At 36.2% G+C, this 72,089-nt stretch overlaps 1 pseudogene; it reads right to left on the reverse strand.

Annotated features, from left to right (window-relative positions):
- Window positions 1–29,875: 29,875 nt before the first annotated feature.
- Window positions 29,876–47,082, reverse strand: LOC119508326 (annotated as a pseudogene).
- Between the last annotated feature and the right edge of the window lie 25,007 nt (window positions 47,083–72,089).

Genomic DNA, 72,089 nt, shown 5'->3' on the forward strand with positions numbered 1-72,089 from the left:
TATATACAGACAAATGAAAATGAGGGAACAACATACCAAAACCTATGGGATGCAGCAAAAGCGGTACTGAGGAGGAAATTTATAGCACTAAACACATATATTAAAAAGGAAGAAAGAGCCAAAATAAAAGAAATAATGGATCAACTGAAGAAGCTAGAAAATGAAGAGCAATCCAATCCTAAACCAAGTAGAAGAAAAGAAATAACAATGATTAAAGCAGAAATAAATGACATAGAGAACAAAAAAACAATAGAGAGGATAAATAACACCAAAAGTTGGTTCTTTGAGAAGATCAACAAGAGTGACAAGCCCCTAGCTAGACTGACAAAATAAAAAAGAGAGAAGACCCATATAAAAAAAATAATGATTGAGAAAGCTGATATTACTGCAGATCCCGAGGAAATTAAAAAATTATAAGAGGATACTATGAACAACTGTATGGCAACAAACTGGATAATGTAGAGGAAATGGACAATTTGCTGGAAACATATGAACAACCTAGACTGACCAGAGAAGAAACACAAGACCTCAACCAACCAATCACAATCAAAGAGATCCAATCAGTCATCAAAAAGCTTCCCACAAATAAATGTCCAGGGCCAGATGGCTTCACAGGAGAATTCTACCAAACTTTCCAAAAAGAATTGACACCAATCTTACTTAAACTCTTCCAAAACATTGAAGAAAATGGAACACTACCTAACTCATTTTATGAAGCTAACATCAATCTAATACCAAAACCAGGCAAAGATGCTACAAAAAAGGAAAACTACCGGCCAATCTCCCTAATGAATATAGATGCAAAAATCCTCAACAAAATACTTGCAAATCGAATCCAAAGACACATTAAAAAAATCATGCACCATGACCAAGTGCGGTTCATTCCAGGCATGCAAGGATGGTTCAACATAAGAAAATCAATCAATGTATTACAACACATTAACAAATCAACAGGGAAAAATCAAATGATCATCTCAATAGATGCTGAAAAAGCATTCGACAAAATCCAACATCCATTTTGATAAAAACACTTCAAAAGGTAGGAATTGAAGGAAACTTCCTCAATAAGATACAGAGCATATATGAAAAACCCACAGCCAGCATAGTACTCAATGGTGAGAGACTGAAAGCCTTCCCCCTAAGATCAGGAACAAGACAAGGATGCCCACTATCACCAGTGTTATTCAACATTGTGCTGGAAGTGCTAGGCAGGGCAATCCAGCAAGACAAAGAAATAAAAGGCATCCAAATTGGAAAGGAAGAAGTAAAACTGTCATTGTTTGCAGATGATATGATCTTATAACTGGAAAACCCCGAGAAGTCAACAATACAGCTACTAGAGCTAATAAACAAATTGAGCAAAGCAGCAGGATACAAGATTAATGCACGTAAGTCAGTTATGTTTCTATATGCTAGAAATGAACAAATTGAAGAGACACTCAAGAAAAAGATACCATTTTCAATAGCAACTAGAAAAATCAAGTACCTAGGAATAAACTTAATCAAGGATGCAAAAGACCTATACAAAGAAAACTACATAACTCTACTAAAAGAAATAGAAGGGGACTTAAAAGATTGAAAAATATTTCATGTTCAGGGATAGGAAGGCTAAATGTCATTAAGATGTCAATTCTAAACAAACTCATCTACAGATTCAATGCAATCCCAATCAAAATTCCATCAACCTACTTTGAAGACTTGCAAAAGCTAGTTATCAAATTTATTTGGAAAGGGAAGATGCCTCAAATTGCTAAAGACACTCTAAAAAAGAAAAACGAAGTGGGAGGACTTACACTCCCCGACTTTGAAGCTTATTATAAAGCCACAGTTGCCAAAACATCATGGTACTGGCACAAAGATAGACATATAGATCAATGGAATCGAATTGAGAATTCGGAGATATACCTCCAGATCTATGGACAACTGATCTTTGATAAGGCCCCCAAAGTCACTGAACTGGGTCAGAATGGTCTTTTCAACAAATGGGGCTGGGAGAGTTGGAGATCATTATCCAAAAGAATGAAAGAGGACCCCTACCTCACACCCTACACAAAAAATAACTTTAAATGGACCAAAGATGTCAATATAAAAGAAAGCACCATAAAACTCCTAGAAGATAATGTAGGAAACCATCTTCAAGACCTTGTATTAGGTGGCCACTTCCTAGACTTTACACCCAAAGCACAAGCAACAAAAGAAAAAATAGATAAATGGGAACTCCTCAAGCTTAGAAGTTTCTGTACCTCAAAGGAATTTCTTGAAAAGGTAAAGAGGTAGCCAACTCAATGGGAAAAAATTTTTGGAAACCATGTATCTGTCAAAAGACTAATATCTTGCACATATAAAGAAATCCTACAACTCAATGACAATATTACAGACAGCCCAATTATAAAATGGGCAAAAGATACGAAAAGACAGTTCTCTGAAGAGGAAATACAAATGGCCAAGAAACACATGAAATAATGTTCGGCTTAACTAGCTATTAGAGAGATGCAAATTAAGACCACAAGGAGATACCATCTCACACCAATTAGAATGGCTGCCATTAAACAAACAGGAAACTACAAATGCTGGAGGGGATGTGGAGAAATTGGAACTCTTATTCATTGTTCGTGGGACTGTATAATGGTTCAGCCACTCTGGAAGTCATTCTGGCAGTTCCTTAGAAAACTAGATATAGAGATACCCTTCGATCCAGCTATTGCACTTCTCGGTATATACCTGGAAGAACGGAGAGCAGTGACACGAACAGATTTCTGCACGCCAATGTTCATAGCAGCATTATTCACAATTGCCAAGAGATGGAAACAACCCAAATGTCCTTCAACAGACAAGTGGATTAAAAAAATGTGGTATATACACACAATGGAATACTACATGGCAGTAAGAAGGAACAATGTCGTGAAACATATGACAACATGGATGAAACTTGAAGACATAATGCTGAGCTAAATAAGCCAGGCACAAAAAGACAAATATTATATGCTACCACTAATGTGAACTATGAAAAATGTAAAACAAATGGTTTATAATGTAGAATGTAAGGGAACTAGCGATAGAGAGCAATTAAGGAAGGGGGAACAATAATCAAGAAGAACAAATAAGCTATCATGGGTAAATTTAACGCTCTGGGAATGCCCAGGAATGACTATGGTCTGTTAATTTCTGATGGGTATAGTAGGACCAAGTTCACAGAAAAGTTGCTATATTAGGTTACTTCCTTGGGGTAGAGTAAGAACACATTGGAAGTAAAGTAGTTATCTTAGGTTAGTTGTCTTTTTCTTACTCCCTTGTTATGGTCTCTTTAAAATGTTCTTTTATTGTATTTTTTTTTATTCTTTTTATTTTTTTTATTTTTCATACAGTTGATTTAGAAAAGAAAAAAATTAAAAAAAAAAAAAGGAAAAAATATGCAAAGCCCCCTTGAAGAGCTGGTGGAGAATGCAGGGGTATTGGCCTGCCCTACCTCGATGGTTGCTAACATGCCCACAGTCATAGGGGACTGGTGGTTTGATGGACTGAGCCTTCCACCACGGAATTTGCCCTTGGGAAGACTGTTGCTACAAAAGAGAGGCTAGGCCTCCCTATAATTGTGCCTAAGAGCCTCCTCCCGAATGCCTCTTTGTTGCTCAGATGTGGCCCTCTCTCTCTACCTAAGCCAACTTTAAAGGTAAAATCACTGCCCTCCCCCCTACATGGGATCAGACACCCAGGGGAGTGAATCTCCCTGGAAACATGCAATATGACCCCCAGGGAGGAATGTAGACCCGGCATCATGGGATGGAGAACATCTTCTTGACCAAAAGGGGGATGTGAAAGGAAATGAAATAAGCTTCAGTGGCAGAGAGATTCCAAAAGGAGCCGAGAGATCATTCTTGTGGGCACCCTTATGCACAATATAGACAACCCTTTTTAGGTTCTAATGAATTGGGGTAGCTGGTGGTTGATACCTGAAACTATCAAGCTACAACCCAGAACCCATGAATCTTGAAGGCAATTGTATAAAAATGTGGCTTATGAGAGGGGACAGTGGGATTGGGGGGGCCATAGGGATCACACTCCCACATGTCTAGTTTGTGGATGGATGTGTGGAAAGGTGGGGGAAGGAAACAAACAAACAAACAGACAAGGGCGCCCAGTGTTCTTTTTTACTTTAGTTGCTCTTTTTCACTTTAATTATTATTCTGGTTATTTTTGTGTGTGTGGTAACGAGGGTGCCGGGGATTGATTTTGGTAATGAATGTACAACTATGTAATGGTACTGTGAACAATCAAATGTACGATTTGTTTTGTATGACTGCATGGTATGTGAATATATCTCAGTAAAATGAATAAAAAAAAGTTAAAAAAATGTAATTGACATAAAAGAAATTGTACATGTTCAAAGTAAAAAAAATATATATATATATCTTAGTAGAATTCCTTACCCAGGTTCATTTGAACTTTTAAGAGCAATTTGTAGAGGATGCCTAAACTTGACCGTATCTGTGCATTAATTTGAGCCATTGTATTTCAGAAACACATTATTGTACCAAATTCAATAATAAGAGATTCTGATAAAAAACTCCAGTTTTCACCAGGAAATTCATGGGACACTTCCTTCCAAAATATCTAAAGGATGGTATTTGTCCTGCTTATGTGGCCTGTCCTCCAAGTTCTGAGCTTGAAGACAAAGTACCTTTTCAGAAAAATCAAAAAATGAAACCAAAACAGAAACAAAAAACAAAATAAAAACTAACCTGCCTATATGCTTCTTAGGATTTTCCAAAGATTCATTTTTAAGTGGAGTAAAGGTTGACATCCCATATATATCATGAGCTGTTTACATCCCATTCTGTCAACATTGGCTTGCTTCCTATATTAAATAATAGCATGTTTTTCTTCTTTTGTTTATTATTGAATCCCTTAAGCTTAGTATATACTGGTGAAAAGAAGGATGAGTAATGCACTTGTACTAATGAAAGAGTGACCTACTAATTATATTTTTTATATCATTCCAGAGTTATTATGGATATTAATAATCTTTGCAAAACTTGAACTATATTTTTAGTATCTTGTTTCTAAATATCATGTAATAAACATAATTTAGGATCCAGTAAAATGAATAACTTATCTTCTCTTATATACTCACATATCATTTGATAGGTACCAAGAATTGAAAGACAGTGTGGAAAAAATTGGTATCAGAGTGCAGGTGGATGATTCAGGGAAAAGGAGGGTTATAATTATGGATTTATATTTATTAGTATGTATACCCTGTTTTAAAGATTTTGAAAAAATTCATTCAGGATTTAAATATTCATTTAGTTCAATACTTAGTGTTGAAAATGATTCTTATATTTTGTGTGATAATTATTTAAGGACCTCAAATTAGTATGGTGCAATAGAGGCATGGTAACTAAATCCAGGCCATTTTCTTTCCCATGAAGCTCAATGAAACTTCTTCAAGGAAATTTTTTTAACATAAAATATAAATGAAATATGGGGAAGAAAATTTACTAAGAAATAGAATTAAAGAGGTCAGAAATTTTTTTAAAGAAATACAGCAGGAATCTTTATCATTAGGCATAATTACTAGCTTGCTATTACATGTAGTGTTGACTTGCAATTATCTACCTCAACTGGCTACCACCCCTTACAGGCCCATTTGCAAAATTGTGTACAGGAGTTATCACTGCAATCCACTTTGAAGAAGAAAGGATAGAGACTTAGATGCAAATATGGAAGGAACACATCTTTGGATTTAAGAAAACTGAGCTTCAAATTTATTACCTATGTAAATTTTGACAAACCACTTAAATTATTTAAAAATAATGTTCTAAGTTTAAATGAGAATGAGAGACTTCTGGTCAAAGAACATGGCTGTGCAGGAGGTCCAGGGTGCCATTTCCCCACAGAATCTTGGAACAATTAGAAAAAACTGGCAAAGCCATCTTCCTCAGAACTCCAGAAAACAGTTAGAGGTTTCAGTAACAGCACAAAGGCCATTTCAAGGAAACGAAGCTTACAAATGTTGAGAGAAGCTCAGAGCACCATTTCTGGACATACACAACCCCTCCCAGTGTGGTGTGAAGTGGCCTGTGTTATCATGGTAGGTCCTTAGTAGTGTTCTAAAGGAAGCAGTGTAATCCCTATGAAGATACGGATGTGGCTGTCTAGTGGCAGCCAGACAGACAGAGCCAGGGAAGTCATCTGTAGCTTGCCTTCCGAGAACTTGCCCTGCAGATAACTAGAGCAGTATTCAAAAAACAATCAAATTGAAGAAACCTAAAGAAAAGGATCAAGAGTTTCAAGACATACAACAGAGCGCCAATGAGCAGGGGAAAATCTATTTTCAAGGGAGTGTAGGGAGGATTCTAATCAGTATAAATGGAGGGTTCTGAAGGCCACCAGTGTATTCCCAGGAAAGAATGCATGCTCAGAAAAGACAGGAGAGGACCGTACACTTTCACCATAGGCTGACCTTGAAGGAGGGCTAAACTGTGAAGGAAAGAGAAAAACACCAGCCAACTAAATGCCAATTCACAAAGAATGTGAAAAGCATTTTTTTTTTTTTTTTCTTTTTGCACTGGACTGTTTGTTTTATTAGCTTCTGTCGCTCAAAGAAATCTCTGTTATATCACTAACTGGATAGAAACATAAGCAACACTCTTCTTAGGGACTAAATTTCAGACTGAAAACATTAAAATATTAAAATTTACAATGTGTAGCAAAATATTACAAGACAAAGAAATAGGAAATAATAGCCCATTCAAAGGTAAAAATATAAAGCTTCAGAAATCATCAATAAGGAAAACCAGACTTTAGACATGCCAGAAACTGACTTTGAATAATTGATCTTCAATATGCTCAAAGAGCTAAAGGAAAACATGAATAAAGAACTAATGGATATGAGAAAAACAATAAATGAACACAATGGGACTCTCAATAAAGACACAGAAAATATAAAATAGGAACCACACAGTAATACTGGAGTGGAAGACCACAACAACTGAAATTTAAAAAAAAAAAAAAAAAAAAATCCTTAGAGTTTCAACAACAGATTGGAGTTAGCTGATGAAAGAATCAGTGCATTCAAAGAAAGGCAACTGAAATTATTCAGGCTGAGGAGTCGAAAAAAGAAAGAGTGAAGAAAAGTGAACAGAGCTAAAGAGTCTTGTGGGATATGATAAAATTTATAAATATATGTACTGTGGGAGTCCCAGAAGACGAAAAAGAGAAAGGGGCAGAAGGAATATTCAAAGAAATCATGGCAGAAAACTTCCCAAATCTAATGAAAGACATGAATATACACATTAAAAAAACCCAATGAACCCCCATACAGGATAAAATTAAAAAGAACCATGCCCAGATACATTTTAGTCAAATGTCAAATGCCAAGGATAAAGACAGAGTTCTGAAAACTGTAAGAAAAACATGTTTCATGTACAAGGGAGGCCCAATACTATTAAGTGCTGGAATCCCATCAGAAGCCGTGAAGTCAATAAGGCAGTGGATGACATATTTAAAATGTTGAAAGAAAATAATTGCCAATCAAGAATTTTTTTCTAGCAAGACTGATTTTGAAAAATGAGGATAAGAATAAGTCAGCTCCATTACTCCTAATGTCTATCCCAGGCTTTGGAATGCAAAAATAGTGAAACATCTGCACACAATAGAAAAGGAGGGAAAGGCAAGTGCTGGGAGATTGCTGCTAGATGCATCTGTGACTTCACCAGCAGTCCATCCCTTGGCCTCTTAACCAGAGTTGGCCTACTCCTCCCCATTATATTGCACAACAGAAGCCCACCTCCCACCTTGGACTTGAAGGTGGAGATGGGTTGGGCCCACCTGCTTGTGGCTCTCAACAATGTTGACAGTAAAGGTTTGGGAACACTAGTGACTGAAGCATATAAGAAGCGGGCTTCATCTGTGTACACCATCACTCCAAATGAGTGATCATGCCTATCTTGAGTAATGATTGCATCCTTGTCCCCCTACTCCCTGACAGCCAGCTGAAGAGGTCCCAGAAAAATGTTTGTACATTTTGCAGTCAGTATGCTTGACATTGGATTTTAGTCAATGCCCAATTCCATCTCCCTGAGGTATTAATCTACGTATCTTAGTAATCGCACAATATACCTCCTCATGGACTAGAGGAAGTCTAGGTCAATGCAAATTAACAAACCTGCTTTGGCTAGAAAGTCTAATGATTTTTTACTGAGCCTGAAGTGTTCATGCTGTGAACTCAGCAATGTCAGCCAAAGTGGCTGACAGATTTTGTATCATGTGTTCATTATTGCTTACTCCCAGCCAGGATAATAATGATCTGCTAAAAGACAAAAATCCAGAATCATGTCCCCCGCAAGGCGAATCATGTTTTGCAGGAGATAGTAAGTTGAAGAGATGACTGAGCCATTTGTCAGTTTCATTACATTGGGAGTTGTTGCATTCCAACCAGTTGTCCAGTGGTGTAGAGAGAAAGAGTGCACAGCCAACAGCTGTGCCATTATCTTTTTTGCAGGGTGTAAATAAAGGACTTCCCGATGTTAGTGCAAATGTGAGGGACAGAAATCACCTCCTGGCGTGTCAATCCATAATCAGCAAAGAGGGAATTCGGAGTGAGGGATAAGATGGCAAATCCAGCAGTTGGTCAGTTTTCCTGCCACTGTGATGAACTGGGTCAGCTGGATGAAGGTGTTTCCCTTCCAGGTTGCCCCCTGGTCAAATCTGTAGAAAACAAGGCAGGTAGAAAGAAGAAACTAGTCATGATAAGGTGGTTGTACAACCATGTCCCATGAAAGACATTTTTTCTTTTCCTTCTAAGGCTACCCAGTTTGTCCGCTCTTGCCCTGAACCATAACCTCACCTCTTTCCCATTGATCTGAATGACTTACCCATATCTTCTGGCCCACTTCCTTTCCTTCCTGATAGAAATTGTCAGGACACCTTGAAGTATCCCATGACCATTCCCAGTGGGAATGGTAGCCCAACAAAGAGTAGGCATTGCCCACTAACCTCCAATATCTGTGTGTCAGGCCCTGCAAGTCCAGCTTACTAAATTGTCACCCCATGTGTGTTAAGCACATCTAGGCCAATGTCTATAATCCCATTTTTCTGCCACTGACCCTCACTGTCCACCATTCATGTTCATGAAAACTGCTCACAAGTTCAGTGATAGATAGTCTGCCCAAGTCAAAGGAAAAAGAGGCTGCTGCATAAAAGATGTCATTGCCTTTGTCTTGATTGATACATCACTAAACCAGAACTGGATATCTGGTGGAGCATCCTTGAGTCAAGGTCCCCAAGATGCCACTACAGGGAGAGAGTCCTCATTTGGGATTCCAACAGGATCATTTTTTAGGGAGGCCTCTGCTGTCTGCTCTTGAAAATATGTCGCTTTCTGGGAGCCCCAGAGAGCATGAACCTGAATGTACCACTTCATTTGATGATGCTCTGTGGTTGGTCACTGCCAGGCTGAATGCTCTGATTACCTAAGACCCAGGTTATGATGGGGATTTTTGGCCTCAGGAGGACCTGAAGCTCTTGTTGATCTTTTCCATTTCCACCAAAGCTCAGTAGCATGCCAGAAGTTGCTCCTTGAAGGGAGAGTAGCATTGGGCAGTGTCTGGGAACTTCTTGGTCCAAAACGCAGGGGACAGTGGATTCTTCTTGCTTCCTCCTTTTGTCAGAGGGGACAGTCAGCAAGGGTTTGAGTGAAGAAACCTGTAGAGTAAAAAGATATCCAAGGTTTAAAGGTCCTAGAGGCAGGACAGCTGAAATGGTCACTTTTACCTCCTGCAGTGCCTGCTCCTCTTCCATTCCCCAGTGGAAAGTACCTGCTTTCTATGTCACCCAATATAGGGGTTCCAGAAGGATACCAACATTAGGATTATGCTTGCACCAATATGCAAATAGCCCAATGTCTAGGACCACAAGTGCCACTGGGGGCATTTTTGCATTTAAGCACATGTAGTCTATGCTTAGCTACCATGCTCCACTTAACCTTTTTCACTGGCTACACCAGGTTATTACAGCCAAAGATAGAGAAGGACACTCACAGATAGAAATTCCTTTATGAGTTCAGTAATGTCCTTTTCCCCAACAGGGAGGTGGTATTTCAGCTATTGAACAATATGGCCAGGATATGGGAGCACTGAGGGTTTGCAATCTATCACTTGCCCAATTATGATGGCCAGAATTTTTTTGGAAGGGAGAACAGATCCTTGGGTTTGTTGCTGGGATGAGCAGAGGTACAGGATATTAATTTCTATAATGCATTCCCAGTGAGAAACATGATCGCAGGGGCAGTTAAAGGGCCACAGGGACCAACCCACAGGATAGCAGTAACCTCCTCTCCCCATACCAGGGTGGAATGCCCAAAACCTCCCAAAACTATTTGTTAGCCATCCTCTCTGTGTCTCCTGAAATGATTGACCTGGGTTCTGCATCTGAAGCCATGAAGGCTTGTTCACTGCCCCCAAATTACACATGCATTGGGATATATGGCCTTTGGTCCCTGGGGGTGTGTGTGGAGGTGTTGGGAGTGGTTGGGGCCCTTGGCCCCACCCCTAGGTCACTGTCAATTTAATCAAGTCTGGGTAAAGATGTCCTTCCCAGAGTCCAGACTCCTCAGTTATGGTTAAAGTGGGAATCAGGAAATCTACAGGCTCCTCCTTCTCTACCACTTATATTTGGAGATTGTGAGGAGGGGGTTGGGCAGGGTCAGATTGTCCCTGTGGATCCTGTGGCCATCTTTCTAGTTTATATTTTTCCCCAAGTTTTTCATTGGGTATCCTGTCTATGGTGAACTCCGGGCCCCTTTTTCTAGTAGCCACAAGAATATAGGTCAGGAAGTAGAGGCCCCAAGGAGAAACTGGAGGCTACCAACCTATCCTGCAAGTCTCAAAACCTACTGGATTGAGCTGCAGGGGCTACTGCCTACCAGTCTGGCTCCCCTGTTAGTCACATAACAGTCAACTTCTTGATATGGGATCCCTTGCCCCAAGCAGGAAGGGTAAGGTAAACCCACTCAGTCACTTCTTCCAGAGGAAATTCTGAGATTGGGAGGAAAACTAGCTTGTCTCCCCACCCAGGATGCCCTTTTCTGCTAATATAATCAATGTCTTGCCTCAAAATGGGAATCTGATGAGTGGCTAAATCCCCCCAGCAGGGGTAGAATATTCACACACCAACAACCAGTTGTGACAATGTGACCACAGCTTCCTCTTCATTACTCCAAGGCTTAGCTGGAATTCAGGGGAAGTCACCCAGAGTGGGATGTGCTCTTCTGACTCCCTGATGGATCCACTTAAACAAAGGCTGTTGTCATGGAGCATCTGTAGCTACGTGGTCAGCTCCTCTTCCTCCACACCTTGCCTCCTCCTCCATCATCTCTAACTAAGGGTTTAATGCAGCCCAGGGTTGAATGTGAGGTGATCAAGACTCCACCATTCATTCAGCCTGCTCAGTCAAGGTGGTATGGGATCCTCATCATAAAGTCAGGCAGCCATGACAGGATATCCTCTCCAAGCTCCTCCCAATACTTTTCTTTCATAGCCCAAATCTTCTCCATAAAGGCTCATTTTTTTTTTCACCTCCAGTGCCCATCTTCAGTCCTAATAGTCTCTTGAATAATGACTGGCCCAAAGATCAGTCTGGGTGTCCCGAGTGCAGGTATGCTTGCCTCCAAAATGGAAACAAATATAAGAGTCCATGAGCCAGGGGAGGGTATGCTGGGCAGTGGAAGCTTCAACCTCATTGATCTCAGCTTGGAACCAGCTAGCCAACTCCCTGGCCTTCATGGGGGAGTTCCCAAAGTCCCATCTATCATCAGCCTTCCCCCAATGAACAGACACCTTATGCCCAGCTGCAGATCAATGCCTCTGTCCAGGCTGGTTGGACAGGGGTGACCCTTCAGTTTATCCCACAGAACCATGAGTTCTCTGTTGCTCAAGACACTCCTGTACAAAAGGAATGCACGAGTGACAAAAAACTGCCAAAAAAAAAAAAAAAAAAGAAAAAAACCAACCCACTCCATTCTGCCATGTGTACCCTCCTCACTGCACCAAAATTCTGTGGAGAAAATTGTTATATGGTGTGCCATGGGAACACAGGCTCAGGCCCAGCAAGACTGTCAGCAAATGACAGCTTTATTTCTTGCACAGCACAAAATGTCCAAAAGAGCAGGGATCTCATCATGGATGGGTTCCTGAGGAGGCCAACTGTTTTAGTCACAGTTGGTGAATGGCAACTTTGCACATCCCACTTCATGACTAAGAGAAGAGACAAATTCGTGCTGCCTGAGAGTAAACTTTTTATACCCCATGGGAGTTGGCCTTGCCATTGACCAAAAAGCAACAACGAAGCTACCTTTCTGCAGAGATCCCATCCCATTAAGCAGCAGGGCTTCTTGTTCCCAGTTTTGGATCCAAGGTACAGTCAGGCTGTTCCATTAGGTCTAACAACTCTCCTAGGATGCAGAACAGAAACATATTGGAATATCTGCACAAAATGGAAAAGTGGGGATGGGGTCGGTGGCAAGGCCTGGAGATAGCCACTAGGTTTGTCTGTGTCTTCCCCAACAGATAGACAAATATATTCCTTGCAAATAGTAACCCGAACAGATATGGAGCAGCTATACTGATACAGTAGACCCTAAGTAAAAAACTGTTAGGGGTATAAAGAAGGTCACTATATTCTGTTAGGGGAATCATTCTAACAATAGGATATAACAATTATAAATATATAATCACCTAACCACTGAGTACCAAAATACATAAAGCAAATATTTACAGATTTAAAGGGAGAAATTCTACAATAATATTAGGAGACTTCAATACATCAGTTTCAATAATGTTTAGAATATCTAGAGAGAAAGTCAAAGGTAAAATATAGACTTGAAGGAAACAATAAAATAACTAAATCTAAAGGGAATATATAGAACACTTCATCTAGTAACAGCAGCATACACATTCTTCTCTAGTGCACATGGGTCATTCTCAAGGAGAGACCAGATATTAGGTCACAAGCAGTCTAAATAAATTTAAAACTTTTAAACATGCAATGTACTTTCCCTGAGCAAATGGATTAAAGCTAGAAATCAGTAACATGGGGAGAACTGAAAAAAAAAAAAATCACAAATATGTGGAAATTAAGAAATACATTCTTAAACAACCAATTAGTCAAAAAGAAAACACAGGGAAAACATGAAATATCTTGAAGTGAGTGCAAACAAAAATGCAATGTAGTAAAACTTATGGGATGCAGAAAAGGCAATGCTGAGAGGGAAATATGTATCTCCCTGCTTACATTAAAATAGGAGAAAGATTTCAAGTCAGAGGCATAACTTCACACCTGCAGGAACTAGAAAAAGAAGCACAAACTAAAGTCAAAAGAGGCCTGAAGGACGAAATTACAAATTTTAGAGCAGTAATAAAATAATAGAGAATAAAAATGTAATAATGGAGATAACAAAACCAAAAGTTGGTTCTTTGAAAAGCTCAACAAATTCAATGAACCTTTAGCTAGACTGAAAAAGGCAAAAAAAGGAAAGGACACAAAATCAGAAATGAAAGGGGGGATATTGCTATTTATCCCACAGGAAAATTTTAAAAAGGCTACAAGAGGATGCTAAGAAAAATTGTATGCCAGCAAATTAGATAACCTAGATGAAATGGACAAACTCATAAAAGCGCCCAAACTACCTGGACTGACTCAAAAAGAAATTGAAGATCTCAACAGAAAATTAACAAATAAAGGAATTGAATCAGTACTCAGAAACCTTCAAAAAAGAAAATCCCATGAAAGATGGGTTCAATGTGAAATTTACCAAATACTCAAAAAAAGAATTAACACCCATCATGCTCAATCTCTTCCAAAAAAATTGAGGAGGTGGGAATACGTCCCAACTTATTCTATGAGAACAGTATCACCATAATACCCAAACCACAGAGAGATATCCAAATAAAAGACAATTACTAGAAAAATATCCTTCATGAATGTAGACATCAAAATTCTCAACAAAATGCCAGCAATCTGAATCCAAAAGCAATGAAAAGAATTACACATCACGATTAAGTGGCAGTTATCCCAGATATGCAAGGGTGGCTCAAAATAAGAAAACCAATTAACATAATACACCACATTGATAAGATAAACAGGGGGGAAAAACATGGTTATCTCAATTGATGCAGCAAAGGTATTTGAAAAAGGCCAGCAACCATTCTTGATAAAAACACACGGAAAACTAGGAAGAGAAGGAAACAGCAATGACATAATAAAAAGCATATATAAAAACCTAAAGCTAACATAATACTCAATGTTGAAAGCATAAAAGCTTTCCCCCTAATATCAGGGACAAGAAATGGATGCCCCCTGTCACCACTGTTATTCAACATTTTACTGGAAGTTGTGGCCAGAGGAACTAAGCAAGAAATAGAAATAAAGGCATCCAAATTGGAAAGAAGCAAAACTTTACCTATTTGTAGATAACATTATTCTAACAATAGAAAATACTGAAAAATCCACAACAAAGCTTCTATAGCTAATAAACAATTTCAGCAATGTAGTGGGCTACATTATCAGCAAGAAAAATTAGTGGTGTTTCTATTCAATAGTAATGAACAATCTGAAGAGGAAATCAAGAAAAATAATCAATTTACAAGAGCAACTAAAGCAATCAAATGTCTAGAATATATTTAACCAAGGATGTAAAGGACTTTCATGCAGAAAATATACAACATTGCTGAAATTCAAGAAAACCTAAGTAAATGAAAGGACATTCTGTAAATGGACTGAAACTAAATATTGCTAAGATATTGATTTTACCTAAAGTGATTTAGAGTTTCAAAACATTCCCAATAAAAACTCCAGCAGCCTTCTTTGCAGAAAAGAAAAGTCAATCATCAATTCATATGGAAGTATAAAGGTCCTCATATAGCCAAAATCATCTTGGAATAGAAGAATGAAGTTGTAAGACTCATACTTACTAATTTTTAAACATATTACAAAATTATGATAATCAATTACCACATTGTGCTACACAAGGACAGATATATACACAAACGGAATCAAATTGAGAGTTCACAAATAAATCCTACCATCCCTGGCCGGTTTATTTTCCACAAGGATGCCAAATCCACTCAGTGGAAAAAGAATAGTCTCTTTATAAACAACAATAAATTTGGTTCTTCATAACCAAAGAATGAATGGCAACCACTACCTCAAAACCATACCCCAAAAATATACTCAAAAATGGATCAAAGATCCAAATATAAGAAACAAAACTATAAAATCCCTAGAAGAATACATAGGGAAACATCTTCAGTACCTTGTTTTAGGGTAACAGTTTCTTATACTTTACACAAAAGCACAAGCAGCAAAAGCAAAAAAAAAAAAAAAAAAAAAGAATAGACAAATGGGACTTCAAAGGACTTTATCAAGAAGTAAAAGCAACTGACAGAGTGGGAGAATATATTTGGAAACCATATCTCTGATAAGGTTTCAGTATTCAGAATAAATATATAGAAACCCTACAAACCAAGAACAAAAAGACAAACAACCCATGAATAAATACTTAGACATTTCACCAGTGAAGATATACAAAAGGCCAAAATGTATATGAGAAGATGTACATCATTATCCATTAGGGAAATGCAATCAAAACCAAATGAGATACTATTTCCTGCCTCCTACAATGACTACTATTGACAAAGAAAAAAAAAAAAAAAAGGAAAATAATAAGTGCTGAAGAAGAGGTAGGGAAATAGGAGCACTCATCCATTTTTGTTGAGAATGTAAAATGGTGCATCTACCGTGGAAAACATTTTGGAGTTTCCTTGGCAAGTTAAGTATGGAATTATCATATGACCCAACATTCTCCCACCATCTAGTATACAACCAAAACGATTTAAAACAGGTACTTTGGCAGTTATTTGCCACACCAATGTTGATAGCTGCCTAGCTTATTCTCAATTGCTAAAAGATGGAAGCAACCAAAGTGTCCATCAACTGATGAATGGATAAAGTGTGGTAGATACATAAATGGAATGTTATTCAGCCATGAAAGAAATGAAGTTCTGATATATGTGGACAACATGGATGAAGCTTGAATATATCAGGTTGAGGGTAAATAACACCGACATAAAAGGAGAAATATTGTATGATCTCACTTATATGATATAATTACAAGGTGCAAATTCCGTGAGACAGAAACTAGAATATGGTGTAAGGGGGGGCCATGTGTGAGTAATAAATTGATGCTTAATTGGTACTAAACTACTGATTGGGGTGATAGAAAAGTTTTGGTAATGAATGGTGGTCATGGTAGAGCAACATTTTAAATGTAAATACCACCACTGTATTGTATATTTGAAATGGTTAAAATGGGGAACTTTAGGTTGTATATATGTAATCAGGATTAAAAAACACCTTAGAAGTGTACAAAACAGAATTAATCCTAATGTAAACTATGGATTATAGTTAACAGTATGACTAATAATATTAGTTCCTCAATTGTAACAAAGCTACCACATAATGCAAAATGTTAATAACAGGGAAAATTGCTTATGGATTTATGTGTGTGTGTGTGTTTATTCAAGGGGGTTATATAGGAACTCTGTACTTTCTGCGTGGTTTTTCTATAAATCTACAACTGCTCTAATAAAGAAATAAAAAAATAAATAAAAAATAATAGATAAAATAGCACACAGTATTCTTCACTATGTCAAATGAAACAATGTGATAATTTAATTTACATGTATTATTTTCTAAATATATGATTCTATCATTATTTCTTTAAGTTTGATTTCTAATAGAGTCAGCTTTCTTTGTTAAGTAATCTAAGTACTGCTTTAAACATCATATTTACCCTGAACACATAACTACATAGAAGTCAGGCACTATGAACATAATCAATTCCTTGATTTTAAACATTTCACAGGTAAAATTTATCTCCCCCAAATTTTAAGCATGTTGAGATAAATGCCACATTTTATGCTTGCCTCAAATTCCTAGAAATGCTTTTCACCTTGTTTATGCTAAATAAAATATAGAAGATAAATAAATAAATGAAAGTTTTTCTTCATGAAAACATTTATAAATATCTGACAGCAAATTTATATTAAAATTACATTGAAAAGTCCACGTGGACCCCTAGATATTTTTAGATGATGTTTCATTGTATATATACATAAAAATAAAAATAATCATTCAACAATTAAAATTATGTGTACCTCATTTGTTCATCACCAGTACAGTTAATGTGCATAACCAGGTTATTAAATGCCTGGTGATTCACTATAGCTCATATCATAGGTTTATAAAAATCCTGAAAAGAATTCTTAAGCCTGTTTCTGAGATTATTTCTGAGAAGAGCAACTCTCCGCAAATAGTAAACCTAATCAGAAAAGAAACTCTTGCTATATAGTTCCATAAACTATATTGAAACACTCTGGCTCACTGCTTGGCTATATAATCCTCTTTCACCTGCACATCAAGGATATACTCCTTACAGAAGTATGAGGATTAATAAAAAAGTCATTAATGATATCTTCTATATGCTTCCTTGTTCCGAAAGTGTTCAATATGAGACTTTTTTTGTTATTACTTAGAACCTTTCCAAAAGGCATATAGGTAACAGCAATCTAGAGATAAGAAAACTAATTCAAAGGGATTAAAACTTTACCAATATGATGTCAAATATTTGCTTGAAAAGTGAAAAGTCACAATGTTTAAATGGTTGTTTTGTTGGGTCAGCAGTAACAGGTAGTGGACAAGTAAGTCTTCAATAAATTGTTATTAAGAAAAAGGTTTTTCTTAATTAACTCTATTCTAAACTGTTAACTCATAAAGCTACAAGAGCTCACAAAGCATAAAATATTAGAGATGGCAGAGCCCTAGTGATCATCAGCTCATTGGAATAAATAAAAAGGCCAGTGTGGAATTTCAGTGCTACCTTGGATATATCGGATTGTGATTTTAGTAACTGTTCACATATGCTGAGTTTAGTAACATTCATGTAATCAAAGTGAATAGCATATATTCCTCCAAACCTGTTAAAAATTTGATTCAGTATGACAATTTTTTCTTATTTTTCTTATGCTTATATTCTTTGGTTATTGCTTTTGGTGAAGACATTTTATGTCATTTTCCCTTTGGATTTAAATCCCTGAACTGAATCTTTGTAGAATCTTCAGGTATACTTTATCATGTTAGCACAGAATCAAACCATCTCGGGTCTGAAAGGAACAATATGGGTTATCTTTTCTTACCACCTTATTCTCTGTTAACTGCAGTATGGATATGTTGAAATTTGTTTCTTTATGTTCCACTTATTGTTTACATTTCTTATTCTGGTAAAAAGGAAAACAAATATAGTAACAATTTTGCTTAACACCCCTCAATTTTTGATTATTGCTGCAGTGACTTTCTTTCTCCAAATCTTATCTTTAGTCTATTAATAATAAAGCACATTTTTAGTTCAATTACCAGCTTTGTTATTGGGTGAATGTATTTGAATTTGCTACCTTCTTCTGAAAAGTGTCCTGCCAAGAAACTAACATAATGCTTCAAATACAGTTCAAGGGCATTCTAAGAAGGCAGAACTTGATTGTATAAAATTAATGATGAATTAAATGCTCTTTGCATACTTTTCAGTTAGTTGCTATAAATGTGCATGTGAATTAGCCCTCCTTCCCCCATTTCACCCACCCTCTAAGTACTGGTTTCCAAGGATAAACTATTTATCTTTGGGAAGTTTAATATTGTTATATTTGGTTATTGCTTTTGATAAACCAAACCTTTTTGCTTATTGGTTCTAATAGCAATCTAAGTTCCCCCTCTAGATTAATGTAATTCAAAAGTGTATGAGTGTACTTTTGTATGTTTTCATGTGTTACTGGTAAAATCTTGAATTGGGCAGGAATGAAGGCACAGACAATTAATTGAGGATTTAAAAACTTCCCTCCCAATGCGCAAGGTCGAATCTTTATATTATCATATCCATTCTACCCTGAAGGGTAGTGAATAGACTTTTCTTTCTGCCTCTGAAAGCCAGTTCCATGATTATTTAATCCACCAGAATTTGGATTCTACCTCATTTTTTCAGTGTTTTATCCCGTGAGGGTCTAGTCTCTTTACTTTGAAGCACTGCAGCATTCAGGTATCTCTGGTGGTTCATGGTTATTTTATATTTGTTCTTTTCTCTGTCACACACCACAATTGTCAATCAGTGGTTCAGATTTCCTTTGGCTATATCACCTCTGATCCAAGGAGCATGAAATACTGGTACATATTTTATAGTTTCAATATTTAAAATTTATCTTTCTCTTTCTGATGTCATTTGTCCACAATTTAATAATTTTAAATAATTTAATAATTACATTTCATATATTTTTCATTCTATTTGCAAGACCTTAAATTCAGAGTGATGTGTCTCAAGCCTCCTCTTTGAGTATTTAGAACAGTTTAATTATGTAAATTTGTAATTTCTGCTTATTTCTGTTTGGAGACCATGCATTACAAACATCTTTCAGGGAAACCAAATAAAAGGCTGACTTTTGAACTTCCCTTAATAACTTCTTCATTTTAATACATGCTTCAGAAACCACCCTAGGTTTAGATTACCTTAGATCTGAAGAGTTGCAACTTGTGTTATCAATTATCCCTGCCTTGAAGTATTATTTTTTTAATTATAGGATGTGAAGCAATCATTTTATTATTATTAAACTATCATCTTTCATACCAATAACCAAAGCCTTTAATAGCATTTAGCAAATCTGGAGAAAAAAATTTCAAGTATTTGACACAATCATTCACTGCTCCAATTTCCCAGTTTTCTTGCCAAGGAGAGTCTTAGATACCTCTGCTCTTTTCTGAACACAGAATTTTTATATCGTTGACAAGGTGCAAGACAGATTTACATGACAATAACTACATGTATGCTCACCATGTTCCAGACACTGTGCTACGATTTTATATGAACAATCTTATATAAAATCCAAATTAACCAATGATGTGGTTTTTATTTGTGTCCTAATTTTAAGCTGAAATTTAGAGCTGTAAAGTAGTTATCTAATTAACACACTGTTATCAAGTAGTTGAGTTGGATTTTGGATTCAGAATTTCTCATACTAGTTCTCTAAGTTTTATTCATCTATTTCTGAGTGAAATATTTTCAAGAAGTTATTCTGAGAATTGGGTATTTTCATCTTATCTTCTTGTAGAAAAAATGTGCCAATTTTTTTTTTTTTTTTTTTTTTTTTTGCTTAAACAACAAACATTTATTGGCTCACTATTGTGGGGGCTAGAAGCCCTAAAATCAATTTGTTGGCAAGGTCCTGTTTTCTCCCGAAAGCCCCCAGGGTTTTGTTTTGTTTTGTTTTGTTTTCATTTTTATTGAGATTGTTCAGATACCATACAATTATCCAAAGATCCAAAGTGTACAATCACTTGCCCCTGGGTACCCTCATACAGCTGTGCATCCATCACACTTAATTTTTGTTCAATTTTTAGAAACTTTTCATTACTCCAGACAAGAAATAAAGTGAAAGATGAAAAAAGAAAAGGAAACTCTAATTCTCCCCTATCCCTAACCAACCCCCCTCAATTGTTGACTCGTAGTATTGATATGGTACATTTGTTACTGTTTATGAAAAAATGTTGAAATACTACTAACTGTAGTATATAGTTTGTAATAGGTATATAGTTCTTCCCTATATGCCCCTCTATTATTAACTTCTAATTGTATTGTCATACATTTGCTCTGGTTCATGGAAGTGATTTCTAGTATTTGTACAGTTGATCATGGACATTGCCCACCATAGGATTCAGTTTTATACATTCCCATCTTTTGACCTCCAACTTTCCTTCTGGTGACATATATGACTCTGAGCTTCCCCTTTCCACCTCATTCACACACCATTCGGTGCTGTTAGTTATTCTCACATCTTGCTACCTACACCTCTGTTTATTTCCAAACATTTAAGTTTGTCCTAGTTGAACATTCTGCTCATACTAAGCAACCACTCCTCATTCTTAAGCCACGTCCTATATCTTGGTGCCTTATATTTCATGTCTATGAGTTTACATATTATACTTAGTTCCTATCAGTGAGACCCTGCAATAATTGTCCTAACGTGTCTGGCATATTTCACTAAGTATATTGCCCTCGAGGTTTTGTCATCAACCCATTTTTTTTTTTTAATATGGTTCTGTTCACTCACCATACATTCCATCCCAAGTAAATAATCGATGGTTTTCTGCATGGTCATACATTTATGTGTTCACCACCTTCACCACTATCTATATAAGAGCATCTACATTTCTTCCACAAGGCAGGAGGGAGAGTCAAAGAAGGTAGAGAGGCAAAAGAAAGAGGGAAAAAAAATGACAGCTAGGAAGCAGTAAAAGGAAAAATAACCTTAAATCGAAGTGGAATAAAGAATCAGACAATACCACCAATGTCAAGTGTCTAACATGCCTCCCCTATCCCCCGCTCTTATCTGCATTCACCTTGGTATATCACCTTTGTTACATTAAAGGAAGCATAATACAATGATTCTATTAGTTATAGTCTCTAGTTTATGCTGATTGCACCCCTCCCTCAATGCCTCCCCATTTTTAACACCTGGCAAGGTTGACATTTGCTTGTTCTCCCTCGTAAAAGTACATATTTGTACATTTTATCACAATTGTTGAATGCTCTAGATTTCACCAAGTTATACAGTTCCAGTCGTTATCTTTCCTCCTTTCTTGTGGTATCTCACATTCTCCCCACCTTCCTCTCTCAACCATATTCATAGTTACCTTTGTTCAGTGTACTTGCATTGTTGTGCTACCGTCTTCCAAAATTGTGTTCCAAACCATGCACTGCTGTCTTCTATCACCCTGTAGTGCTCCCTTTAGTATTTTCTGTAGGACAGGTGTCTTGTTCACATTCACAAAGTCTCTCATTGTCTGTTTGTCAGAAAATATTTTGAGCTCTCCCTCATATTTGAAGGACAGCTTTGCTGGATACAGGATTCTTGGTTGGTGGTTTTTCTCTTTCAGTATCTTAAATATATCACACCACTTCCTTCTTGCCTCCATGGTTTCTGCTGAGAGATCCGCACACAGTCTTATTAAGCTTCCTTTGTATGTAATGGATCGCTTTTCTCTTGCTGCTTTCAGGATTCTCTCTTTGTCTTTGACATTTGGTAATCTGATTATTAAGTGTCTTGGCATAGGCCTATTCATGTCTCTTCTGTTTGGAGTATGCTGCGCTTCTTGGATCTGTAATTTTATGTCTTTCATAAGAGATGGGAAATTTTCATTAATTATTTCCTCTACTATTGTTTCTGCCCCCTTTCCCTTCTCTTCTCTTTCTGGGACACCAATAATACATACATTATTGTATTTTGTTTCATCTTTGAGTTCCCGGAGACATTGCTCATATTTTTTCATTCTTTTCTCCATCTGCCTCTTTGCGTGTAGGCTTTCAGGTGTTTTGTTCTCCAGTTCCTGAGTGTTTTCTTCTGCCTCTTGAGATCTGCTGTTGTATGTTTCCATTGTGTCTTTCATCTCTTGTGTTGTGCCTTTAATTTCCATAGATTCTACTAGTTGTTTTTTTTGAACTTTTGATTTCTGCCTTATACATGCCCAGTGCTTCCTTTACAGCCTCTATCTCTTTTGCAATATCTTCTCTAAACTTTTTGATTTGATTTAGCATTAGTTTAATTCCTGTATCTCAGTTGAAGTGTACGTTTGTTCCTTTGACTGGGTCATAACTTTGTTTTTCTTAGTGTAGGTTGTAATTTTCTGTTGTCTAGGCATGGTTTCCTTGTTTATCCAAATCAGGTTTTCCCAGACCAGAACAGGCTCAGGTCCCAGAGGGAAGAAATATTCAGTATCTGGTTTCCCTGAGGGTGTGTCTTAGAAAATTGGTCCACCCTTTGATGCCTCAGGTCACTGTGCTTTTCTGCCCAGCAGGTGATGCCTGTTAGCCTGTAATTCTTGACTGGTGTGAGGAGGTATGGCCATGTTCCCCCAGGCTCTGGGGTCTGGTTCTGAATGGAAAGGGCCCCACCCCTTTCCTCCTAGAGAAGACAGACACCCCAGGTGGAAGTCATTAGCATTTCAGTGGTCTCGCTCTCTGCATGTGCTGTCTCCACCCTTCCCCAAGTCACAGCCCTGGAAACTGAAAATGACTGGGGCTTTCTCCACTGAGCCGAAAAAGAAACAGATAGTCCCCTTCAGACCCAGTCCAAGGCGACCCTCAGGCTCTCCAAGGTCAGTTATCACCCAAAGCCTCTGTCTGTTTTTTGGGGATGCGTACCTGTAGTGAGCAGTTCACACTCACTACTTAAAACCCCAGTTGGAGCTCAGCTGAGCTATATTCACTTGCTGGGAGAGAGCTTCTCTCTGGCACTACGAGGCTTTGCAGCTTGGGCTATGGGGGAGGGGGTCTCACGACTTGGATCTGCAGGTTTTACTTACAGATTTTATGCTGTGTTCTTGGGCATTTCTCCCAATTTAGGTTGGTGTATGATGAGTGGATGGTCTCGTTTGTCCCCCCGCAGTTATTCTGGATTATTTACTAGTTGTTTCTGTTTTTTTGTATTTGTTCCAGGGGGACTACTTAGCTTCCACTCCTCTCTATGCCGCCATCTTGCCCGAGCTCCCGCCAATGTGTTTTTGCAAAACACATTTTGTTCTTATGTGTTGTGTGTATGTATGTTCTGTTTCGTATTGTGGTTCATTTTCAAAATTAAAGGCTTTTGGAAAAGTGCTTTCATCCTTATGAAAGTGATTTATTAAGTATTTTAAAAAAAATTCAGGGTAGGGGAATGGTTTTCCCAAAGACCATGAACACATTCCTCAGTACTCATTCAGTATTTTTTTTAATTAAGAGTCTACCATGTATGTAGACATGCTTTTGTTTTGTGGAAGATACTGAGAAGGGTAAAGCACTAACTCTGTCCTCAACAATGTTTCAGTTGTCCTCAATGATGTTACAATTGAGCTAAGTAGTTTAAAGACGTATAGAACATCAAAGGCAGAAAGCAGAAGCATGAGTTTCCAGTCCACCACCCTGGCAACATTTAAAGCAACATGTTAAAATGGGTTCCAGGTAATATTAATAGGTCCTCCTAAAAAGGGAGTGGTGGTGGTAATAGGTTAATTCACCTTTTTTTTTTTTTTACATTTTTATCAGAGCCATTACTATGTCAACAGTGGGGATGGAAGAGAAGGAAAGCACCTGCAATGTTTCCCGAATGTATATGAGCATGGGGTTACTGTTCTATTGCATATACTGAGAAAATGTTGTTTTAAAGAAAAGAGCAGGGGACTTATATTTTCTGATGTAGAGTAAAACTGATGCTTTCTTCTATTCCTGAAATGACTGACTGAGACATAACTCATTGTCAAAAGAAAGAAAAAAAAAGAAACGGATTTGAAATGTAAAATGCATCCTATATTTAAAAATGAACATAAAAAGAGAGAGAGAAAGTGAGAATTGAAGAAAGTATCATCAAATTTTTTGAATTTGGGGATTAAACTTTGATATTAATGGTATAGCTGTATATATGTAATTTGTGAATTTGCAGAGAGAAGACAATTGATTCAATCATAGCAACCAAACTGAGGGCAAATACTTGTGCATTTGTAAGCATTCCACAAAGAGAAAAATTAACCAGACAGAAGTGTAAAGCACCAATGATATGTAAAAGGGACATTCAACATAAAGGTAGATGTAAAATCTAAAGGAAAGATAACATAAAACTTAAGACAAATGCCCCTACCTATTAGATTTGTCAAAATTTATCCTGGCTTGCCAAGTAAAATTGAAATATGTCACTGATGAGTAAGAAGGAATGTGATTAAAGAAAGTATTGTTAAAAATATTCTAATACCAAAATATTCCTCCCATGTCTAATATCCATGACTCTCAAATTTCAGAGTATTCACCTAAAAGACACCTCCAAAGAATTTTTAAGATGTTTAAGTATTGTGGTATTCTATTCTTGTATTTTTATTCTTTATTGACTGTCCATGAATCATTTAACATGAATCATGAATCATGAATTTAACTCAGGGTCATTTTGTAGCTTAAATAGAATGCTTTTAACTAATGTAAATGGCAGGTCAAAATTTCCCTAGGAAGATAACTGTCAGAATCCAATGTTTGAAAGTAGTAAGTGTCTCATCAGATTAGCTTCTTTTTAATTAACAATGTTTTTATTAAACAAAATAAATGTATTTTTCCTATTAGACTGTAAGGAACCAATAAACATTTAAAGTAAAATATATATAGTGACCTAAATAGATACTGTTTTCTAGTCAGCAGAACTTGAAAAGTATAAAAATAAAAAAGAAGTTTTGTAACTAAAATTTCCCATTATCTATAAAGGCATGTGAGTTTTGCATAATTAACCATGAAGCTAAAATGTTGAGGAATGGTGAGAGGAAAATGCATATCTATCAGTTTTCTTGTATCTACCCTGATCCAGACTGAGCCTGAATGAAAGGCAAAAATAGAAATTCCATTCCAAATTGCCAAAGTAACTGTTTCACAAACAGTTTCGATTAGTGTAAAATGATCCAATTAATGCACCCTACAAAGAACTAAGAACAAATACCAATATCAAACACGGCTGCAGAAAGAAATCTTTGAAGTGACTGTTTTGAACAGACTATTAGCAACACGAAATTTAGCTGAAATGCAACCAACCAGATGCTAGTGCTTGAATACAGAAAATAAAATAGATTGCTTTGCTATTAAAAAGGTAGCATAAATTTCTCCTTTATGTCACTTAGTGTTGTCAAGAGACTCACAGAGGAAGACTCTGATTTTCTGTAGGCCTTTTCTAATTATTTTTATTTTCTATGTTTCATTTAATTTCAAGTAGTGATGGGGGTGAATCTGGGGAGAGAAAAAGTTTCATCTCTAAGTTCCATATAATTTAGACCCTTGAACTCACTGAAAAAAAAAAAGAAAAGGGAAACAAGAATGATAAGAATGAAATTCACAAATGATCAGCTATGGAAACTTCTTCTGTGGGTATAAGAATTAAAGATTTTCCTGTTCCATCATTGAAATAATTCCTTTTAAATATATATGCAGTTAATAATTTCACTTCATCATTAATGAAAACATCTAATTTGAAATGAATCCTTATTAGTTGATTTGCACACAATATAATCAGTCTCTGTATACACCCCAGAGTATGTCATTTCAGTGGCTATTGTACAGTTTAGAAGTTCACAAACATGGGGTAATTCATAACTCCAGAAGTTTTCTAAGGTATATCATACTTTATTAGGTATTTCAAAATTTTATTTTATTTAAAGCAAATTTCTAAGTACACTATTTCAAGGCAAAGTCACAATTTTTCAATTTCATAATTTTCTGTTTATAAAATACAGATATAACCCCTCATTAAGTGTGGGATATATCAAGGGGAAGTAGTGGAAAAAACACTGAGCTAGGATTCAACTTATTTTGGTACATAGATTAATCTTTAAAATTAACCAACTCTGGAACATGGGCATTTATTTTATGTCTCTGAGTGTCGCCTTATCTAAAATGAGACAGTTATACTAGCCAATCTATCTTTAGGTTCTTCCATTCAAGTCTGAGTTACCAGATAAAATAGAGAATATTTACTTAAATTTCAATTTCTGAAAACAATGGATAATCTTGAGTATAATGGCAACCCTACTTCAAGTTTAATAGTAGTAGATTAATAGTTTCCAAAGGTTGGGATGCATAAGAATTATGTAGGGGGCTTCATACAACACAGACTGCTGTACTTTACTCCAGAGTTTCTGCTTCAGCATGTCTGACTTGACGCCCCATAATTTGCAGTTCTAACAAGTTTCCAGGTAATGATGGTACTGATAGTCAGGAAACCAGACTTTGAAAATTGCTGCATTTGATTAATTTACAAAATTATAACCTATCCAACATTGAATACCAACAGAGGGTACCTGGGTGGTATTGGACTGATAAACCTCACTATCCCTTCCAAGTTGTTGCCACTGTATTAATCCACATTCTAGCACTTGTGGAGAATTGTTTTCTGTACTTATTCAATCACAACTTAAGGAAATTTCAATACTTTATCTTTAAAAATATAATTTTACTTGAAATATTTCATAAGGAACAAGATATTTTAGTATATTTTAAAGCAATTATAATGACCTTTGCTTAAAAGGAGTACAATTCATATTCTTTACTTGCTCATGCTAACAGTTTTTTCCAGTTAGCCCCATATAATAGGCACCATATAATATTAACTATACTTTATAACTAAACGTTGTGTTGTCTGTAACACAATCTTAATCTTTCTCTTTTTCTTTGTGTTCACACTTTGGGGTTATACATCTTCTGCAATTCAAATAACTCATGAAAAACAAAATGCTTTGGTGATGAAATAGCCTTAAACTATTTGCCTTTTCAGTAGATATGTATGTGGGAAGCACTCTATCTCTTTTGAAAATTTCTGTATACTTTTCTGCTAGTCTTCAAGTATACAATCCGGTTCTTATCTTGACCCTTTACTTAAAAGCCTTGTCTGGAATCTCCTCGTTATGGACATGCCCATGAGAAAACCACCTATGTGTTGTGGCTCCCCGTCAATTACTAATCCTTGATCTTTTGCCACTGTGGTAATATGTGAGCCGCGAAGTGTAACTCTAACTTTCCTTTATCCAGAAGGAGATCACACTAGCATCCTTACGTTTCTTTTCAATCACAATCAGTATCTTCATATTCAAAATTTCCCAGCACTAGTGGGAATCACAGAAATAGGACAGAGAAAGAATTCAATGATAAAACTTGTAGTTTCAAACCTATTTGCAACAACTGTGTTTACGGACTTGCTTTGCTCTCTATTCAATATTTTATATGATTTTTAAACTTTCCTCCCTGAATCCTCAAGTTTTTCCTCTTAATTTTTACTTTTAGTTTTCAGTTCTCTGGAATGCTATCCTCCAGTTCCCAGGATTCATGTTTGTGCTTATCCATGTCAATTTCCTTTCTTGTCATTCTTGACCAGCAACATCTGAAGAAACTCCCCATCTTACCAATACTTAATACCTCTTAGCACTTCCACATCACATGCTTTAACTGCTTCATTGCTGTCCATATTCCTTGGTGATAAAACATGTATGGATCAATCATACCACTTATTGTGTTGCAGCTGAGATTCTTATAAGAGGAAGCATTCACTAATAAAATACACAGCTATTTTCAAAAAATTTACTTCTAACAATCCCTATACATAGCTATTGCTGTCCAATCCATGAATCTTCAGGGTATGACTACAGTTATTTGATTCTTTATATTCTATCTGGACATTTCAAAAACATTCATTCAGAATGTTATTTGGTATATATCTACACACATGCACACACACACATACACACACATACTATCTATATAAATACACTCGTATTTATATTGCTTTAAGTTATAGTCATCATAGATATAAAGTCATCATAGATATAACATATGATCAAAATAGATAAAATCTGATAATTCCATCTAAATTTGGTTATGACTGTCAATAAACGATATTTAGCCATGGAGAGATAAGAATGTTTACATACCATTAATCTGAAATCTCAAAATAATAGACTCATTTCAAGAGAGTAGTATTAAAATAATTGAATTATATAATGTGATGAAACTCTTCCAAAATAGAGTTTCTATTTCTATGGGATAAGGACACTGACTTTAAGCAGAGAGCAGAATCACAATGTCACAACCATCCAAGGATGTCAGCAAAGGAGAAAAAAAAAAAAACATAAAAACATAAAAGTACTTCTTCTAGGAAAAAAAGGAACTTCTAGAAACAAGGGGGAAATAGCAGGAGAAATAAAAGGTTCTGAAAAGTTGCCTACCCCAAGGAATGAAAGTCATAGATCAGGAGTTAACTCCTTCTAATGAATAACATGCTATAGAAAAAAAATAACAAAGAGATATCTATCAATAAGGGCACCAGGAAACCCACATTGATTTAGCCATTAACTGAATTGTTTAATAGCAATCATTTTCTGTAATATAAAATTTATAGTAAAGAAATATTATCTGAATATGTACTATGTGCATTGTGCTGATCTTCTTTTCAAAAGGACAATGGTCACAATGTATTTAAAGAGGAAAACATATAAACATAAAAATAAGTGAACAATTACAAAGAAATGTCAGAAATCATGAAATATTAAATTTCAAAATCAATGTATGCAAAAGTCTTCCTGGATAATATCCATAATTTCTCAAATACATTGAATTATGAGTGTCAACCAGGCATTAACTAGTTGATATATAAATACTATCTTATTTAAGATTCCACAAAACCCTATAAGGAAGATAATAGCCTTGGCCTGATTATCTAGATTACAGCAGGAAGACTTAGGAAGGCTAATTAAATTGTCCAAGGCTGCATTATTGTGAAAGAGGCACATATAGTTTCTGAATTTAGATTCTGCCCCCTAAATTTGTATGCTGACAGCCTAAATGGGATGTGTTTACCCAATGCTTTTGGATATTTTAGGAGATACATTTGTTAATAAACCACTGGAAAATTGCTTTGATTATCTGCTTACATTAGTATACATATTTATAGACAATGCAGTTTTCTTCCAACCATGCTTTTTTTTTTTTCCTCTTTTTTCTGCTACTTAATAGTCACCATTTATTGGATCACAGAAGCATTTCTAAGGATATGTCAAGGAAAAAAAAAATTCAACACCCACCACCAGTATCAAACTACAATGACTCTAACAACGGATTTTACCATTTAGTTTTAAAGGTCATTTGTGTGCTCACAAAATGCAAGTTTAAAAGGTTAGATTCCATGAAGCTTTAAATAGAGAATCAAAGTTTTGTTTGCATTAGCTTTATTCAATGTCACTTCCATTCTTCCACCTCACTAGAAACCTCTTCAGGAAATTTCTGTTCGGTTTTCTTGCAGAAGAAAGCCTAAGGCAAAATACCAGAGAAATATTTAAAAATTCATCCATACTCTAAAGAAAAAAAAAATAGAGTTTCTACATACAATCTAACAATCCATTGAAAGAAGTTTTACTGTGATCAATATTGTTTCAAAAATGCCAGTTACCTAGAATAAACATTTAAGAGTTCTTAGCTCATTTTACTATTCTTAGTCTAACATCCTGTGAAGTCCAAGATATTTTTCTTATTTTTAAATATTTTTAAATAAATAGTACAGTTTCTTTCTCTTTTCTTATAAAATATTATTTGCTGAACTTACCAATACAGAAGGCTATTGACTTCAAAGTGTTTTTCCTTTTCCTTTGAATTGAGAAATCTCCTTTAATTTCTGGGATAGATCCGTGTGGTTTCAAAAGACCATGTGTAATGCGCCGAAGAATAGAGTGGCGGTGAGAGTGTTTATTAAGACAATGTTAGCATATTCGGCCATAAAGAACAGGCGAAGGGGCCTGCTGTGTATTCTACATTAAAGCCAGATACTAATTCTGATTGACCTTCAGTGAGATCGAAGGGGGCTCGGTTGGTTTCAGCTAGAGTGGAGATGAACCATATCACAGCTAGGGGTCATGTTGGTAGGATTAGTCATGTATGTTCTTGGGTGGTGGTTAGGGTCGATAGTGTGAATGATCCATTTATTAGCATGAGGGACAGGAGAATAATTGCTAGGGTGACCTCATATGAAATTGTTTGTGCTACTTCCCCTAATGCCCCAATTAGAGGTTGAAGGTTGTTGGGATGTGTATGTTTAGAGTGATGTTGACAAGACTATTTTCATCACTGCTGTAAAAAATGATGCATATGTGTTCATCATCATGGCTTTATACCAATAAGTATAAGGTAAGATTCTCTTTAGAACCTTGAAATATTTTGGGGGGAACACAAATGACTCAGAGCAAGAGACACTAGGGGATTGGCAAGAACCATTCACAGTTTTTTACTTGCCTAGAATGCCTCTTTTCCCATGTTCCTGTTTGTAGAAACTGTGATGAAAAATGGTATCAAAATGATTTTAAGTCTTCAGCAAAGGAAAACAGCAGAAAACAATAATATAGTATGCACCCAATTGAATTTAAGAACATTGGGGAGAATGGTTAGTTATCTTTTCCTTTGCTGCACACTGCGGAAAAATAAAAAACATTGCAACTTTTGATTAAACACTGCATGAACTACTCCACAAAGATGTATATAGATGTCTCAGGACTAGAAAACAGCAGGCAATCCTAAGCATTATCTTCAGTGAGTACATTTGAGAGTACATGCCATTTACCTTTATAGATGTCAAATTGATGATTGTTTTAGTATCTTTGTACCTTCAGGTATAATAACCATTAAACAAGATTAACCCACAGATGCTCTCTTCTAAAATGTGATATTAACCAGGATTTAGCATTGGGCAAAGCCGCAGGAAATAGGGCAAATAAATTTAGTTCTTCCAGCCTCCATCCCTTCAAACTCAATGTAAAACAGATGCATTTCAGGGTCCTTTCACATTCCTAATTCTGGATGATGATGCCTTGGATAGGACTATTCAGTGTAAATTCATGTCTTGTTATTTTATTATCTGCACTAGTTTCTTTGGTAAAAGTGACTTCCAGTGCAAACTAAAGGACAGTATCAGAAAGCATGCAATCAAAAATGCACCTTATTCACCACTTTGCCAAGAAAATATGCCTAATTTATGAGATAATATAATAAAAACCACAAAGTAAATTACTAAATTGAATGTGAAATAAATTTGACCACAACTGTATAGTTTTTACAATCAGATCTTGAGTGAAATGTAAAGCTACAAAGTAAAATCCAGAGAATACACAGAAGGCTTATGATTTCTCCTTTTACAGTTTGTTGTAGTAGTTCACTTTCTGCTTTCCTAAATTCTAAGCTAATTTATCATATGTTTGGTCCTGAGGAAAGTGTTTATAGCTTTTACAACCTGAAAACTTTACCTGACTCCTGAGATAGGCATAGCTTTTTCATCTGTGACTTGCTACTCTTTTCTTTTCTTTTTTTTCTTTTTAACTGTGAAAAGTAGTTTGAATTTTAAAAGCAGTCACACAAACTAATTTGAGATGTGACTGTTTATATTCAAGGTTTATACTGTCCTGACATTTGTCACTTATACAACCATCTATCAACATGTAGAGAAGTGGCTCCTGCCAAAGTCAGAATAAAACAAAACTGAAATAGAAATTTCCATTGCATTTTTCTATTTCATAAAACCTACATGTTATATATCTTCTCCTTTCATTTGTTCTTCATATATTCATTAAATTTAAAAGGAAATAAACATCAGCTGAAATTATCAATTCCATCATTGTTTTATGCTTCTCTAAGCTCAGTTAAAGAGGAGTCTAGTGAACATTTTGGTTTAGATGACAAAAATTTAAATTTATAATCTAACAGATATGTCCAAGGGACCAAAGAAAACTTTGAGACAAACTCAAAATATAGAAAGTTTCAAATATACAGCAAACATATGAAACTAATAACAACCTAGTGACAGAATCAGGTCAGAATTCAGAGTTCCTTATAATAAAAACTATCAAAGTCCACAGATTTTTTAAATAGCACTAGATATTCAGATTAAAATAGACTTGCTTTCTTTAGGGCTCCATTGCTCACAGGGTAGCAGGGATAATTGAACTCTGCTATTAAAAGCTATGCTATTAAAAGCTATCAGATTCACTGCAGGACAGAAAACATTCACAAAACAAAAATTTGTATAGTAAGAGATAGATAGATAAGCAAATATTGGTGCTCAGTTTTACATATTGCCTCCATAGTATAAATGAGCTCCACTCTTTCTCTGGTCATTGCTCCCCTAATCTATTTTTGTAAAGGCAAGAATTTCTTGCTAAATCACCAAGGTTAGATTTGAGCTTTTAAAATTTTCCTTTAGTATATAGGAGCTCATGGTGGTAGTTAGTAAGTACCCAAGTGCCAGAGATCTGGACAATCAAAAATCTAAAAATGAATCATGCATGATCCAAAAGCTGCCTTGGTGTTAACAAAGGTTAGTGAGGGTAGGTAATAGAGAAGAATTCTAAATATTGAAGAAGTTTTTGGAGTCATGGCCTAGATTTGGAGGAGTGAAACATGTAACATTAGCATATGCAATGTAGGAAACACTATGCTACCAAATTCTATCAAATACCAAGCAACTTGGCAAGTAAGAACAATTCTCTTCTGATTATATTTCCTGGAGATGGACAGAGATATTTACACAGTAGTGTTATTCTGAGTTTCAGAAGGAGTGTCAGAAAGATCGGAGAGTAAGGATGCTGCTTATTTCTTGCTTATTTGAAGTTTTAACTTTCTGAGTCTCTTCACTGTGAGCTTTACACTGTTAGTCACTTCCTGTCTTGTCCTCCCAGAAGAGAGAGGAGCAAGAAGGGAAGATGTCTCCTGCATTTATAACATCTTTGTGCAGAAATCAGGAAAATGTCTATAAGGAAGTAGAAAAACAAAACAAAACAAAACAAACATGCAAGCTTAGTATCAAGCCACAAACTGCTGCAGTAAATGATATTGAGGAAAAAGAACATTTCTCCACCATTTCTTTCAAAATTTCCTAATCTCCAGCCTTGTATTAATTGATGCTGCTAAAGATTCTTAACATTTTTTTTAATTAGAGAAGTTGTAGGTTTACAGGAAAATTATGCATAAAATACAAAATTCTCATATACCACCCCATTATTAACATCTTGAATTAGTGTGCTGTATTCGGTCTACAAGTCCATAGTTGTGCCAGTTGTAATTGATGATAGAACATTTTTATAATGGTATAGTTGCTGGTTAACCTTAGGGTTCACTGTTTGTATTATACAGTCCTACAGACTTTGGAAAAAATTTTCATTCTAGTAACCTTTAAATAATACAAAAATTCCTGTTTTAACCACACTGAAGTAGTGCTGCTAATTACATTCAATATGTTGTACTATCACAACTATCCATTACCAAAAAATTTCCATTAACCCAAATAGAAATTCTGTTCTATTTAAGCATTGACAACCCACTCCCTACTCACATCCCAGCCCTTTATAACCTATATTCTAGTTTCTGATGCTGTGAATGTGTTCTTTCTGATTATTTCTTATCAGTGGTATTGTATACTTCTGTCCTTTTGTGTCTGGCTTATTTCACTCAACATTGTGTTTTCAAGGTTCTTCCATGTTTTTGCACTTATAGAACTTCATTCTTTTATACAGCTGAATAATATTCCATTGTGTATCTACCATATTTTGTTTGACTGTTCATCAGTTGATGGATATTTGGATTGCTTCCACCTTTTGTCAATTGTGAATAATGCTGCTATGAATATCAGTGTGAAAGTATCTGTTTCAATTTCCTGCTTTCAGTTTTTTGGGTATATACCTAGAACTGCAATTGCCATGTCATATGGTAATTATGCATTTAACTTTCTGATGAATCATCAAACTATCTTCCATAGTGGTTGCACCATTTTACATTTCTACAAACAAGGAACCAGTCTTCCTATACTTCCTCTGCAACACTTTCAGTTTTCCATTTTTTAGTACTTTTTTAGCATCTATGAGATAGTATCAAATTTATGTTTCCCTAATCACTGATGGTATTGATGATCTTTTCATATACTTTTTGGCCTTTTGTTTATCTTCTTTGGAGAAAAGTCCATTCAAGTCTTTTGCCCATTTTTTAAAATGGATTGTTTGTCTTTTCATTGTTGATTTGTAGAGTTTCTTTATATATTCTGGATATTAAACCCTTACTGGGTACATGGTTTCCAAATATTTCCTCTCAACCTATAGGCTGTCTTGTAACTTTTGTAATGAAGTCTTTGATGCACAAAAGTTTTTAAACTCCTATATATCTGTATATTTTTGTTGTTCATACTTTTGGTGAAAAGTTTAAGAAACCATTGCCTAACACAAGGTCCTGAAAATGCATTCCTATGTTTTCTCCTAGAAGTTTTATAATCTCTGATCCTTTATGTCTTTGGTCCTTTTTGAGTTAATTTCTGTATATATTTGTGAGGGGAGGATCCTCTTTCATCTTTTGCATATGGATATCCAGTTCTCCAAGCACAATGTTTTGAAGAGACTATGATTTTGGATCTCATTGATTTGCTTCACAATTTCTCTTATGCGTTCACCCTTCTTCAGGATGGACTAAAGGCACTTGCACTAGTAGGCATGGAGAGTAATGTGAGTTTTGAGGACTTAGTACCTCTTTCATCTTCTGCTGTTGATAGTCTTTTTCATAGTAACGTTTGATAGCATTGCCCAAATGTTGAAGTTGATCAGGTATCAGCTGTAATTGTTTTTTCATGTCTCTCTCACTATCAGAAAGAACTGGGAGCTGAGAGTGAAAACTTTGAAGTACTTTTTTCATCCTGTTCATGATATCTTCTTGTTTCTCCTTGGCTTCCTCATATTTGTCAGCTAAGCGCTCAGCCATTTCCCTAAGACTTTTCTTTTCCTCTCAACAGTAAATGAGATCTTCTAGTTGCTTCTTCCTTTGGTCACACAATAATTTAATCTTCTGTTGAATCTCTTCCTTTGCCAGGTCCTGTTTAAGAATGTACTGTTCTCTGAAGACCTGTGTGGCTCTGCTGATGAGCTGAAGACATTCTTCAGGGGGAGGGGCCATATCCTTTTCAGATGATTTAAAAAATGCTGGGCTGGCAACAATACATTGCAAAATGCTTCTTATATGCTTTTCAAATGAATCTGGGGTTTCAGCCAGAATACAGAGGGGAGACACTGCTGCTTCAACATCTTCTCGGGTACAAAGCAGAGGAGCAGAGTCTAGATGGACTGTGCCTAATAAGGGCCTTATGAGGCATTCATAGGTACTGGTGATGCAGATCATCATGGGCCCCAGAACGTCAGGGATGATCCAGAATCCTCGAATTGGAGCTGGCTGCCTGCATGGCAATGGCTTTGTACAAAGGATGTGTTCTACAAAGCATTTCTGTTCTGTAGCAAGTTCCTGTAAACTGTCCTTATCTTCTTCATCTGACCCAAGAAATTTGTGAAGTTTATGAATCCAAGTGTGCCAGTTTGAATGTATTGTGTCCCCCAAATGCCATTATCTTTGTAATCTTGTGGGGCAGACTTTGCTTGGAATGTGCCCCACCCAGCTGTGGGAGATGATTCTAATGAAATGTTCCCATGGAGGTGTGGCCCCGCCCATTCAGGGTGGGACTTGATCAGTGGAGCCATATAAATGAGCTGACTCAGAGAGAGGGAACTCACTGAGTGCAGCTGGGAGTGATGTTTTGAAGAGGAGCAAGCTTGCTGGAGAGGAACGTCCTGGGAGAAAGCCGTTTTGAAGACGGAGCTTTGTAGCAGACCCCAGCTGCCTTCCTAGCTAGCAGAGGTTTTCCGGACGCCATTGGCCGTCCTCCGGTGAAGGTACCCGATTGCTGAGGTGTTACCTTGGATGCTTTGTGGCCTTAAGACTGTAACTGTGTAGTTAAATAAACCTCTGTTTTATAAAAGCCTATCCATCTCCGGTGTTTTGCATTCTGCAGCATTAGCAAACTAGAACACCAAGTTAGTCCAATACTATGAACACCAGCTTCATGAGTACAGTGCTATCTTCAGAGATATTTAGGATCTCTGTGAAGTTTGATTGAACAAGAAAAGTCAGAATCAAAGTCATCATCCTCTCCAGATGCCAGTTTCAGAACAAGCTCCAACGCAATGCATTCAAACACATACAGAGAAGGAATGAGGTCGGTCCGGGGATCCCAGGACTTTTCTGATGTTTGGCCATCATCTTCTTCCCATTCTAGCACAACACGGTGGTAACAGCATTCCTGATTCAGTAGCAATGGCTAAAGTGTTTGAGATACAGGTAAGCAGAGTATATTACGAGCATTATAACCATAGTTATCTTCAACTGCAGGATGCATGAGTAATGGACCTAACAGCCTTCCAAGATTCCTTATAGGGCTGTGTAATACATGTAACGAAAGTCTTCCCATTCTCATATAAGATGTACAATGGGTATGCCACTACTTTGTCTTTGCCTTTTTGTCCAAATATATTCTTCGGGACTGCTGCCAGAGGCTCAATGTCAAATTCAAGTGCTTTATCTCCTAGAGATGTGGTATATGACCTCCCTTTACTGAGTATTATGCTTTCCTCTTCTGTTTCTGAAAGTACAATCACCTTAGCAGGGGTTTGAGGCTCATGTAGAGAGTAAATTCTTATTACATAATCTGATGTTAACAGCACTATGTGGGGATCTAGCATTTCACTTGGATACCAGGCAGTATGCTTTAGAGCAAAAGAGGAAGAACTGGTCTTTGTTTTTTGTTTTCTTTGTTTTTTTTTTTTCTTTTTCCTTAATTCTGCTCACTTTTGGTTTACTCTTCTTTTCTGGGTTCTCCAGTTTTGAGTTTAGGACTCTGATTTGAGATCTTTCTTCATTTCAATTTAAGCATTTAGAGTTGCATATTTCCCTCCCAGCACTGCCTTTGTCATCCCATAGTTCTGATATGTTGTATTGTTATTTTCATTTACCTCATATTTCTTAATTTCCCTTGTGATTTCTTCTGTGGCCTATTAGTTGTTTAAGAATATGTTGTTTAATTTCCATGCATTTGTGAATATTCTATTTCTTCCCCTGATATTGATTCCTAGTTCATTCCACTGTGGTTGGAGAATATATTTTTTTAATTTATTGTCTTGTTTTGTGCTCTAAACTATGATCTATACTAGAGAATGATCAATGTGCACCAGAGAAGAATGTGTGTTTTGCTGCTGTTGGTTGAAGTTCTATAAATTTATGTTAAAACTAGCTGGTTTAAAGTATCATTCAAGTCTTTTATTTCCTTATTGATCTTTTGTCTAGATGTTCTATGCAATATTGAAAGTGGTGTATTGAAGTCTCCTTCATTAATATAGAACCATCTATTCCCCTCCTCAAATCTGTCAATCTCTGTTTCATATATTTTGTGGCTCTTGAGTTAGGTGCATATATATTCATAACTGCAATGTTCTTTTTGAATTTACTCTTTTAGAATACATAATAACCCTCTTTGTCCCTTTTAAAAGTTTCTTAATTAATGTTCATTTTTTTCTGATATTAGTATAGTTCTCTTTTGGTTATGCTTGTATGGTTACCATTTCCATCCTTTTTCACTTCCAGACTACTTATTTCTTTGAATTTTGGGTGAGTCCCTTGTAAACAGTATAGAGTTGGGCCATGCTTTATATCCATTTAGCTAATCTCTGCCTTTTGACTGGACAGTTTAATCTGTTTACATTTAAGGTAACTACTAATAATGCAAGAGCTTTTTCTGACATTTTGATATTTAATCAATGCAAGTCATAACTTTTTGACCCTCATTACTTCTGTTAATACCTACATTCGTATTTTCATATTACTACTGTATTGAATCTATTCTCATTTCTTTCTGGATATGTTTTTCACATATTTTCTTGTGTTTATTATGAGATTAAAGTTTAACATCAAATATATAACATGAATATAACAATTATATTTGACTTGATACCAACTTAATTTTAATTGTGTACATACACACTACTCTTATACCCTCTATAGTGCCACCATTTTTAAAACTTTTGCTAATTATATCTTTATATATTCTATGTCTAAATCATAGACTTATTATTACTTATTAAGTCTTGGCACTCAAGAAAATCTCTGTCATGTCGCTATGTGGATGCAAACTCAGGAAACAAAGCTTAGGGACTAAATCAAAGAGCAAACATTTTAATATATTAAAATGCACAGTGTGCACAAATGATTACTAGACCAATAAAGAAACAGGAAATGACAGCCCATCTAAAGGAAGAGGATAAAATCCTGAAAATATCAACAAAAGAACCAGGCTATAGACATACCAGACAAACACTTTTTAAAAAACGATCTTCAATATGCTCAAGGAAGTGAAAGACAAGACAGAGAAAAAACTAAAGGATATCAGCAAAATAATGAATGAACAATATGAGGATTTCAATAAAGGGATAGAAATTTTAAAAAGGAACCAAACAGAACTACTAGAGTTGAAGACCATAGTAACTGAAATAAAAAATTCCCAGGAGGATTTCTACAGCAGATTGAAGCAGGTAGAAAAACAATCAGTCAACTCAAGGACAAGGCAATTGAAATGAGTCAGGCTGAGAACCAGAGAGAAAAATGATTAGAAAAAGTGAAAAAAGACTAAGAAACCTGTGAGACACATAAAATAAATACTGGAGGTTCTAATTAAGTTTTGATTCTTCAATCGTTTGTGGATGTCCTCTGTAAATATTTTGTCCTAGACCAAGGGAGAGAGTCAAAACATAATGATACACATAATTTTTAAATGACTTGTATTCCTTGACCATATTGACCTCTCTTTTATTATATTTTACTCTATTACACATTTTTTATATTACACATTTCTTATGTCCAATATCTTTGCCAAGACTTAACAAAACCAAACAAACCAATGCAAACCAACCAACCAACAAACAAACAAAAACAAAAACAAAAAAAACTTTTCACAGTCTTTGCAAATTGGCTTTGCATTGATTGCTACTCTCCTTCAGAGTTCATCTTTCCCCTATCAAGAAGGTCAGCCTCAGGCAAATGCAAAATAAAGGAAGGGCCTTCCCTGTCTTTTCTTGGCCTGTGTTCTATCTTGGGCTTATGCTTACTAGTGGCCTTAGGGGTTCTTCCGTTTACAGGAATTTGAATGTCCCATTTACTTCCCCAGGGAATAGACCTTCTACCACTCCTAAGTGTTACACTGTGGAATTTAAAGAAGGTAAGCCTTTACCCAAAGTTGCCTGACTCAATTGTTTCTTACACTATTTTTACTGTCTCAAATAGCTTTTGCCTGGAAGGCAAAGTCTGGGAGACAGGGGAAAGCCAGAAAGGAGTTTCCCAGGTCAGTCATTGCCAGCTGGAACAAGACCAAGGACCTACAAAGGGATCATTGGCTGCTTCACACTGCCTTGGGCACAGGAGTTGAGGGAAGGGCCAGGAAAAGTGCCAGGAGCTTCTCCTATGGTTCTTTGAATTGGTGTTTTCTTGATTCACTGTTTTCCGGGTAAATGCAGCTCTTTAACTCTTTTCTGTAGTTTTGAGAAAGGGTACTGCCTTTAAATTTCCTTTGTTGCTTTTGTCCAAAGCATATTAGAACAATAACTATCCTGCAACAAAAGGGGATACCTTCATGATGAAAGGCCAGTGGTGTGCTGAACACCTCTGTCAGCTGGGAAGGCATGTGACTAGTGTTTGCTAGTCCTTTGCTCCTGGGTTCTGCTTTCAAAATGGCTTTCTCCAAAATGTCTATGGGCTTCTGTGTCTCTTAGCTTATCCTTCTCAGACTTTGTGCATCCTTGCTTTTTCTCCCAGAGTGTCTTTCTATAAGTATCTGAGCATCCATCTTAGCTTCTCCAGGTCAAATTCTGGGCTTCATCTCTTAGCTTAGCATCTGCAAACATCCTTCTGTCTGCATCTCCAAGCATCTCCAAGCATCTGTGTCTGAGTTGGCTCTTTTCTTCTCTCCAAAATATCTCTCTCAGTTTCTCTGAGCTCCTTCTTTCTGTGAGCTCCCCTAAAGGACTCCAGTAAACTAATCAAAACCTACCCTGAATGGGTGGGGTAACACCTCCATGGAAATGATCTAATAAAAAGGTCTCACAGTTGAGTGGGTCACAGCTCCATGGAAACATTCAATCAAAATGTTCTACCCAAGAAGATTGGATTAAAGGATTATGACTCTTCTGGGGTCCATAACAGATTCAAACGGCACAGTTGTAATTCCTTCTCAACCCTGAAACCCTTAGTTCTCATTCTTAATACCTCCAACAGATTGAACAAAGCCCACATACATTACAAAGGATAACCTTTTTACTTAAAGTCAACTGATTATAGATGCCAATTCCATCTATGGAATACCTCCACCAAAACAACTAGACTAGTGTTTGACCAAATAGCTAAACACCAAAACAGTCAAGTTAACACATAAAATAAATGCTGGAGGTTCTAATTAAGTTTTGATTCTTGAATCGTTTGTGGATGTCCTCTGTAAATATTTTCTCATAGACCAAGGGAGAGAGTTAAAACATAATGATACAGATAATTTTTAAATGACTTGTATTCCTTGACCATACTGACCTCTATTTTATTATATTCTACTCTATTACACATTTTTTATATTACACATTTCTTATGTCCAATATCTTTGTAGGGTGTATTGTCAAAGTTTTCCATTAATGTTTAGTATTTTTCATAAAAACCAAGCTACGAAGCTCAATTTACAACATGAAATTATTAATATCCTGCTTCTCTGTCTATACCTTGTGTTCTTGGGGCTTGGGGAAAATATTAATAATATTTAATATAGTTATTCTTGCCCTATAAGTGGGATTATCTTGGCAATATTTTTGACTAAGCATGTAATAAAATATGGTGATCACCTTTGTATGTTATTAAAAGTGACAAATTGATCTAATTTTATTTTACACCAAAAAAGGGAAATGGCATTGTTTACCAATGAAAAGATATGCTTTTTATTCAAAGAATAGTCCGCAATAATCAAATTATAGGAGGTACCATTTTCCTGTGCTGAAATAATGCTATATTAAGCACCTAGAATGATTTGTTACTGCTTGTTTATATATATATTACTGTCAAATGTACATTTACACGATACTGTCATATCATGTAAATGTCAGCAACTTTATTTCTCACAAAAATAAAATCAGACATTCTGTGGAAAATACTAGATGAATTAGTGATAACTTTTTTCGAGGAACTTATCTTCATCTTAAGAATATAGTTACAGCCATGAATGTTTTAAATGCCAAGATGAAATATGAAATCTTAAAAACTTTCATCAAGTCAGAAAGAATGCCTGGCCTGGCCTGTCTAGGCATCAAACTATGTTGCCTTGTGTGAATATCAGTTCTTTCTCTCATCCCAGTAAAAATAAAAATGAATGAAAACAAACCAAACACTCTACATAACTTCAGGGGATTTAGCTACTTTTGATGATTATGCATGAATCTCACGTTAAGAGCCACTTTTCTGGGTGTATTTAGAAATAGCCATAGTGTGGTGATAAAACATATATAATAATCACACTTCATTATTTTTAAATCATTTTTGATATCACTGTAAATAAGTTTCTGCTTTTCTACTTTTTATGCATACAAACTCTAACATATGGACACACACACACCAATCTACATCTTGAAATTATCATAAAACATCCCCATATGTTGAATATTGAAAGAATCAAGGGATTCTTAGCAAGATATTTCATAGCACCAATACCATAACTTTTTAAAATGTCATTTTAATGACCTTTGTGACACTTCTCACATTTTGTGTATGTGTGTTTTGGAAAAAAAAATGCAGATGTTTTTTTGTCTCTTCAACTGTCTATTAGCCACCTAAGATGCTGAAATTAAAATAATATCTGTGTAGAGTGAAAAAAAAAGGTAAAAGCCTTAGAGATTTATTAGCTAAAATGTTTGTTCTTTGTTACATGTGTGTACACTTCCCATTGAATGTAATCAGTTGTTAAAGTTCCATCACTTTGTATTTGCAACTGATATTGTGTTAGTTTCTGGGTTGGCCTTAATAACATCAGCAATAGCACAGTAGATTCTGCCAGAATAAAAGCTGGTAGAATTGGACTTCTGTTATATGTATGCCATGTTAACAGTTTTATGTGTCATAGCAGTCGGAAGCTGTTTCTCAACTGATAAACACTGAATGTTGCTGGCCCTCTTTGAACTGGACTCCCAAGATGGGTCTCCTGTCTGATGTCACTCTCACCAATAGAATGAAACCAGGTTCAGTAAAATAAAGCAGCACTTTTTTTTTTTTCCTTTGGCCAAATAACATCAACTTCTCCCTGAAAGGAGATGAGTGGGATTTCTTTATAGGGGATCAGGGAATGTGCATGCAAGTGGATGGTGCAAGCGGGCAAGGAGATTTCCAAAGAATTTCAGGGGGATTTCTAAAGATTTGGTTATAAGTGTGCACATTCCCTGGTCATGCTAGAACATACTTCTACATACATCACATGTCCAGAAAATGGTGACTAAATCCTATGCAGATGCAGACAATATTCTATTATAATGAGCAAAGTTAAGGTAAGATGAGGGTTGAAGTCTTAGTGTGCATGCTCCAGGAAGGGGGCTTCCCTGGCTGTGGCAAGGCAGGAACTTGTGGTTGTCACCAAGATGGGTTCTCGCTATTTTATTGACTGGTGACTTGGTGATTCACCATGAAGCAAGAGGGTGATGGCTGCAGGAACTGCAGTTTTCAACAAATATGAGTCACCCAAATATGAGTAACAACAAAATTGCCACTAGGGGTCCTAGGAAGGGGAGAAATCAGGTAAAGTTGGGAATTGCTTGTTTCACTATGTTCCTGATATCTGCTGCTGGCTGGCCCTTGACTTGACCTCTGAGCCATATAGTGTGCTCTAGAATGGTTTTAATGATAGCTTTAACCTGTATTGTGGTATTGAATTAGAACCAAAAGGAAGTATTAGCTATGGCACAACACTCCCCTCCACCCCCCGAACCCCCACCCCCGACACACACACACACACACACACACACACACACACCTTTGCTCTGCTAAGAGATAGTCTAGGACAATGTTATGGTCTAACACCATTTTGGCCAGTGAGTGCAGGGATTTTTGAAGGAGGTGGAATTCTTGACGCATCTCCTGTACTAGGTTGACTGTGGCAATGGTAATGTTCTGAGCTGCCACAGCATTGAGAGGATGCCTCCAGCTAGGCTGATGAGAGAGCCTACAAAAAAAGAGGCTTTTAGGATAATTAGCCCTAATCCCCACTTGTTTCTATGATGATATTGGGTCTGCTGTCTGTTATTTTAAACAAATTGGAGTATAGGTGAATGTTTTTTAGGGAAAGGATCACATAACCTCATGTTCACATGCCAATTGTCTTATCGGTGCCCAGGCATTGGGTAGCAATTGCAAGCCCTTTCTTATTGAGCCCTTTCCCAAGACACAATTTCCCTGGGTAAGACAGTTGTTGTGTTTATCCCTTTAGATGTGATGTTGGGAGAGATCCGAGACTCAGTGACAAGTAGCAGACAGAGCACAGTGTCATTATTATCACAGCTTGGGTAGTTGCTGCTCCATGGTTTTTCCTGGCCTAAGAAGGAGCTAGCCTGTTGTGTTTGGAATTGGTTGAGGCAAGTTCTGTCTCATCCTCAGGTGGCTTTCAATCTGGGGTCTTTATTGGAATGCTAGGCAATTTCTCTCACCAGTAGGCACCTTGGCCCATAAGGGGAGCCTCCCATTGCTTTTCACACAATGAAACCTATTAGTATGGATGCAGATATCCAGTTGGGGAATGATTTGTTGGTTCTAAATATGGGGTGTTGTAGCCATATGGACTTATTAACTGGGTGCTCTTCTAGCCAGAGGGAATCTTGAGAACCTCTGGTGGGTTGGCTATGGCAGATCCAGCAGTTGGAAAGATTATGTCCTTTAACAACATCTAACGGAATTTTAACTAATGTGTTATAGGCCCATGGACTTGTTTGATCCAGGGCTTCAGTTCTAGAGAGAAGCCTAAGCAGGAAAGTAAGACTCATGGCTGAGCAGGCTATCTTTTATATTTACACAAATTGCATGGACCATAAATCTTCAGTGGCATCACTGACTACTCTTAAATCTTGTACTATCCAACTATGCAATACTCTCCATTTTTTAACTGGGAGGATCAGGTTTTGCAGGCTGATCTGCAGGACTGAATGAGTTCTTAGCTTAGCAGGGTTTTTTTGTTGTTTGTTTTGTTTGTTTGTTTGTTTGTTTGTTTAAGGGGGTTAAGCCTTTCAAGGCTTTTTGCTTTGGGGGTATTGTATCCTGTTGTTGGGACCAGTGTGTCCTGGTTTTAGCTTTACTTCCTGTTGGGCTTCCTTGGCCCATCCCACTAGCCCTTGTGCCCAAACTCTAGGGTCCACTCCCAGAAGGTCTATTAGGAGTGGATTGACTGGGCTTCTTTCCTTTTCCATTTTGGTCATTAACATGATGAGTTTGTGTCCCTGTGAGAGGGGAACATTTATTTCTAACTTATCCCTTTGTCAATATATGACTGCCCCTAACTTGTGTAAGGGATCTCCTCCCACTAGAGGGATGGGATACTCCAGGATGTACAAGAAGGAATGTAACAGAGTTTGTTCATTTAATTTGCATTCTAGGGGTTCTATAAATGATTTACTATTGGCATTTCCTGATACTCCCATTATATTGCATTTTTATTGGGTAAGTATGCTAGGTTTGGTTTTCAACATCAATTTAGTGGCTCCAATGTTGATTAAAAATTTGACAGCCTTGCCCCCTCTGTCCAGTGTCAGCCAGGGCTTCTTGGAGGTTATGCTGATATGCCCAAGAGCCTAGTGATGGACCCCTTTGTCTTGTCATTCCTTATCTATCTGGGCCATCTGGAAGCCCTTTGGGGGTGTATTTTGTATATGGAAAGATCATGTATTTCTGGGGTCCAGGGGATGGAATGTGTCAGTTTGGCTATATTATGTCCCCAGAAAAAGCAATGTTCCTTTGATGCAGTCTTGTGGGGGGAGATATATTAGTGTTGACTAAGTTGGAACCTTTGGCTTAGGTTGTTTCCATGGAGATGTGACCCACTCAACTGTAGATAATAACTCTGATTAGATAATTTCCATGGAGATGTGGCCCTACCCATTCATCATGGGCCTTGATTAGTTTACTATAGCCCTATACAAGAGCTCAGACAGAAGGAACTCGGAGGAGCTTGCAACTGAGAGACATTTTGAAGACGTTGGAACTGACACTGACATTTTGGAAGATGCCATTTTGAAACACAACCTGGGAGCAAGCAGATGCCAGCCACATGCCTTCCCAGCTAACAGGTTTTCTGGATGCCAATGGCCTTTCTCCAGTGAAGGTACCCTATTGTTGATGCCTTACCTTGACACTTTATGGACTTAAGACTGTAACTTTGTAATCAAATAACCCCCCTTTATAAAAGCCGATCTATTTCTGGTGTTTTGCAAAATAGCAGCATTAGCAAACCGGAACAGGGTGGGACTGGTTTGGGGTGTCTTTCTTTGCCCTCTCCTGGGGAATCCCCTTTCCAATACCCTTCCTATTTGCATATTGCACACTGCTTGGGCCCTAGTCTCCCTGGTCCCCCATTCTTCCTGGGCATTGGGGGCTCACTCACCAGTGTCAGCTGTCTCTGTTGGGACAATCCCCTAATCCCCTTCCCGATTTACCTGCCTGACACTGGAGGACAACAGCCTTCAGGGCGGCCTTCCACTGGCTCTTTCTCTCCTCTTTTCTTTCTCCTCTGTATCTTGGTTGTTGAACACTTTGTTGACAAAGTCTTCCAGCCTAGACATGGCAAAGTCAGGTTCTAACTCTAACTTCTGTAACATGTGCTGGATGCATGAGGGACTTTGTGAAATAAAATGTGTCTTCAGGACTGTGCTGTCTTCAGCCTTCAGGGAAGTCAGGTCTAAGGTAGAATAGAGACTCAGACACTCCCTTAGTCTCTCAAGAAAGACTGAAAGCTCTTGCTCTTCTTGTGGTGTCTGGTCTAATGTTTTCGATCTTGTTCCAATTTATGGGCTTTTTCCCAATGACTTTCATTCCCCCTCAGGAACATATTCCAGTATTGGTCTACCTTTTGCTTGTACTGATTATCTAGATAGTCCCACCCAGGATCATTGTCTGGGCTGGCTAAGTTATCTGATATCTTTAGAAGGTGACTCTCATGGTCCTGATTTCCTTATTTGCTTCCTCCCTTGCTTTTTTATGACAGAGGTCTTTCCTCCCCCATCAAGTTTAATAGGGTTGCTGTCAGTCCAGGTTGGAATGTAAGAGAGGAAAATTTTTCTCATTAGGTTTTGTGTTAAATAAAACCGAGTTAGTTTGTCTAAATGAACTGAGCAGACAGGTTAAATCAAATAGTATGCCAAAGAAAATTTAGGTTTTTGTATAAAATAAATTCTCCTCCTTGGTTGCACATAAGAATTAAAGTTCCAAAATATAGATAATGTCACTTTTTACCTTGTATTATGATTCACCTTAGTTCCAATCAGTTCAGTTTCTTTCATGTCTTAATTGAAGTTTAATCCTTTCTTTAGCTCTTTCAGTTGTGGCTACATACAGTAAGTTTTCGAATTAATGTATCTCCTTTTGTATTTCAGAGCTGGAGAACTTTAATTTTGAGTCTCATGTGTTACACAGATGCTCAAAGTTCCAGGTAGTTATTAGGTTATACGTAAAGAGCAGAGCATTTTAAATTTATAATTAGCAACTAAAACCCAGGAACAAATTGTGACTTCTATAAAAGCTTGCAATCTAGGCCTTAATTCCTTCATGAATATCTTCCAAATTCAGCTATTTCCACAAACAAAACATTTGTCAGTGACTTCTCTCGAGGTTATTAACCACAGACTAGAGCAAATGTTTTTCTTGTTATGTTAATTAACAGGTAGAACAACATAATTTATAGATTTGTCTTTCTTCTCATTTGAAGTTCCTTTTTGTTTTTTTGTTTTTTGGCTTTGACTGGCTTTTGAGAGTAAGCACTTTCAGAGAAGCTTTAGAGTAATATAATGCAACTGATAAGGAAGGTTGGTTGCTTGCTTCCATGACATATAACATAACTAAAACTATGATTTGACTGGCAATATTATACTGTGGTGTTTAATACCATACAGATTAATATTAGGATATAACATGGACAATGAGAAATTTGTTTAGTCTTTTGCAATTTTTTAAAGTCTTTAAATATTTCTATGAACAATATTTTATTAATATAAATTTGACCAACAGGTTAGAAAATCCCTTGTAATTTTTATAATATTTCGTAAATACTTCTCATACAACTCATAGCATATTAAATGAACTTTTAGTTATTTTTAGCATCTCAGTTTTCTAAGGTGAAAGAGCAAATCTTTTGCTATAGCTTGAAATGAAAAAAGATCTTTTCAGGATTTGCCTTGAGAAAGTAAAATATCAAAAGTTGTCAGGTTTGAACATTATGTTAAACAGGAAAATGGGTTTTTGTGACACCATTTTTGTAATCCTGTATTTTGGTACAAAGTTATAAAGAATTGAACATATGGGGTCTCATCCCAATTTTTGGTTCTTTGGCACAACAAGTCCAAATGAAGAATGGTATTAAAAAGATCTCCAGTGTTTTAGGATACGCCTCAATGAGCTCTCCTTTGGTATCGAGGTTGATGCCTGTTTCCCATACTGGAAAAGTGGGGTTCTTTATCTGAGACCAGCTGCCCAATGACAGTCCATCATGATTAGTGGGGACACAAATTGTGCAGGGCTTGGTGCAGATAAGGTTTCTTAATTTTCTTTGTTGGTCCTATGACCAAGTTGTTATGCGATGGATTAGACAGCCAGGCTCCTAGTGGGTACTAAGGCATCAGGTTTTGTGGGCTCAAGTTTTCAAATTCTTCCACTGTAATCCCTGGGAGAGTTCATTCCTCTTTTCCCAGGGACTCCTCCAGCACCAAGGAAGGGGTAGGGATAGGATTGTTTCTTTTAGCGATAGGAGCTCCTATATGATAAAGCTAGATACCCGTTAAGAAGCTGAAGTAGTGAGGGGATGGTCTGGCTTTCTCTGTAAGGTTCCCTGGGATGTAGAGAAGTCCAGGCAAACCCCTGGTGGTATAGGATGTAAAAAAAGGGGCACCCAGGGGCTATTCGTGATTTCCTCTGGCAATTGGATATTTCTGCCAGCATCAGCCAGATGGCTTCAAGAGCACAGATGGGTGTGAGAGTGGCCCCCCAGTGCTCTCTGAGTCAAATAAACAAGACAGGGCTGAGCTATGGTTCAGCATTTGCAAGGAGATTGAAAGGCCAGAGCAGCAGAGGATAAGAAAGAAGGAAGAGACTGGGAGAAGGAGTTAAGGGGAGACAGAGGGGGGTCAGAAGAATTGCCATCAACCATAGCAACAGAAGATATAGCAGATAGGAAGGGGACTTACCCCACCCTTTTCAGGGCCCCCCATTCTGGGTGTTATCAGTCCTGTGGTCAGGAGCCCCTGGCCGAGTTATTCACACCGAAACATCCTTGGGTGTCTTTACCTTAGAGCTCTCTGATTCCAGGTCAAACTTTGTTGTGACAAAATAAATCATGTATTCCTGCCCTTCTGCATGTACCTGCAAAGTGGATAAAACTCAGAAAAGGCTGAGTATGGCCACTATCCATTTGGAGCTTCAGGAGTCAGGGAGGCACACTCTGGTGGCTGAACATCAGACAGGATGGTCTTGGTCCCTTCTCTGTCTTCTGGGCTCAGAGATAGATGACACCATTCTGGAAGAGTTACCAAAATTTTTTACCGATCTTCTTTGGGCCAGACCCCTAAAGTAGGTCTCCTGTCCAGTGTGCTCACACCAATAGAATGAAATCAGATTTGGTAAAGTAAAGAAGCACTTTATTCTTTGGCCAAGTAAAGGAGAAGAGTGGACTCATGTCCTAAAGGCACCTTCTTCCCAAAGGAAGGAGAGTGGGAATTTTTATAAATGATCAGGAGATGCCAGTGCAGGTTACTGGAATGAGTAGGCAAGAGGATTTCCGATGAATTCAGGGGGATTTCTGATGGATTGGTTTTCAGTGCATACAATCCCTGGTCATGCTAGAACATCCTTCTACAAACATCACATGTTCAGAAAATAGTGTCTAAATCCCGCCCAGAGATGGCAAATTTACTATTATAATGAGCAAAAGTAAGATAAGGTCAGGGTTGGGGGCTCAGTGTGCATGTTCTGGGAAGGGGGCTTCCTTGACTATGGCAAGTGGTTGTCACCAAGATGGGTTCTCATTTCATTGGCTGGGAAATTGGTGGTTCACCATGGAGTAAGGGAGTGATGGCTGCAGGAACTGCAGTTTTCAGCAGCTTCTTTGCAGGTATTTGCAGCTATATTTTTCTGGAAGTAAACACAACTCAAGCAGAAACAGACGTTAGAAGGAACAACCTTTTGGTTAAACTTCATCATGCTGACATGAATACAAAGTCACTTGAAAATCTAAACAATTGTTTTTATTCTTTAGGTAATATGCATTTAAGAAATAAATGCAATGTATTGCTCATAAAGTATATTATCCCTCTGAAACAATTAAAAGCACTTGAATATTTGACTAGGCTCTGGATAATGTAATACCTTCTTAACAGTAAGTTCAAGGTAGTCTGCCCACATGTGCACAGAAGAAATGAAGAGGAAAGATCCTTCCATTAAATATGGGACCCTCTTTTTAAAGTCAAGTTTTCTGCATCTTTGTTTAAAAGGAAAGGAATAAACAATGAAAAAAGAAAGATTAGGAAAGAAGGAAGGTAGCAAGGAAAGAAAGAGGAATGAAAAGGAAAGAGAAAGGGGGAATGAAGGTAGAGAGGAAGAAAGAAGAAATTGGAATGCAGATGAGAAAAAATCTTAATTCTGCTGGTTAGTTGATGTCTTAAAAAAGAACAATACATTCAAAGATTCAGGATATTAAGAGTTTTCTCCCCAAACTAATGGTTTATTTTGCAAATATATAATCTTTAAGAAAACAAGACTTTGATTTTTATTGCTATAACAAATCTTCATGAAGACAGACTTAATTTTTATAAATTCAAGAAACCAAAGTATTAGCTTAAGAACCATCTAATATTTTATTTTGCATATAAACAATTATTACTTCTTGAAATACCTCAGAAATTTTTAAACACCTACATACTAATACAGTCATACTATCAGCCTAACCAACAATTTTTTTTTATGTTAAAAGATACTACCATCACATCCTTTCCACAGGAAACACATAGTACTACTTTAATGCAATCTCCTCAGAGTTCATCTTTAAATGGGACATAAATTCATTCCTTTTCTAAGACTAGGTCAAATTCTGTGGGAAAGAATGAGGTATACAATACAATTCCAGTCTTGTAATATCAGGTGTAATTATACAGCATACCAAATTGTATATGTACAATTTTGCGAACTATTGTATTTTGTTACTAGTAGATTCATCTAGTTGCTATAGAATAGAAAAAATATTATGTAATGATATTTCAAATAATCTTGCATATCATGTCTAATAATTTGATCTATTAAATTAAAAGTATCACTAATTCAAACATTTTTACTATTTTTGATAGTAACAATCAACGAATAGATAAGCATTTCAAATACTAAACTCAGAAATTCTCCTGCTTATTCTTCATATCAATAATTTATTTTACACCTTAAATATTTCAAGATGTATTTCTACATAAAATTTCATATTGCAAAAGTTTTGTTTTATAAGACTCAGTGCCCATATATTTTGGTACATAAAATACATACAAAACAATGAATATTCAACAAGTAGGATGCAACAAAATAAATGACAAAACTGTTTATCTCCCAGGGTTTTTCAATGCAGAAGAAGCTTAACAGACACATTCATAAAATCATAATTAATTAAAACCTGAAAAATTATTCTTTGTATATCAAACAATATTATACTATGGCAGTTTATATAAAATGGCCTACACAAATTATATGTACTATCAATGGATGAAATTGCATTTGTATCTAATAAACTTGGAAATGTTTAATCCTTATAGTTCACAGCTGTTACCTAATCTCAGTAACAATCTGATAAAAAAATGCATCTCCTTAATATTGAGGGCATAAAATGAGTGATTCCTTTCTAACAAATAAGCAAAAGAAACACTATACTTCTTTACAGTACTATGGGAAGTATACCAAGACTCATAACATACATAGCTAAATATGACAAAAGAAAATTTATTCTTTTATAAGTCATTATTCAAAGAGCCTAATGAATAAGATAATTGGAAGCAGTTATAAAATAAGAGTGTTATAGAATTAATGGTAATTAATATAAGAAAAATCATATTGCCTTTTTAATAAAACATCTACCATTTTTGAAATGTGATCATTTTAAAAGAAATTTGAAGATGCATTCTTTTAAGACCAATAGAGAAAGAAAAAAAGACCAACAATGTAAATAAGTTCTTTTTAAATTTCTGTATGCCATTAATCTTCCCTTTTACTTTTACGCTGGAAAAGTTTAAATAAAATATTAATTTATGCATTAAATATAAATTTATAAAAAAATAGATTAGGGAGAACCTAAGATGGCGGCTAGGTGAGAAAGGGCAAAAAAACACCTCCATGAAAAATACTAGATAAAAACCAGAAAGTGACCCAGAACGCCACTCCCAGAGTAGCACCAGACAGACAAGGTCTGCTAAATCTACAGGGACCATGCATTTGGTGAAACCAGGAGTCTGCATTCTGAAACAACTGAGTGAGTTGGTTGAAAGTCCCCCGGCCATGCTGCAGTGTGGGGAAATGGTGGGTTGGTGTTTGGAGATGGACTAGTTCTTTAAAAAAATAAAAAGCCCAGGAGCAGCTGCAGATATGATGGGAGTGGGCTAGGCTAATGCCTCGGTGTCTGGCGTGGAGGATACCCCTTCCTACACCCACTGCTGATTGTCTTGGGCCCAGGGGAGCAAAGGAGAACCAAAAGGAAAAAAAAAAATGCATGACTTGCAGCCAGCTCCCCGATGGGTAGGGACACTCCTGCCCGGGGCCAAACCCACAGCACAGAGCTATGCCAAGAAACCCAGTGTGACAGGGAGTATTTCCTGCTGCACCACACACACGCCACAATATCCGCCATGGACCATGGCCTTTAATACACCCACAGGTGACTGTCTTGGAGCTAGGAGGGCAGAGCTGTGCAGAAAGGGGGAAGTTAATGCATTCCATTCAACCATCTTTGAAGCGGGCTGGGAATGCCCCTGCACAGAGCAGCATCCCAGGGCTTCCCTGGAGGCCAGCGCGCACTTGTGACATGGCACGGCCCTCCCTCCCTTAGCAGAGGTCCTGGAAGAGCACAGCAGGGAAGGGGGAATCACTCAGAAATCCCAGGAAACCTATGCCAGTACCAAGGACTTTTGGGTCAGCAGCAGAGAACAGCCTTAAATCTCCAGGAACACCTGGGAGATTTGATTATTAATGCTGCCCTTCCTCCCTAACCGCTGAGACACACACTCCTCATTAAGGGCAGACGGCACCGACAACACACCCAAATTAAGTGCACCAATTGGACCCCACAAGAATCAGATCCCCACACACCACAAAGACAAAGTTGGGGAGAACTGACTTGAGGGGAATAGGTGACTCACGGACGCCATCTGCTGGTTAGTTAGAGAAAGTGTAAGCCACTAAGCTGCAATTCTGACAAATTAAAGATCAAGTAAAGCAAATGCCAAGAGGCCAAAAACAACAGAAAATCTTAAAGCATATGATAAAACCACATGATATGGATAACCCAAACCCAAACACCCAAATCAAAAGATCAGAAGACACACAATACTTGGTGCAATTAATCAAAGAACTACAGATAGGCAATGAGAGCATGGCATAGGATATAAAGGACATGAAGAAGAGCATGGCACAAGATATAAAAGACATAAAGAACACACTAGAAGAACATAAAGAAGATATTGCATGAGTAAATAAAAAAATAGAAGATCTTATGGAAATTAAAGAAACTGTAGGCCAAATTAAAAAGATGCTGGATACTCATAATACAACATTAGAGGAAGTTGAACAACAACTCAGCCTCCTCAAGGACCACAGAACAGAAAATGAAAGAACAAAAGAAAGAATGGGGAAAAAATTGAAAAAATAGAAATGGATCTCAGGGATATGATAGATAAAATAAAACATCCAAATTTAAGACTCATTGGTGTCCCAGAAGGGGAAGAGAAGAGTAAAGGTCTAGAAAGAGTATTCAAACAAATTGTTGGGGAAAACTTCCCAAACCTTCTACACAATATAAATACACAAACCATAAATGCCCAGTGAACTCCAAAGAGAATAAATCCAAAGAAACCCACTGCAAGACATATTCTGATCAGACTGTCAAATACTGAAGAGAAGGAGCAAGTTCTGAAAACAGCAAGAGAAAAGCAACTCACAACATACAAAGGAAACAACATAAGACTAAGTAGTGACTACTCAGCAGCCACCATGGAGGCGAGAAGGCAGTGGCATAGCATATTTAAAAATTCTGAGAGAGAAAAAATTCCAGCCAAGAATACTTTATCCAGCAAAACTCTCCTTCAAATTTGAGGGAGAGCTTAAATTTTTCACAGACAAACAAATGCTGAGAGATTTTGCTAATTAATGACCTGCCCTACTTCAGATACTAAAGGGAGCCCTACAGACAGAGAAACAAAGAAAGGAGAGAGAGATATAGAGAATTTTAACAGACATATTTAGAATATTACATCTCAGGTCACCAGGACACACATTCCTCTCTAGTGATCATGGATCTTTCTCCAGAATAGACCATATGCTGGGACATAAAAACAAGCCTCAATAAAATTAAAAAAAAAATGAATTTGTTCAAAGAACATTCTCTGACCACAATGGAATACAAATAGAAGTCAATAACCACCAGAGACTTGGAGAACTCACAAACATCTGGAGGATAAAAATGGGGGGGTGATGAAAACATTCATGGATAATCAAAAGCTGAGGGACTTCATCACCAGTAGTCAGTCCTATAAGAAATGCTAAAGATAGTTGAGCCGGCTGAAAGGAAGGGACACTAAACAATTGACTGAAACTACATGAAGAAATAAAGATTTCCAGTAAAGATGTGCCGGTTTGAGTGTATTGTGTCCCCCAAATGCCATTATCTTTGTGGTCTTGTGTGGGGCAGGCGTTTTGGTGATGGTTGGATTTGTTTGGAATGTGCCCCACCCAGTTGTGGGCAATGATTCTGATGAGATGTTCTCATGGAGGTGTGGCCCCACCCATTCAGGGTGGGCCCTTATGGGTGGAGCTATATAAATGAGCTGACTCGGGGGGAAGAAAGAGAGTGCAGCTGGGAGTGATGTTTTGAAGTGAAGCAAGCTTGCTAGAAAGGAACGTCCTGGGAGAAAGCCGTTTTGAGGCCGGAGCTTTGGAGCAGACGCCAGCTGCCTTCCTAGCTAACAGAGGTTTTCCGGACACCACTGGCCATCCTCCGGTGAAGATACCCGATTGCTGAGGTGTTACCTTGGATGCTTTGTGGCCTTAAGATTGTAACTGTGTAGTGAAATAAACCCCCGTTTTATAAAAGCCTGTCCATCTCTGGTGTTTTGCATTCTGCAGCATTAGCAAACTAGGACAAAAGATCACATGGTAAATATAAATACCAATACTACTGTATTTTTGACTTATAACTCCACTATTTACTTCCTACAGGATCTAAAATATATAAACTGCAATGATAAATCAGTGGTTTTGGACTCAATGTAAAATTATGTAATTTTTGATGAGAACTACATAAAGGTGGGGGAATGATGGAGTATAGGAACATAGTTTATGTGTCATATTGAAGTTAAGTTGGTATCAAAGAAAAACAAGATTGTTATAGATTTAAGATGTAAACACAAAGAAAGTATCAGAGAATATGAGCACAGAGATGAAAAGTAGAGTAGGGGTTCTGAAAAGTGGAGGAAGGGGCAATGGGGAGTTAAGAAATGAGAGTAGGGTTTCTGTTTGGGGTGAAGGGAAACTTCTAGAAATGGATGGTGGGATGGTGATAGCATTGCAACATTCTAAGTGTGATTAATCCCACTAATGGAATGTTAGGGAGGGGGTGGAATGGGAAGATTTAGGCTATATATATATGTTTCCACAATTGAAAAAAAAAAAAAGTCTAAATAGATAATTAAATGCCAAGGATGATCCTGGATGGGATCTGAGGATGGAGGAGAGGAGGGTCAAAGGGACACAGATGGGACACAAGAAAAAGGAAATATAGAATGTAAGCTTTACATCAATGTTGAATTTCTTGAACTTAGCTGTGTTTAATGAGATTAAATAAAAGAATGTTCTTGTCCATGGGAAAGGTATATGTGAATTATAATTTTTGTTCAAAGATATGTGCGGCTTGCTCTCATATGTTCAGAGGGCAGAGCAATAGATGATGGGTGATAGGGAGGGAGGGAGGGAGAGAGGGAGGGAAAGAAAGAAACGGTGTTGTGACAGGATGTTAAAGGTGGTGGATCAGGGTATTGGGGGAGGGGGTTGGGGTATGCTGGAGTTCTATGTATGGAGTTTGTACTGTTTTTGCAACTGTTCCTGTAAGATTGAATTTATTTCAAAATAAAATTTATTAAATTAAAAAAATAAATTAATGACTATTTTCATCACTACATTTACTCACTAATGTAAATGCCCTCCAGCCAAAGTCCACTAGGAAAACACCTGTGGTTGTAGTGAGGGAGGATGCACAATAAGAGGGTCCATGGGATTTCTCAGGAAAAGGGTGTTAGGAAGGATTTAGATTCATGTTCTGCATTCTAGGGTTGGGTATCTTTTTATGTAGAAGGAGGAAAGAATAGAGTGAGGCTAAAGCTGAAATCTGTAAAGAGACGTAAGTCACCCACATTAAGAGGATAGGGCAATGTTTGTTCATTTTGTGATTTTGAGAATGTTCGTGTTTATCTGTGTTCAAACATGAGTCTAGAATGGTGCTGTTTATGTCTTGATTCATTTTGATATGAAAGGAACCTGACTTATTGTTGATACTTTGTGAAATTGTTTATGTATATTATGAAAACATCAAAGCCTAATTGATAGCACCAGGCCAAGAAAAGAAAGGATCTTTTCTGAGCAAATCCCGTATCAGGCAAGAGATGCCTGTTGATGAAGGATGTATTACTGGTCTTTCCCCAGGGTCCAGAACAAGTGGGAGAAGAGGATACAGTAGATTTGGAAGATGACTGTAAACTATCCCATCAAGAAGATAAGTTTGCCTAATCTTTCAAGAAAAGAAATATGGCAGCAATAAATCAATAAATGAGGAATTTGGGAAAAGTTAGTTTAGAAATCCTTTTGAATGGGCTCTTTGGCCTTTTGCCCAGTTTTTTGTTCAAAATATTTTCCTGTAGTATTTAAATTATTTAAAATTATTTTAAAGAATGACTATAAAATATAATTATATTCACATGTAAACATATAAAAGCTAGATGAGAAAAGGATATTATAGATATTTCAAACTCAAGTTAAATACTGAACTTTTTCCATTTCCTCCAAAATGAATTCTCTTCATCTCCTTTGTCACCACATGCAATTCATTGACAAGTCTTGATGTTCCACTAATTAAATATTTATTAAATCTATCTACTTTTCCCAACTGCCACTTTGACTATCTTAACCTCTACTATTATGATTCTTGGCCTTATGTATTTAATGACTCTGACAGCCTCCAGTACAAAGTCCAAACCCGTTAAAGATTAGAAGGGTCTTTGGTGCTTTCACCCAGCCTATTTATCTGCAAAGATTTGGGGGAATAAAAGCTCAAGGAGCACTGCTTCTTATTATCATCATTATCATCCTAACCAAGCCAATATTAAGGTTTAGAAAATTGACACTTACTCATCAGTCATAATATATTTGTTTCATTTCATCTACTATTGGTTTCTTTCTTTTGCCTCTGAGCATTAGATCATGAAATTATGAAGTTATATCTGGTTGGAACTCTTTTCAGTTGGTGCCATTGTTTTACTATACCACTCATTCCCAAAACTCCATGATTTCCTATTTATCATTCATTGATCAGTTTAGAAGTCACTCCCTTCTACTTGTAGAAAGCAGAACTACCATAATAGGCTTCTCTTCCTATTAAATTGGGAGCTCATTTAGTGTCCATGACATTTACACCTTTGTATTTTCAATATCCAGGACTTTATTTGACCTGTATGTAGGCATAGAAAATAATGCCAGCTTAATATTTTTGAGAATTTAGAAACTTTTAATGTGAAATTAATTTCATCTTTTTTTCCCAAGCTGCAGTTAATAATGCTTTTCTTTAGATATACAGTAATTATATCTCTAATTTCAAGAGTTATCCTCTCTCTTCAATTTAACATTGAAATATAGGATAATGTACACAAACACTGTTACTCCCTCACACTCATCAGTCATCACTAATCTTTGATATTATTCTGAGTCAATATAATTGGGAACCATGATTCTTTTATTTAGACTTACATTTTTCCTTTCATTTTGAAATGAAAGTAAATATATCATATAAAAGGGAAAATTAGAATAAAAATACTAGGGAATTACCCTTTGAAACTGTTACTGTTGAAAGAGAGGTTTTGTTTTTTTTGTCACTGCAAAAAAATATGAAAATAACTGTTTCTGTTGCTCTTCTTTGACTCATTCTGTTTTTGTTTGTGTTTTTTGAGAATATTTTATTTCTAATATGTTTGGCACAAACAAGTGTTAATGTACAACTTGCCTGCATTCCACAAAGTAATAAATTGATGGCAAAGTAGTTGAACATTGTTCTAGTTTGCTAATGCTGCAGAATGCAAAACACCAGAGACAGATTGGCTTTTATAAAAAGGGGGTTTATTTGGCTACACAGTTACAGTCTTAAGGCCATAAAGTGTCCAAGGTAACACATCAGTAATCGGGTACCATCACCGGAGGATGGCCAATGGCGTCTGGAAAACCTCTGTTAGCTGGGAAGGCACGTGGCTAGCATCTGCCCCAAAGTTCTGGCTTCAAAATGGCTTTCTCCCAGGATGTTCCTCTCTAGCAAGCTTGCTCCTCTTCAAAAGGTCACTCACAGCTGCACTGAGTTCCATCTCTTTGAGTATGGCTCCACTGATCAAGGCCCACCCTGAATGGGTGGGGCCATGCCTCCATGGGAATATCTCATCAGAGTCATCACCCACAGCTGGGTGGGGCACATTCCAAGCAAATCTAATCAGCACCAAAACGTCTGCCCCACAAGACTACATCAAAGATAATGGAGTTTGGGGGACACAATACATTCAAACTGGCACATTCCACCCCCTGGACCCCAAAATGACATTATCTTTCCAAATACAAAATACATTCATTCCATCACAATATCACAAAAACTTGAATCATTTCAGTAACAAAAGTTAAGTACAAGATCCTATCAAAATCAGTTACAGGTGTGGTGGGTCCTAAGGCATAATTCTCCTTTAGCTTTGGGTCTGTGGACTTAGAACAAGTTATATGCTTCCAATATACAAAGGAGGGATATTCATAGGATAAACATTCCCATTGCCATAAGGAGAAAGAGTAAGGAAAACAGGGTTAACAGGACCAAAACAATTCCTAAAACCCGCAGGACAAACTCCATTAGATTTCAAAGTCTGAGAGTCATTTAGAGAACAATGTTGCATCCTTGGGGCTTGAGAGAGCGGGAGTCTAACCCTTCCTAAGGGCCTTTGTGGCAGCCCTTTCCTCTCCAAACACTTGGGTGAGTGCTCCAACATATCCACACATTGGGGAGACCACCTTCTTGGCCTCACCCTCCTCAAACATCGGGGCAGCTCCCAGATTCCCTTCCATCTCCAGGGCACATGCTCAACCCCTTCAGAACAGTGTGGTGGCAGCCAGGCTCTCCCCAATTCCCTGGAAATGTGCTCCACCCTCTTTGGGACCTGAGGTGGCAAAACTCTTCCAGAGCATCGAGGCAGAAAGCCCGCCCTCAAACTCCAGGGCAAACTCACCCTTTCCATGCATGTGGGCTGCTCCGCTCTCCCAGCCCAAGACCTCTTGACTCCAGACCTCAACCTCCATGGCTCTGTTTTTGAAGAAATTTTTCCTTCAGTTTATTCCTTGTCTGTCTCCTCCATTCCTGACTGGCAACAGCTCTTTCTATAAAGATCTTGCAAAAATTCTGTTGGCTTCCCATGAAGCATGCAGGGTTCAAAGACATCAGATAATAGGACTTTCCACAAATGCTTTCTGGATAATTCCATCCCCAATCTTGGCTTGTACTGAAATGGTGGCTGGATTCCATATTTGGTTACATCCTCAAGTTGGGCTGTAGCTTCTGGGATTCCACCCCCTGGAAGCTTGTAATTTTCCAAGCCATCAGCTTCTGGTTTCTTTGAACCCAAGAGTTTAGTTCTAAGTTTATCTCTCTCTGCTCACATTTTACTATAAGCTGCAAGAAGAAGACAGAGTACCTCCTCCACATATAGTCTGGAGATCTCCTCAGCTAAGTATTCCAGGTTGTCACTTTCAAATTCTTCCTTCCATCTGACACGAGGATTCAATTTTGCCAAATTCTCTGTCACTTTAAAACAAGAATCGACTTTCTTCCAGTTTGCAACAACACATTCATCATTTTGGTTCAAGGCCTCGTCAGAAGTACCTTTAGAGTCCATATTTCCACAAACAGTCTCTTCAAAGCAGTTCAGGCCTTTTCTAACATATTCCTCACAATTCTTACAGAATCTTCCCCTTATCCATTTAAAAAGCTGTTCCAACATGTTTGGTATTTGCAAACTCAGCAGGAAAAGCACCCCACTTCTCTGGTACCAAAATCTGTTCTAGTTTGCTAATGCTGCAGAATGCAAAACACCACAGATTGGCTTTTATAAAAAGGGGGTTTATTTGGCTACACAGTTACAGTCTTAACGCCATAAAGTGTCCAAGGTAACACATCAGTAATCGGGCACCATCACCGGAGGATGGCCAATGGTGTCTGGAAAACCTCTGTTAGCTGGGAAGGCACGTGGCTGGCATCTGCTCCAAAGTTTTGGCTTCAAAATGGCTTTCTCCCAGGATGTTCCTCTCTAGCAAGCTTGCTCCTCTTCAAAAGGTCACTCACAGCTGCACAGAGTTCCTTCTCTTTGAGTATGGCTCCACTGATCAAGGCCCACCCTGAATGGGTGGGGCCATGCCTCCATGGGAATATCTCATCAGAGTCATCACACACAGCTGGGTGGGGCACATTCCAAGCTAATCTAATGAGCATGAAAACATCTGCCCCACAAGACTACATCAAAGATAATGGCATTTAGGGGACACAATACATTCAAACTGGCACAAACATCTTGAGAAAAGTAGAGAACAGCACTATTTTTAATACTATGCCTTAGATTCCACAAAAATTTCTTAAATTGTAATTATTGGAAGAAGTGTTATAATGAATTTCAAAAACTATTTACACTTTTCATGTATAGAAAAAAAGATCCAGTAAATTTTCTGGTTTCTAACATTAGCAACATACTCTATTACTATTACTAAATAAACAAATGAACTTGAATAAATAGAAGTCAACATAATATAGTCACAGGCTGTGTTCTAGTTTGCTAATGCTGCCAGAATGCAAACTACCAGAGACGGATTGGCTTTTATAAAAGGGGGTTTATTTGGTTACACAGTTTCAGTCTTAAGGCCATAAAGTGTCAAAGGTAACACATCAGCAATTGGTACCTTCACTGGAGGATGGCCAATGGTGTCCAGAAAACTTCTGTTAGCTGGGAAGGCACGTGGCTGGCGTCTGCTCCAAAGTTCTGGTTTCAAAATGGCTTTCTCCCAGGATGTTCCTCTCTAGGCTGCAGTTCCTCCAAAATGTCATTCTTAGTTGCACTTGGGATATCTATCCTCTCTCAGCTTCTCCGGAGCAACAGTCTGCTTTCAATGGCTATCCCTGAACTTTCTCTCATCCACAGCTCCTGTGCTTTCTTCAAAGTGTCCCTTTTGGCTGTAGTTGCTCTTCAAAATGTCACTCACAGATGCACTGAGTTTCTGCTGTTTGTCAGCCCATTTATATGGCTCCACTGATCAAGGCCCACCCTGAATGGGTGGGGCCATGCCTCCATGGAAATATCTCATCAGAGTTATCACCTACAGTTGGGTGGGGCCCATTTCCATGCAAATCTAATCAGCACCAAAATGTCTGCCCCACAAGACTGCATCGAAGAATATGGCTTTTCCTGGGGGACATAATACATTCAAACCGGCCCAGGCTGCAAGTAAATTTAGCACCCATTTTTATTTGGAACAAAGGCCATTAAGCAAAATCATAGTACAAACATGCTTCAACATTTTTGAAGTTTTTACTTCACTTTGTATACATGTATGCATGTGTATATAAGCATATATGTGTACATACATGCATACAAATACACATATGTACACGTATACATTTATATCACATACATGTGCATAAATACATTCACAATATGTATACATATATGCATACAAATATACTTGTACATATATACACATATATACACATATGAATATAAATATATTCACTAAGGTTATTTCTTTGAGAGTAGTTCTATATTGCCTAGCTTTCATACATCACATCTTACAGTATTGCCCACATTTTCTAGTGTGACTATCTTAAAGTGGAAAACAAGTTTAAAGGAAATTATGAAGGAGCTTGAATGAAGAGTCCTTTTAGATTTGTTTATGATTTAACCTAAATTTTAAAGTTAATATATACATATCCAAAGCTTTTGTTAGTTGCTTCCTTCAAGTCTCACATTGTATCTATAATAATATTTACGAATATTATAAATAGTATTTTGTAAATAAAGTTACAAGTTTACTTGGCATAAAGAGATTTGAAATCAAAATGTTTTATAACTTGTAAGAACCAAAATGCATATAAGAGAAGAGCTTCCTAACACTCAGCATTTACGATGCCATAATTTTAGACAGCATATTTTTTGGAGGTAAAGAAGAGGATTAGCTAATTCAGAAACTGGGTAAGTGAGCATTCATTAAGAGACTTTCTGGTGTTTCAAAACATAAGAGGAAAGTGATTAAATTGATTAAACAATAAACAGTTTTCAGAATTTTTCAAACATTTTGCATGATCAATGTGTGAGATGCATAGTCTATAGAAATTAACCATTCTTTTTATTTATTTATTTAATCTGATAACCCAAGGATTTCTACACATCCTATGTATTTGAAAAAATACATAGGATGAATATATTACAAAATTAGTATCAAAATTCTAAGTTCATTAAAATACCTAAGGATTTCACTTGTATATTCTTCAGGAAGTTTTTATGTCTTCCAAAAAGAAACCTAAAGTTTAAAACATCATGGTAATTAAAATAATGCTTTACTATTAATTTTATCAACTAGGACATTTACTGACACTAATATTCAAGCAATAGTTTACTCATTCCTGAATTAATGAATGTACAACTTTATTATGTATATTTTACATATATTTCCCCTGCTTTTTACTGTAATTCATTAAAAGCTGGGAGCTTGTCTTATTAATCATTATATTCCCATAGTGAAGCATATTATCACATATATAGGAGGCATTCGATTTACATTTGTTGAATGAATAGGAATATTCAACCTTAAACTTAACGCATGTTGAAACTAGCAATTTCTTCTGAAGTCTGAAAATTTGGAGAACTTTGCCAAGGAGAAATTAAGGTTTGTTTCCTTTGACATTGTTGCCAAAATTGTTTTCCAGTTTCATATGAATTTTAGGCAAATTTCCAGCCTTTGCATCTCAGTTACTTCTGTAAAATGAGAGTTGGATGAAATGATCTTCATGACCATTTACAGCTATAACATTCTATGATACCAAATTATTAACATCCTTCTCTAGAAATTCTCTGTGTGAAATTAAGTAATTTATGATATTATTTATTTGTGTATTTATTTCTTCATTTTAAATTCAGTTTCCTATCCAGAGTGCCTGAAGACATGGAGTCCTCTGTGGTCTACTGGATTCTCCCAATCTTATTGTAGAATGAACAATTCACTGAGAACCTTCTTAAAAGCTGAAAGAATTAGATGTGGAAACTCAATGTGCTAGACAGAAAAGAGAAGTTCTTAGCAAGAGAATCAATAGGGAACAAAAAAAAAAGTATAAAAAATTGTGAATACATTCCTAGAGGGAGGAATCAAAGTGGCTTACACAAAGACCCAGCACTGACCGACCACATTAATCAACTGAAAAAGGTTAAGAGAAAAGACTTTACAATTCTCATAATAAAGGTGGAAGAAATTCAGAAAAGACTTTAAGAAAATACTCAGGCTCATTCCTCTCCCAGAGGGCAAGGGCAGCCAAATTTGGCAGCCTTCATAAAACAAAGAGATAACAGAAAACAAAGTCTGAAAGATCTTACTGCATGCTGATCCAAACTTACCACCTTAGACATTTTGTTAGAACACTAGTGCTTAAATAGCTAAATGGAGGGAAATGTACATTATATTAAGCTAAGGAGAAAACAAAAAGCATTACTGAAGACTTTTTGTTTTCTCCTTAGCTTAATATAATGTACATTACATCTACATCAAAATTTAGTCTATAAGTGGAATCTCTAGTAATACTCTATAGTATTTTGAAATTCATACCATGTTCTTGATATTCAAAAGTAATAGTAAGATCTTTCTGAGTTGGTAAATATTTTGCTTTCTGCCAAGTCTAATTCCTAAAGTCATGAAACATGACAATGAAAAAAACCAAAAAACCTGATTCTAGCAACATTAAAGGGAGAAAAGTCATAATATGATTGAAATATCTAAATTATATGATGCATTTATTTTAAAAATCCAAACTGGGAACCACTAGAGAATATATAAAAACATATTTATGTTACCATAGGTAGATGGAGATAGACATGCAGAGATAAGAAAAGATTTAGTGAAACTCAAGGGAATTTTACATCTGTTTCTACTTAAAAGAGAGTGCAATAATATTCACCTTTTCTAAATTTACAGAATTTTATTGTTTAAGAGTTGAAAAATGTTATACTTGGCATCAAACTCACTCATGGTTGGGAGGGAGGAAGGAATGGAGGGACGGAGGGAGAGAGAGGTAATGAAAGAGAATAGGAGAGAGAGAAAGGAAAGAGGGAATATCAGAGATTCATACTGGTCTCCTGTGATTGACAAAGAAGACTGTGGCAGATCCTCTGTCAAAAAGGTAGGCTCTAACTTTAGAAGTAGTACTTATATTTTAACATTAAAAAGATGTAGTGCCCCCTTGAGGAGCCTGTGGAGAATGCAGGGGTATTCGCCTAACCCACCTCCATGGTTGCTAACATGACCACAGACATAGGGGACTGGTGGTTTGATGGGTTGAGCCCTCTACCATAAGTTTTACCCTTGGGAAGACGGTTGCTGCAAAGGAGAGGCTAGGCCTCCCTATATTTGTGCCTAAGAGTCTCCTCCTGAATGCCTCTTTGTTGCTCAGATGTGGCCCTCTCTCTCTGGCTAAGCCAACGTGAAAGGTGAAATCACTGCCCTCCCCCCTACGTGGGATCAGACACCCAGGGGAGTGAATCTCCCTGGCAACGTAGAATATGACTCCCGGGGAGGAATGTAGACCCGGCATCGTGGGACGGAGAACATCTTCTTGACCAAAAGGGGGATGTGAAAGGAAATGAAATAAGCTTCAGTGGCAGAGAGATTCCAAAACGAGCCTAGAGGTCACTCTGGAGGGCACTCTTACGCACACTTTAGACAACCCTTTTTAGGTTCTAAAGAATTGGGGTAGCTGGTGGTGGATACCTGAAACTATCAAACTACAACCCAGAACCCATGAATCTCGAAGACAGTTGTATAAAAATGTAGCTTATGAGGGGTGACAATGGGATTGGGAAAGCCATAAGGACCACACTCCACTTTGTCTAGTTTATGGATGGATGAGTAGAAAAATAGGGGAAGGAAACAAACAGACAAAGGTACCCAGTGTTCTTTTTTACTTCAATTGCTCTTTTTCACTCTAATTATTATTCTTGTTATTTTTGTGTGTGTGCTAATGAAGGTGTCAGGGATTGATTTAGGTGATGAATGTACAACTATGTAATGGTACTGTAAACAATCGAAAGTACGATTTGTTTTGTATGACTGCGTGGTATGTGAATATATCTCAATAAAATGATGATTAAAAAAAAAAAAAAAAAGGAATCTATAGGATCCCAGGTTTATCCTACAGGCATACTTTAACATTTTAAGAGGGAGCAATTCAAATCTCCAATTATCCTGTTGATAAATAATGTATTTTCACAACTATTAGGTAAAATTTAAGGTAATAGATTTTTCAATAAGAGTTCTAATTATATTCCAGTGGAACCTTGAGCTTAGAGTGCTAGCTTCTTTAACATTAAGCAAATGCTGCAACTTTTCCACAAAATAATAAATATAAAGATAAACATTAAACTGTATAGATTTCACTTTCCATACTGGAAATGTTAGACAAAGCAAAACCAAGTGAATCTTAATACTTAGGTGACCCTAATTGTAAACAGTTTGAACATCCTTTAAATTTGAAAAAGGGGAAATTTATAGACATTTATTAACAGTGTATAATGGTCAAAGAGCAGATTTAACTCTTTGTACTACAAATTGTCTTCAGATAACATGGCAATAAAATTACAAAAAAATAATAAATTGGCCTATGTCATTCATTCTGCATAAATAGTTAACCATGAGGTGTCATGAATATGTCAGAAATTTCTCAAAATACAATTCATTTTAATTGAAAGAAATGATACATTGTTAAAATAAAAAAGGGGTACTTCAGTACCTAATATTGAAAAAAATCAGCAATGTTTCAAGTGAATTTGTGCATATTTTTTAAATTTGTGAAATAGGATCATATGTGCCTACAGCTATAAAACCTAATGTATAAAATTTTTAAAAGCTGACATACCGGCTGAGAAGGTGGGGAACAAAAATAAGGGTAAAGAGTTTATTCCTGAATTTTGTATCATATCTTACATTGCATCAGAATTCCTGAAAAGTGATTATTTGTAATATAATAAAGCAATGCATATTCCATTTGTTGTTGTTTATTAATTTTCAAATTTAGTTTGTTAAAGACCAAGTGTATTTACATAAGTCATTTGCAAACAATTATATGATAACAAAGGCAAGATTTTCTGCCAGACAATATTTAGCTCCACAAAATAAACAAATAAATGATCTCTTTCCTAAATCATTTTACTTAAGGAGTTTTTTATTGAATTGAGATGTTCCAAGGTAATATAATAGTTATTATAAAAACCAAGTACAGAAGTAAATAATGATATTTCTGACTTTTTTTACTTGCTTTTTAAATTAAATTAACTTGTTTAAATATTCCCGTGGACCTCATCAGAGGATACAATAGTTTTGTTCTCATTAAATTAACAGCCCAGTCTTTGTTTGTTTTGAATATACTTTTAAAAGAAATTTATGCCATCATTCCCCAATGTTCAATCTTCAACTTTCCACAAAAAAATTGTTTTGTTTTCATTTCTATTTTAAATTGTATTCCATTACTTTGTACATATTTACTCATGTGAGACTTTTGTTTGTTTGTTTGTTTCCTTGATACTTTGATTAATTCACCAGTAAAACCATCTGGCTTTGACATTTTCTTCATGGGAAGATATTTAATAACACTCAATTTGATTAATAGATACAGGGCTATTCAAATTTTGAATATTCATGTCAATATTTGAAGTTGTAATTTTCAAGGAATCTCTGTTTCATGTTTTGAAATTTAATGATATAAAGCTGTTTCCATATCTCCTTATAATTCCTTTAATGCCTGACCTATTCCTAATGATATCTATCATTTCATTCAGTGTCAGTAATTTGTATTTTCTCATTTTGTTACACTGAACAGATTGTTTAGGGAGTTATCAATTCTGTTGATGTTTTCAGATAGCCAACTTTTGGCTTGGTTAATACTCTAAGATATCTCCGCTGATATCTTCTCTGGGTTATTTTCATTCAGCTATTTATTACTCTTTAGTGTTGACTTTGCTCTTCTTTTTTTTTTATAGCTTTTGAAGTAAGACCAGCAAGTGATGACTCATTATTTTGTTCTAATATAAATTGCCTTCCAAACACTTTTGTAACTGCATTACATAGACTTAGATATGACTTGTTTTCTAGTTCAAAATATTTTCTAGTTTAAAATAGTTTATAGTGTTTTGTTTCTGTGGGATTCCTCTTTGATCCATAAATTATTTATGTGAATTATTTAATTCCAGAATTTTTGGTTTTCATAGAGATGTTATTTCTCACTAACGAAATGTCAGAAAACTACCTCTGTATGATATTGAGCATGTTAAATTAATTGACATTTGTTTTCAGGTTCATGAAATGATGTATATTGATGGATATACCATGTGCAATAGAAAAGAATGCATATTCTGAAATTTAGTTGAGCATTCTATACATCATACATAATTCCAGATAATTGAGTGCATTTTTTCAGATATTCTATGACTTAACTGATTTTTTTTTTCTAGGGGTTTATCAATATCTGAAAGATGAGAGTTAATATCACAAGTCCTACTCATCCTACTCATGTTATGGTCTTTTTCTCTTTCTCTCACTTGCTTCATGTTTTTTAGAAGCTCTGTTATCTCTGCCTATGTGTTTTTAATTTATTTTCTGAATAATTGATCTTTCATCATTATGAAATATTTTGTCTCTATCTCTTGTAATTATATATTGACTTGAAATTCCTTTTTTCTGATATTAATATAGCATCCGCAGCCTCTTGCTTTTGGCAATGTATCTATGTTTCTCTATTAAAATTCTTCTTTGTAGGTTTTTAAAGATCCCTTTGTTGATTTCTGCCATTAAATTTGTGTGTTTTGTTTGTTAATACTTAATGTAATTGTTGAAGAGTTTGTATTTAGTTCTAGAATTTTACTTTATTTTACTGCTTACCTTCTTTTCTTTAAATTCTGTCACTCTTTTCTTGTCTTCATTACTTGAATATTTTAGACTTTCGTCTCAGTTTTTCTAATGCTTTTTAAAATAAACTCTCCATAATTTTTAATGCTTGATCTCAGGATTAAAATATACATCCATGATATTTCATAATTTACTTGGATTAGCTCTTTTACACTTGGAATAAAATTTGGAAACCTTTCAACTGTACATGAAAGTTTACCTCCCAAGACCATTTTGCTATAAACGTATATATATTTATTATGACTACATGTGTTACAAAACCAATAATAAAATGTTATAATTTTGGATTTACACAGTCACAGGTTGTTAAAAATACTAAGAGGAAAATGTAGCATTTTAAATTTACAAATTTATTTACCATTTCTGATGTTCCTTAATTCTTATTCCTGATCAAAGTTTCCATTTCATATCATTGTTCTTCATTTCAAAGAACTTCTTTTAGCATTTCTTAAAATACAGGTTTTCTGGCAAAAAAAAATTTCTTCATCTTTTAAAATAGGAAAATAACTTTAGCTCAACTTCGTTTAAATATTGTCACTGGATTTATAAATCAATTTTATCAGCACATTAAGTATGTTATTCCACCGTTTCAGGCCTCCAAGTTTTTTTTCTGGTAATGGAAGAACCATTCAAATCATTGTTCCTTTGTACAAATGTGCTATTTTTCCTGGCTGCTCTCATGATTTTCCTCTTCATCTTTGTTTTCAGCAGTTTGACAATTATATGCCTATGTATGATTTTCTTTGTTTTTATCTCATTTTGGTTTTCCTGTGATTTTTGAATCTGTACATTTGTATATGTAACTAAATTTGTGAAAATATCAACAATTATTTTCTGCAAATATTATGTCCACACCATTTTTATATCTACTTTCTCTGTGACTCCAATTGCCTATATGTTAGAATTTTAAAAAATTTTTCCACATGTCCTTAAGTCTTGGATCATTTAGTTTTCAATCTTTTTAATTTTTTATTTATTGAATATGTGTAGAAAAATAAAAGTGAAACTTTTTTTACTCTAAATTGATATAAGTGAATATTAAAGGAATCAAATATTATTTTGAAGGGATAATGCTATGATGATGTAGCTATTAAATGTTAGCAATGAAAATGAAGCTTATTATAGGTGCTATCATATTCAAATAACTTAAACATATGTACTGATTTTATCCACTTACAAATTGATAACCTAGAACAGTATTTGAAAAACTGTGGCCCATGGATGGGCTTACCACCTGATATTGCACATACAGTTTTATTGGACCACAGCTGTATCCATTTATTTATGTATTGCTTATGGCTGCCTTTGCATTATGCTTGCAGAGTTGAGTACTTTGAATACAAACTTGTAAATGTTGCAAAGTCTAAAATGTTCACTATCTGACCCATCACAGTAAACATTTGCCATTCCCTGATCTGGAATATAGATCATTTAATATTACACCAAAATATCTTTATAAGGATGAGTTTAAACACTGCAGTTTTATGAAGACAAACACAAACTATTAACTATTTTTTAACATCCTCTGCAGAAAATCCTTTATTAAGAGGAATAATTGGTATATATTTCACCCCAAGAAGCACTACAATTCCCATTAATCATTGTATATGTGAGAAAAACAAGAAAAAAATTTCCATATATGAAATGAAAATGATCACTGATACTAAATATCATAGTAATTAATTGAAAGTTATTCTAGTGAAATCCACATGTAGAAATTGTTGCTTAAATAATAGTTTTTAAATAACTTGACAAGAAGACATGAAATATGGTAATGATTTATTCTTATTTGGAATAATAAACTTTAAAACTTTTTAATTAAACTTTTGTAATATGTTAAATATTGATTGAGGATTTATAATAATAATAAAATATTTCCAGGAAGGCATGAGAAAACACTTTATTTATCAAGCTTATCTTTAAAAACCAAAACTATGCAAAGACTTGTTTTAAGATAAATCTGTGTGAACATACAAAAGACATTCAAAAATAAGAATTCAGGAGGTATCATTAAATTTCTAGGTGCTAAATTTAATTATTACAGAAACAGCATATGTTAAATATGTTACTACACTGGAGTGAATTTTATGTACATGCTATATAAATAAATTATAGATTACACCAATATATAAGAATAAAAGATAAAATATTACTGGGACTAATTGAAAGTTAGACAAAAAATAACTATTGAAGAAACTCATGTCTGGCTCATTACCTTAGGAAAAGATCTAGAAAAATAAATTAATTCCAGATCAGTGCCTGGTAGATTCAATAATAGAAAATTTATCATATAAACAAGAAAAGGGACTCCGGAACTCTTTCATTTGGAGAGTGAATGGCAACTGATAAAAGGAGATTTTTATGGCATGTGACCAAATGTTAACCCCAAATCACTTTGGTCATAACTTTGACTGACTTTATATATATTTTTTAATTAGGTTTATTCAAGTCATATGTCAGAGGATTTCTTACATGTTGAATGAAGAAAATAAGAGCTAGTATTTCTATGGTGCTCTTTGTACTTAAGACGTTATTCTAGGTAATTTAAAATATTAATTTATGTAATCTTTACAACAATCTTATATTGTTATGAAACTTCAAAATCTTACAACTTCCGTATATCCATAGACCCAAATTAACCATCTTAGAAACCTAGTTCTTAACTCCTGCCCTACCCTTAAAACTAAATTTTGAAAAGATAAATATTTAATCCACAGATATTGTTCATTTTGATTGGGCTCACTGTGATCATATCAATATGAAACTCACATTAGGAGAATAATTTTTCAGATTTTATTAAAGTAAGTTTTAGTAGAACTACATGGTATATGCAAGAAATTATGTCTAATTGTATATTCAATTTTTGCCAAATATTTTACTTTCTTAAAATGAAAAAAATTAAAATCCCTTTCAAATTGTTAGATGTCTTCAAAAGTATCTTACACGTTTTCTTATGCATGAAAATAATATAAATTCCTTTAGTAAGGAAAATATATTATTCATTCAAAAGGACTATTAAGTTTGATCCCTTTCTGCCCTGCGTTCAGGGGACTGCAAGAATGATACGACCTAAGATAGAGTACAAGGTAGTATGCTGCAATTGTATATCTTGGGGGACTGTCTTTTTTCTTTAATCATGATCAAAACATTTATTAGTGAAACATTCAGAAAAGTTGTCAGGACAAGTATAAATTCCAACTGTGCAGCCAATATTAGGTACTAGAATGGCACAACAAGGAAAGTATAGTGCAGAGTAACTAAGCTGTCTAGGAATATTTTGTAATGTCTTTTATAATTGTCTGCTCCCTGGCTTTATTATTTGAAATTCAAATGCTAGTATACCTTTAAATAAGATTACAGTGCCAGACTAAAGCCATAAACTCTGTATATTAGTGGAGAAATATTCCTATTTGTATTATGCTGTAAACATATTAAATCAAATATTTTGCTTGTTTTGAAAACTATGCAGGATGTAGTAATGTAGATTTTCCCTTCAATATTTGCAATACATCTATTAGGATATAGTAGTTGCTAGCATTTTGACTTTTAGCTTTAATGACTACTTGCA

The sequence above is a fragment of the Choloepus didactylus genome, chromosome 1, assembly GCF_015220235.1.
Source record: "Choloepus didactylus isolate mChoDid1 chromosome 1, mChoDid1.pri, whole genome shotgun sequence".
In the NCBI taxonomy this organism is placed as follows: Eukaryota; Metazoa; Chordata; class Mammalia; order Pilosa; family Megalonychidae; genus Choloepus; species Choloepus didactylus.